Source organism: Myotis yumanensis, unplaced genomic scaffold (genome assembly GCF_028538775.1).
Source record: "Myotis yumanensis isolate MYYU_CA2020_CCGP unplaced genomic scaffold, mMyoYum1.0.hap1 SCAF_1, whole genome shotgun sequence".
Classification (NCBI taxonomy): domain Eukaryota; kingdom Metazoa; phylum Chordata; class Mammalia; order Chiroptera; family Vespertilionidae; genus Myotis; species Myotis yumanensis.
In genome coordinates this window covers 106,357,169-106,429,257 of record NW_027223752.1, presented here as the reverse complement: position 1 = coordinate 106,429,257, position 72,089 = coordinate 106,357,169, and the positions used below count along the sequence as shown (strand labels likewise).

Here is a 72,089-nt window from a genome sequence, read left to right as displayed (position 1 = left end):
ACAACAAACCAAAACCTATGGGACACAATGAACCCAGTCCTGAGAGGGAAGTTTATAGCTCTGCAGGCCTATCTCAAGAAACAAGAAAAAATGGTAGTAAATCATCTAACTCTACAACTCAAAGAATTAGAAAGAGAGCAACAAGAAAACCCCAGAGTGAGCAGAAGGAAGGAGATAATACAGATTAGAGCAGAAATAAATGACATAGAGACCAAAAAAACAATACAGAAAATCAATGAAACCAAGAGCTGGTTCTTTGAAAGGATAAACAAGATTGACAAACCTCTAGCCAAGCTCACCAAGAAGCAAAGAGAGAGGACCCAAATAAACCAAATCAGAAATGATAGAGGCGAAATAACAACAGATCCCACAGAAATACAAATGATTGTTAAAAAATACTATGGACAGCTCTATTCCAACAAACTAGACAACCTGGAGGAAATGGACATATTCCTAGAAAAATACAACATTCCAAAACTCAATTAGGAAGAATCTAAAAATCTCAATAGGCCAATAACTATGGAAGAAATTGAAGCAGTCATCAAAAAGCTTCCAGCAAACAAAAGCCCAGGACCAGATGGCTTCACAGGGGAGTTTTACCAAACATTCAAGGAAGAACTAAAACCTATCCTCCTCAGACTACTACAAAAAATTCAAGAGGAAGGAACACTTCCAAGCTCATTCTATGAAGCCAGCATCACCCTCATACCAAAACCAGGTAAAGACAACACAAGGAAAGAGAATTACAGGCCAATATCCCTCATGAACATAGGTGCCAAAATCCTCAACAAAATCTTAGCAAATCGGATCTAGCAGTACATCAAAAAGATAATACACCATGACCAAGTAGGATTTATCCCAGGGATGCAAGGATGGTACAATATCTGCAAATCAATAAACGTGATACACCACATAAACAAATTTAAAGAAAAAAACCACATAGTCACATCAATTGATGCAGAAAAAGCGTTTGACAAAATTCAACAGCAATTTTTGATAAAAACTCTCAGCAAGGTGGGAATAGAAGGATCATACCTCAACATAATAAAAGCCATATATGACAAACCCACAGCCAACATCATACTCAAAGGACAAAAACTAACACCATTTCCCCTAAGAACAGGAACAACAATTTTCAATAAGAACAGGAAGGAACAAGACAGGGGATGCCACTTTTACCACTCCTGTTTGATATAGTACTGGAGGTACTAGCAATTCCAATCAGACAAGAAGAAGAAATAAAAGGCATCAAAATTGGAAAAGAACAAGTAAAACTGTCCTTATTTGCAGATGACATGATATTAGACATAAAAAACCCTAAAGACTCCATCAAAAAACTACTAGACTTAATAAAAGAATTTGGCAATGTAGCAGGATACAAAATTAACGCCAAGAAATCTATGGCATTTCTATACACCAATAGTGAACTTGCAGAAAGAGAGCTTATAAAAGCAATCCCATTTACCATCGCACCAAAAAAATTAAGCTACCTAGGAATAAACTTAACGAAAGAGGTAAAAGACCTCTACTCAGAAAACTACAGGAACTTTAAAAAAGAGATAGAGGAAGACATAAATAGATGGAAGAACATACCATGTTCTTGGATTGGAAGAATCAACATCATTAAAATGTCCATACTACCCAAAGCAATCTATAAATTCAACGCACTTCTCATTAAAATACCAAAGGCATATTTCACAGACCTAGAACGAACTCTCCAAAAATTCATCTGGAATAAAAAGCGATCCCGAATAGCTGCAGTGATCCTGAGAAAGAACAAAGTAGGTGGGATCTTAATACCAGATATCAAGCTGTATTACAAAGCCACTGTTCTCAAAACTGCCTGGTACTGGCACAAGAACAGATATATAGATCAATGGAATAGAATAGAGAATCTAGAAAACAGCCGGAACCAATATGCTCAATTAATATTTGACAAAGGAGGCAAGAACATACATTGGAGTCAAGATTGTCTCTTCAATAAATGGTGTTGGGAAAATTGGACAGATACATGCAAGAAAATGAAACTAGACCACCAACTTACACCATACACAAAAATAAACTCAAAATGGATAAAGACTTAAATATACGACGGGAAACCATAAAAATACTAGAAGAATCCAAAGGCAACAAAATCTCAGACATATGCTGAAGCAATTTCTTCACTGATACAGATCCTAGGATATTGGAAACTAAAGAGAAAATAAACAAATGGGACTACATCAAAATAAAAAGCTTCTGCACAGAAAAAGAAACCATCAACAAAACAACAAGAAAGCCCACTACATGGGAGAACATATTTGCCAATGTTATTACTGATAAGGGTTTAATCTCCAACATTTATAGAGAATTTATACAACTCAACAAAAGGAAGATAAACAACCCAATCAAAAAATGGGCAAAGGACCTAAATAGACACCTTTCAAAAGAGGACATTCAGAAAGCCAAGAGACTTATGAAAACATGCTCAAAGCCACTAATCATCTGAGAGATGCAAATCAAAACAACAATGAGGTTCCATCTCACACCTGTCAGAATGGCTATCATCAACAAATCAATAAAGGACAAGTGCTGGAGAGGATGTGGAGAAAAAGGAACAGTCGTGCACTGCTGGTGGGAATGCAGACTGGTGCAGCCACTATGGAAGACAGTATGGAGCTTCCTCAAAAAACTAAAAATAGAACTTCCATTTGACCCTGTGATTCCACTTCTAGGAATATATCCCAAGAAACCAGAAACACCAATCAGAAAGGATATATGCACCCCTATGTTCATAGCAGCGCAATTCACCATAGCTAAGATCTGGAAACCGCCTAAGTGCCCATCAGTAGATGAATGGATTAGAAAACTATGGTACATCTACACAATGGAATACTATGCTGCTGTAAAAAATAATGAACTCTTACCATTTGCCACAGCATGGATGGAACTGGAGAGCATTATGCTAAGTGAAATAAGCCAGTCAATGAAGGAAAAATACCACATGATCTCATCCATTTATGGATAATAAAGACCATAATAAACTTTTGAACAAAAATAGATACAGAGGCAGAGCTGCCTCGAACAGACTGTGGAACTACAGCGGGAAGGCTGGGGAGGGTTGGGGGGCAGGAGAGGGGGGTAAGTGATCAACCGAAGGACTTGTATGCATGCATATAAGCATAACCAATAGACATAAGACACTGGGGGGGTAGGGGGAGGCCGGGGGATTGTCAAGGGTGGGGAAAAAAAAGGAGACATATGTAATACTCTTTGTAATACTTTAAGCAATAAAAAAAATAAACAAACAAACCAAAAAAACATAACTAAATGAAGTGAAGCAATTAAACTACTAGATACAGAGTTCAAAACAATGGTTAAAAGGATGCTCAAGAACCTTAATGAGAGCTTCAAGGAACTTATTGACAATTTCAATAACCTTAGTGAGAACATCAAAGACATGAAAAATGACCAGTCATAAATGAAGGATACACTAACTGAAATGAAGAATAATTTACAGGGTATCAACAGTAGAGTAGAGGATGCCAAGAATCAAATCAGCAATTTGGAATATGAGGAGAAATAAAAACACCCAAAGAGAAGAGAAAACAAAATCCCAAATTATGAAGATATTGTAAGGAATGTTGGTTCACTTGAAATTGTCCCAGATGTCTTCTAGCACCATATGGGAGCAAGAAATTGAAAACCTATTTTAAAAAATAATGACAGAAGAATTCCCAAACAAGATGAACCCAAGAGGCCCACATTAAGATACATCATAATTGAAATTCTAAAGATTAAAGATACTGAGACAATCTTAAAAGCAGCAAGAGAAAAGAAGTTAGTTACCTACAAGGGAGCATCCATATAACCTGTCAACTGATTACTCAACAGAAATTTTGCAGGCCAGAAGGGAGTGACAAGAAATATTCACAGTGATGAATAGCAAGGATGTATAACCCCAGCAGAATAATGTTATGGTCTCTCTATGGTGTGACTGTATTGTTTACATAAGGTTTTCATTTCTGTATTTCTCTTTAGCCTCTGATTCACCTACCAAGATCACCAATGAGTCATATGAGAGACTCAGCAAATGGGCACTGAGAAAACTAGAGAAGCAAATTTGTGGCTATTAATGGGTCCAAAATAAACTTGGAGGTCCTGCATGCTGAGTTGTACCCAATGACTATTTGAGCTCTACCAGGCCCTGGAACCAATGAACAACCTATATGGTACAATGAGTTATTGAGACTTGCACTTTAATAAAAAATATTGCAGAGTCCTGAGGATTGACTTGCCCAACAACTCAGAGACTTTAGAGACTTAGGTACTTTTTCCCCTTGAAGATTAAGGTAATATTGTGATGAAAAGGGTCACATTTTAGGGCTTGTCATTGTAGAACCCCACTGTAAAACTTGACAGTGACCATATTTCCCAAGGGGCTGAAAGAAAAAGAGAATGGAAGGCATGAACATCTGAATCTCTTCTCCTCCTCCCTTATCTGGGTACTATTTTGACTCCAACATGATGGTCAACCCATTATGAGTTCCCTGCCACTGAAAAACATGTTTGGCTCATCTCATTCAGAGGCACTACTGGTTCTATAAGGCACCTTTTAATCTCTAGGGTCACATTGAGTAAGGATGGTATTGATAAGATTTTTAACCAGACTCAGATTTCTAGTTTACTTTGGGCCATCTTCACTGATTACGAAGCTTAATTAAACCTCCTTATGAAGTGATTTCCATTGGTTTGCAGCACAATCTATACCTTAAATGACAAATTTCCAGGCAAGTAAAAAGTAGCTGGCAATCAGATAGTGCTATTTGACAAGGAGCAAAGTAACCTAAAATGGTAATCAGGCAGGCATCCTGGACAACCAGGTAAAGATTTTTGTTGAAGAAATCTCTAGGTTTACTTATTAAACAATGGGATCTCAAGGTGGACATTGATGGCATCTCCACCAAAGACCTCCTGGCCAGGTAAGTAGGGTCATGGGTCCCAAGATACATCCCCAATAAAGTTCAAATTGTGCTCATCCCTATGACTAATACAAGTGCTTTTCCCTGTGCTCCTCCAAGTGATATTGAGATAAATCAGAGAACTCTCCATTGTTTTACCCAGACCTCTCAGCTCTCAAATATAAATAAAATTATAAGAATCCACAGACAACAAAATATCAGACATCTCTCACAGGAACATGTTTACTGATATATCTCCTAGGCCAGTGATGGCAAACCTATGACACGCATGTCAGAGGTGACACGCAAACTCATTTTTTTGGTTTATTTTTCTTTGTTAAATGGCATTTAAATATATAAAATAAATATCAAAAATATAAGTCTTTGTTTTACTATGGTTGCAAATATCAAAAAATTTCTATATGTGACATGGCACCAGAGTTAAGTTGGAGTTTTTCAAAATGCTGACATGCCAAGCTCAAAAGATTTGCCATCACTGTCCTAGGCCCTAGGGCAATGGAAACTAAGGAAAAAATAAACAAATGGGACTACATCAACATAAAAAGCCTCTGCACAGCAAAAGAAACCATCAACAAAATAACAAGAGAACCCACTGCATGGAAGAACATATTTGCCAATGGTTTAACCTCCAAAATGTATAGGGAACTCATACAACTTAACTAAAGGAAGATAATCCAATCAAAAAATGGGCAAATGACCTAAATAGACTCTTCTCAACAGTGGACATACAGAAGGCCAAAAGACATGAAAACATGCTCAAAGTCACTAATCATCTGAGAGATGCAAATTAAAAGGACAATGAGGTACCACCTCAAACCTGTCAGAATGGTTATCATCAACAAAGGACAAGTGCTGGTGAGGATGTGAAGGAAGAGGAACCCTCGTGACTTGTTGGTGAGAATTCAGACTGGTGCTACCACTGTGGAAAACAGTAAGAAGTTTAATAAAAAAATTAAAAATAGAATTCCCATTCGACCCAGTAATCTCACTTTTAGGAACATATTCCAAGAAATCAGAAATACTAATTAGAAAGAATATATGCATCCCTATGTTCATAGCAGCAAAATTTACAATAGTTAAGATTTGGAAGCAGCCTAAGTGCCCATCAGCAGATGAGTGGATTAAAAACCATGGCACAGCCCTAGCTGGTTTGGCTCAGTGGATAGAGCAATGATGGCGAACCTTTTGAGCTCGGCATGTCAGGATTTTGAAAAACCCTAACTTAACTCTGGTGCCATGTCACATATAGAAATTTTTTGATATTTGCAACCATAGCAAAACAAAGACTTATATTTTTGATATTTATTTTATATATTTAAATGCCATTTAACAAAGAAAAATCAACCAAAAAAATGAGTTCACATGTCACCTCTGACACACGTGTCATAGGTTCGCCATTACAGGGATAAAGCATTGGCCTGTGAACTGAAGGGTCCCGGGTTCAATTCCAGTAAAGGACACATCCCTGAATTGGGGGCTCGAGCTGATTGACAATTCTCTCTCATCATTGATGTTTCTATCTCTCTCTCCCTCTCCCTCTCTGAAATCAATAAAAATATATTAAAAACTAAAATGAAAAAGCTGTGGTACATATACCCAATGGAATTATACACAACTGTAAAAAAGAAAGAACTCTTACCATTTGCAACAGCATGGATGAAGCTGGAGAGCATTATGCTAAGCAAAATAAGCCAGTCAGAAAAAGATAAGTATCACATGATCTAACACATTTTGGAATACAATGAACAACATAAACAGATGAACAAAAATATATCCAGAAACACTGAAGCAATAGAAGCATTGTGCTTCAAACCTCAAAGGGAAGGCAGGAGAGGGTGGTTGGGGGGAGAGGGGTAGAGACCAACCAAAGAACTTGTATTCATATACGCATAACCAATGGACACAAACAATATGGGGGTGGGGGCAGATTGAGTGACATCGATGGGGGGAAAGGCAGACATATGTAATACTTTCAACAGTAAAGAAAAAAATAAAATTAAGGATTAGGTCAAGATTCTTATTATCACCATTGGTGATTTAAAGTTGTATGCCAAAGTAAGAATTCAAAGTGGGGTGGTGATAAATTGAGTTCTAGAACTGTTAGGATACCTGCACACAGGTGACTGTAATCTCTATAATTTCCAACACCAGGTCCTAGGGCAGCGGTTCCCAACCTGTGGGTCGTGACCCCTTTGGTGGTCGAACGACCCTTTCACAGGGGTCGTCTAAGACCATCCTGCATATCAGATATTCACATTACGATTATTCATAACAGTAGCAACATTACAGTTATGAAGTAGCAACAAAAATAATTTTATGGTTGGGTCACAACATGAGGAACTGTATTTAAAGGGCCAGAAGGTTGAGAACCACTGTCCCAGAAGAAAGAGATAAGGCTCTCTAGTTTCTCATTTGAGGTCATCATCAAGGCAACCCTTAATCAAACACTACTAAGAGTTTCTTTCAGGCCACCATGTATCTTCATTTTTTATAGCCCCCAGTACTAAATGTATGTTGGTATAGATGTACTTTCTATATGCATTACTACTGGCATTCAGCCCAAGCCCTAATGGGAACTGCTATATGTAGGACCATTTTAGTGGGGCATATGGAAGACTACGAACTTCTAAACTAACAGTGCTTAGCACCATGTTTCCCCAAAACAAATTCCTAGAGAGAAAACAAAGTAATAGCTCTCATTGCTGAGCTTAATGAAGCAAAAACTCTCCGTGAGACTACTTTCCATTTTAATAACTAAGTTGACCTTTAACACGTGGCCTTGGGTGCATAGTGACTTATTTTATCTTGGTAGGTCAAAGCTATAGTAACAGTTCTGGGCCCTGGTGGTACCTGACATTGTAACTGTCATACAGGCCATTTTCCAAACTAAAGGAACTTTATATGCATCCCTATCCACATAAATAATCAGAATCAGTTTAACCTTATGTAGAATGAGTTGCAATATACTAGTAATGTCTTTCACATGACTACCAAAATGCTCAATTATCTATCATCAATGAGTAGGCCATGATCTATATAAATGGCATGTTCCCAGAAGAAGGACTAATCAATCTTCATTCAAGTGGGCCCATAGAAGGACACCACCCAACAAAAAACTAGATGCCCTGTTGAACAGTTCTGGCTAAGCTAGTAGTACAAACAAGGTATAGTTACCTGGTGCCCTAGTTCAATTCCTGGGGATGATATCAAAGGGGAAAATCATCTCCTTCCAGAAGAGAAGATTTCCAAACTCTGGCCTCTCAATTCTAATAAATAAAAAGCGGCCCAGCAATTAGTGGAACTCTTTGATTACTTGCACTCTCATTTTCCCCATGTGGAGTCCTGGATGAAACCCATTTATGGAGTTACCAGAAAGGCTGCTTCCTTTTAGTAAGTACACAACCAAGAGGTTTCTCTAGAGACCCTCTAACAAACCTCCTAGGCTGCTCTTCCCCTAGGATCTTCTGATGGCCATCTGATGTTGGCTTTACAGATCTCAGAAACATCTGTTTGCTAATTAGAGCCTATGACAGAGGGCCACTGCCACAATCATAAATATCTGGAGTCAGCTGAAAGGCACACTTCTTTAGAGAAATAGCTATTCACCTGCTATTGGGCCTTGGGGGATACTGAATGCATGTCCTATAGTCATGAAATGATCTTAAGACCAGAAATTTCAACCAACGGATATAGATTTTGCTGTTGTTGTTTTTTTTCTCTAGTTATCTTAGGGTATTCATACTTTAGTTGAAGTGTAAAACTTCTATAAAACATATTCTCAAATACATATTCATGAAACAAAATAAAAAGATCTAATGAGTTTATTTTAAAATATTTTGAAGTTATCTTTAATTTTTATACTTACTAATAAGTCCTTCCCCATTATCAGTTCTTTGATTCTTCACTTGAATGTCTGATTTAGATATTGAATCTTGATGCTCAAGCATATAATTTTCATCTGGTACTTTATCCTGAGCTACATAAAGAGAAGCATTTAGACCAATAAACTAAACAAAAATCTATTATGAAATCTCTAAGTTTCAAATTTATAACAAGTGTACAGCAGCTTCTCCACTCATTTTCATAAAATTTTATAAATTCCCATAATGCTAGATCTGATGTGAAGACTATGAGAAAAATTTTAATAGGTGTGTGTGGAAGGTATTCCGTTCTATCATTAATATCCTTGATCTGCAAATGTTCTGTTAGTCTCTAGTTTACTCCATTTTTTAATATTTTCAGTTAATACATATTCATAGCCCAAACAACAAAAATACATACTCGTGAGGTTATTCATTACAGCATATTTGTAATTGCAAAATACTCATGACTACCTAAATGTACAAGCATAGGAATTTTTTAGATTAAATTAAGGTATGTAAATGATCTATAATAATAAAAGCATAATATGCTAATTAGACCAGACAGCCGAACAACCATCCAGACGTCCTTCAAGACAACCTTCTGGACAAATCTGGGGCTGCAAGGGCCTTGAATGAATTTCATGCATCAGGCCTTTAGTGATAATATAAACTGTGGGATAAAATGTGATGCAAACAGCTATACATACAGGTATAAAATGAGTAAAAAAGATAACTACAAACTAATTTGGAGTTATTTCTATGAAAGAATGTTCAGTGAAAAAAAAAATCCTGAAATAGAGGATATCTAGTATGCTATCTTTTAATTTAAAAAGAAAAGAAAATAAGAAAGAAATGAAGAGAGATATTGACCTCTATAAGATGAAACACAGGAAATATGAACCAGAAAACAAATTAGTTGGTCACTAAACAACACTGCAGGCACTGCTAGCTGAGTTGTACCCTAAGCATGTATCTGGCACTGATGGACAGGCTAGTGCTGATAGACACAGTGAGTTTTTAAGCTTCATGTTGAATGAAAAGAATGCAGATTTCTCAATTTTACTTTACCAGCAGCAACCTGAGGAAACTCTTGAGACTTGAGTAGTGTGTCTCCACCATAAAGGAGGTAATCTTATTAATTTAGTGAGGGACAGTGGCACCTTGTTGGATGTGTCATAACAGACCCTCTGGGTCTAAGTTCCCTGCAGTGGCCAGTTAGGCCAAGGAAAACAAGAAAGGGGATAGGGAGAAAGAAAAACACTATGAACACCTCAGACAATTCTACTGGCTGCAATTTGTTTTTCCAAAAAGTTTGACCCACCTGTGATGAGTTTCCTGCCACTGAAAACATTGTCTAGTTACTCAGCAATGGACTCTCAAGGAGAAGAAACTTTTGGAGTGGCAGTGAGCCATGGAGGGACCAGCACATAGCATCACAAGAATTAAAGTGATGACCCTTATTACTGCCTTCCTAATAATCTTAAGAAAAATCAGAAAACTCTGTTTACATTTACCCAGAATTCTCAGCTTTCAAAAATAAACAATATTAAGGCTTAGGCAAATGTCCTTATGTCTCCAGTGGCATCTGAGGATGCATGCCAAGTCAGAATTCAAAGAGGCACTGGAACGGGGGTGGGGGTTGTAAAACTTGGGCCCTTTATATACTAATTTACTAGTGACTATATTCTCCACAAACTGAGAACAGGATGAAAGGGAAATAGTTAATGCTGTCTGACCATTACCCAGATCTGACTATAAGTGAGTCCCTTTGGGGCACTATAAACCTCCATTTTTATAGCCACATGACTATAAATGTAGTATAGATGTATTTCCTATGAGAATTCCAACTTGAATCAGCCTCAAGCCTTGATGAGCACTGCTGTAGTTATGACCGTTTTAGTAGGGCATGTAAATCTACCACACTCCCAGTACCTAGATATTGTCTCCAGAAACAACTACCTGGGGAAGAAAAATAAATCATTGCCATCATTACTGAGCTTAACTACTACAAAGATCTCCATGAGACTATTAACTCCATTCAATTCAATAACTAAGCTGACCTGTGCATAAAGTCTTGGGTGCCTATAGACTAACTTAACACTGTGGTACAGCCCAGGACACTGGTGTTACCTCTATGATTGCCATAGAGGTTCTTGCCCAAGCTGTGAGAAGGAGTTCTGAAACAATTTATATTGCAAATGCTCTTTTCAGTATCCCTGTCCACATAGATGATTAGGATCAGTTTGCCTTATGTGTAACAGGTTGCAATACACCTTCCATGTCCTTCCACAAGGCCAGGAGCTGGAAGAAGTCATATTCTCACACTGCACTAGTCTTTCACTATATTGATAATACCTTCCTGGTGGGCCCAGGCAAGGCTAGTACATAAGAAGGATTAGATGCTAAGTTGACCCACATCCATTAACACAAGTGGGCCACTAATACAGACATGGTACAAGGACCTTGTACCTAAGTGAAATCCTTGGAAAGAGGCAATATGTCTTATTCTAGAGGAGACAACTGCCAAATTTTTGTCCCTGTCAGTACAACAAGTACAAAAGAAACCTAGAAATTTGTGGAATTATTCTGCTACAGGCACTCTCACATTGCCCTCAATGGGATCCTGATTGCAGGCATCTATGAAGTTACCCAAAAGACCTCTATTTGAGTTGATTTCCACCAACAGGATGCTCTTGAGGTTGTCCAACAGACCTCCATAATACTCTTCTCCTAAGCCACTGTGACCTGCATTTAAGTTACAAGTCTTAGCAACATCTCTTTACCAGTAGAAACTTTAAAATAAGGCAACTGCACAAGACAGAAAATTAAATCGGGCTTTTTGACTCCTAACTTCTTGGAGTTTACTGAAAGGTACTCACTCTTTGAAAGACAATTATTAGTCTGTTAATGGCTTTGGGAGACACACAAGCAGATGACCAGAAATATTAACCGAAAGTTATGAATCCTTTAGCTTTTGTTCTCTAGTTATCTTAGGGTATTGATACTTTAGGTCAAAGTTCAAAATTTTTATAAAATATATAGTAAAACACAGATGCATGAAGCAAAGTAAAATATCTTTGGTAATAATTAATTTAAAATAATTTAAAGTTATATATAATGATTATACTTACTAAGGAGTCTTTTCTCTGTAGAGGTTCTTCGTTTCTTTACTTGCACTTGGGTTTTTGAAATTGATTCTTGATTCTCAACCATAAGATTATTATCTGGTACTGTATCATAAGCTATACAAGAGATATATTTAGTTACTAAACAGAAAAACAGATCTATTAATAAGTCTCTATATTTAAATTTTATAACAAGTATATAGCAACATTCTCATTTTTATGAAGGTATGACTAAATTGCCATAATGTTAGATCTGACAATTATTTTGTGAGAAGAGTTTCAATAGATGTGTCTTAAAGCTTTCTTGTTATTTCTCAGCATCATATATAGTTTATATTGGTCTTCAATATACTTTATAGATTATATAGGCTTCATAGACCAACCAACAAAAATGCATACATAGCCCGGCCAGTGTGGCTCAATGGTTGAGCTTCAACCCATGCACCAGGAGATCACGTGTTTGATTCCTGGTCAGGGCACATGCCTAGTTTGAAAGCTTGACCCCCCCCAGTAAGAGGCATGCAGGAGGTAGCTGATCAATGTTTCTCCCTCTCACTGTTTCTATCTCTCTCTCCCTCTCTCTTCCTCTTTCTCTAAAAAAAATCAATAAAATATATATTTTTAAAATGCCTATGTAGGAGGAGGAACCAAGATGGCTGCATAGGTTAACGCTGGAGTTTGCTGCCTCGAACAACCACTTCAAAAATACAACTAAAGGACGGAACGGACATCATGCAGAACCACAGGAAGGGTGGCTGAGTGGAAGTTCTATAACTAGGAGGAAAGAGAATAACATGCCGAGACTCAGAGGAGGCGCAGTGCTGAAGTGAAATACTAAGGTTCAGAGTGCATGGGCTGGTGTTGGAGGGCGCGGTTGTTGTTTTCAATTGGGAGGGAGTTTCAGACTCTGAGCTCCAGATCCGGGCGAGTCTCTAGGGACCCAGACTCAAACAGGAGAAGCAGGACTGTCTGGCTTTGGTCGCAAATCAAAGGCAGCTTTCTCTCTGAGAATTGCAACAGATGCTGAGACTCTGAGAGGCAGAGCCCCTGGGGATGGAACTGAGAGCAGCCATAACTGCTCGCTCCGCCTGCCCTGTAGATCCCGTGGGACCTGCCCCACCCAAGCCCTGCACAGAAGCATTTACTGGATAGCCTTAGGCAAACGCTAGATTAGCACTGCCCTAGAGATCCAGCATAGAAGCTCTCCCACTGCAGACACAGCTGACTCTCATAGCCAGTTAGCCTGGAGGGCAAATCACCTCCAGTATTGCCGACAACAATCAAGGCTTAACTACAACAAGACTGCGCACAAAGACCACAAGGGGGTGCACCAAGAAAGCATAAAAATGCAGAGACAAAGAAACATGACAGAAATGGAGGATATAGAGCTAAAAAATGTACTTTTAAGGTCTTTCAATAATTTTCTAGAAACTGCAGATAAACTTGATGAGATCCTCAAGAAATCTAATGAGACCCTCGATGTTGTGATAAAGAACCAACTAGAAATTAAGCATACACTGACTGAAATTAAGAATATTATACAGAGATCCAACAGCAGACTAGAGGATCCGAAGAATCAAGTCAAAGATTTGAAATATGAAGAAACAAAAAATACACAACCAGGAAAGCAAAAAGAAAAAAGAATCAAAATTTATCAAAATAGTGTAAGGAGCCTCTGGGACAACTTCAAGCATACCAACATATTAATTATAGGGATGCCAGAAGAAGAGAGAGAGCAAGATATTGAAAGCCTATTTGAAGAAATAATGACAGAAAACTTCCCCTACCTGGTGAAAGAAATAGACTTACAGGTCCAGGAAGCACAGAGAACCCCAAACAAAAGGAATCCAAAGAGGACCACACCAAGACAAATCATCATTAAAATGCCAAGAGCAAAAGACAAAGAGAGAATCTTAAAAGCAGCAAGAGAAAGAAACTCAGTTACCTACAAGGGAATACCCATACGACTATCAGCTGATTTCTCAACAGAAACTTTGCAGGCCAGAAGGGAGTGGCAATAAATATTCAAAGTGATGAATAGCAAGAACCTACAACCAAGATTACTTTATCCAGCAAAGCTATCATTCAGAATTGAAGGTCAGATAAAGAGTTTCACAGATAAGAAAAAGCTAAAGGAATTCATCACCACCAAACCAGTATTATAGGAAATGCTGAAAGGTATCCTTTAAGAAGAGGAAGAAGAAGAAAAAGGTAAAGATACAAATTATGAACAGCAAACATGCATCTATCAACAAGTGAATCTAAGAATCAAGTGAATAAATAACCTGATGTACAGAATGAACTGCTGATTATAATAGAATCAGGGACATAGAAAGGGAATGGACTGACTATTCTTGAGGGGGAAAGGGATATGGGAGATGCGGGAAGAGACTGGACAAAAATCGTGCACCTATGGATGAGGACAGTGGGTGGGGAATGAGGGCGGAGGGTGGGGCGGGAACTGGGAGGAGGGGAGTTATGGGGGGAAAAAAGAGGAACAAATGCAATAATCTGAACAATAAAGATTTAATTTAAAAAAAAAAGTCCAGTTTAGGCAATAAAGATATTTTGACATCTCAAAAAAAAAAAAAAAAGCCTATGTAGAATCTATTAATTCTAGCATTATTTATAACTAGAGTCCCAGTGCATTGTGGTGGGGGGGGGGGGGTGTTGTCCCTCAGCCCAACCTGCACCTTCTCCAATCTGGGACCCCTCAGGGGATATCCAACTGGCAGTCAAACATACCTCTCACAATCTGGGACTGCTGTCTCCCAACTGCTTGCCTGCCTGCCTTCCTGCCTGATTGCCCCTAACCACTTCTGCCTGCCAGCATGATCACCCCCTAACACTCCTCTGCCAGTCTGATTGATGCCTAACTGCTGCCCTGCTGGCCCGATTGCCCCCAACTGCCCTCCCCTGCTGACCTGGTCACCCCAATTGCCTTCCCCTGCAGGCCCAGTAGCCCCTAACTGCCCTCCCCTGCCGGCCATCTTGTGGCAGCTATCTTGTGACCACATGGGGTGGCCATCTTGTGCAAGGGCGTGATGGTCAATTTGCATATTACCTCTTTATTATATAGGATTATACATAACTGTTCAAGCATGGGAAACTGGATAAATAAGCTAATATACATAAACATATATATGTATATATATATATAACAAACTTGCATATATCATAAATTTGTATATACTATAAACATATATACACACATATGTATACCATAAACCTTGTAAATTATGACAAATAATGTGATACAAACAGCTGAGTATACAGATGTAAAAGAAATGATAAGGACCTCTATAACCTGAATTGAAGGCATTTCCAGGAGATAATATTAAGTGTGTGTGTGGGGGGGGGGTGGAAACAAAAGGGGAATACTTGTATGCCACCTTTTAGGTTAGGAAGAAGGGAAAATAAGAAAATGATAGGGGTAGAAAGAGAAGGAAAAGGAGAAAGAGAGAGAGAGAGAGAGAGAGAGAGAGAGAGGGAGACTTGGAGCATAAAACACAAGTGAGATATCAGAAAACAATATACTTGGTTATCTACAAGTTGAAAGGAGACGGACGAACTGGGAAAGAAATGGTACTCCTTTAAGTGTACCTTTTTGCATATTTTTTTCTACTTTTGGACACAGGTTCAATTTTCATATATTTCAAAAGAGAAATTAAATCACAAAAGAGAAACTAAAACTGAAAGCAAACTTAAAGAAATGAACCTACTTTTTTTTAAAAAAAGTATTTTTTTTAAAATATATTTTTATTGATTTTTTACAGAGAGGAAGGGAGAGAGATAGTCAGAAGCATCGATGAGAGAGAAACATCGACCAGCTGCCTCCTGCACACCTCCCACTGGGGATGTGCCCGCAACCAAGGTACATGCCCTTGACCGGAATCGAACCTGGGACCTTTCAGTCCACAGGCCGACGCTCTATCCACTGAGCCAAACCGGTCTTGGCAAAAAAAAGTATTAATGCAAGTAACTCATCAATATAAGCAGTTGACATATATACTTCAAATTCATGACAAAATATTTTAAGTAGGCTTGTTTTCTAGATATATATGCTAAGCAATTCTAAAATAACATTTCAAGCATAACAAGACGCAAATATATAATTAAATATAGTATGTAATTCAGAATCAGGATTCACACAGTGGAAGAAAGGACATTCACACATGACCTGGAGGAAGGCAAGAACATGTCCTAAAGAGATGGACTAGAATTGAAGATTTCCAAGATTTATCATGAATTCTAAATATACCAATGCAGAGTCTTAGATGGCAGAGCCCCACTGCCACCATGGACACTGCAGGGGCAGCCAGCATGGGCACAGAGACCACTTCATCTTGAAAAACAGAGCTTCTTGAGACTAGGATCCTGACCTCAGAACCACCCAGTCTGGTCTCAGATGCAAACCGGGACCCTGCAGCCACTGGGGACAGAGACCTGTGATCACAGCTGCAGACCCACAGACACCAATAATGCAGACATCCTGGCGGTGGATTTCTGTGAGTCACAGAGCCCAATCCCCTCCCCACAGGCTCGCTGAAGCACCATAGGAACTGCTAGACCTGCCCCTCACACAGGGCTGCAGCTCCGCTACAGGAATTTAAGCCTAGGAGTACTCGAACACTGGGAATCGGTTCCACGCAATGCAATTGGGAGACCAAACCCCATGCCCACACAGGGCGGCAGTGCCACCTGACATTGATTCTAGGAAAGCACACATGGAAGTCTGTTTTCCGCAGCGCATGGGGTGAACATACTGCTGACACAGTGCTACTGTGCAATCCGATCCCCCAAGCAGACCTGGGACCTTGATTCTCCATGCAAGAGGCAGCATTGAGCACCAGTGACCTGACTCTGTTTCTCATCGCATGGACCTTGGATCCCTGATTCACAGTGCATTCACACTAAGAGCCAGTGACTCCAAATCTTGGCACATGCACACACAGGGACCCTGATTCTTAGCGTGAGGCTGAACCAAGCAACAGAGACTCTGGTACTCAATTCTCGGTACAGGCACAGGGGAACTCTGACTCCTAGCATGCACTAGGGGACTCTGATTTTGGCACACACCAGCGGGGTCTCTGTTTCAGCGCAGTGCAGGCAGGGTCCCTGATTCTTGGTGCTTGCACAAGGCCACACTGAGCTCCAGTGACTCTGATTCTGGACAAGTGGCTCCCACCAACCCATGGAAGCCACACGTCTTGGAGTCAGAGCTCTTCAGTGACACTTGGGTGGTGCGAAGCTCCCACTGCACATGAACCAGGCCCACGCAACTTGACTTTTGAAACTTCTGGTGATAGTCAGAATGGGGAGACGACACAATCCCCAGAGGAAAGAAAATGACGAGTCACCAAGAAAGGAAGTAAGTGAAATGAAAGCATGAAACATGACAGAAAAAGACTTCAAAGTAATGGCTGTACACTTCACACACCAGATGGATGAGAAAATCAACAATCTATGCAAAAATCAGGAAGAAATCAAAAGTGATATAGCTACAATCAAAAACAACATGGAAGGTTTCAACAGTAGACTAGAAGAAGCAGAGGTCCAAATAAGTGAGTTAGATGATAAGGTGGAGAAACAAGCTCAATCTGAACAGCAACTGGAGAAAAAAAATTAAAAAGCAGAAGGAGAGCCTGAGGGAGCTTTGGGACAACACAAAATGAAGTAACATACATATAATAGGGCTGCCAGAAGGACAAGAAGAGCAGCAAGGATTAGAAAATCTATTTGAATGAACAATGACAGAATACTTCCCAGATATGGGGAAGAAAAAAGTTACACATGTATAGAGAGACCCAAGCAAGATGAATCACAAAAGACCCACACCAAGACCCGTCATAATTACAATGGCAAATGTTCAGGACAAAGAGAGAATCTTAAAGGCTGCAAGAGAGAGATAGTTACCTACAAAGGATCCCCCATCAGATTATCAAATGATTTCTCAACAGAAACACATCAAGCTAGAAGGGAATGGAAGGATGTATACAAAGTGATGCAAAGCAAAGCACTGAATCCAAGAATACTCTATCCTGCAAGACTATCAATCAAAATTGAAGGGAAAATCAGGAGCTTTACAGACAAAAAAAAGGCTAAGGGAGTTTATCACTAACAAACTAGCCATGCAAGAAATGCTAAAGGGAATGCTGCAAAAAGAAGAAATAGAAAGGGAGAAAAGAACACAGGCATAAAGTAAAGAAATGGCTACAAACAAGTACCTATCAATAATAACAATAACTATAAATGGATTAAATTCTTCAATCAAAAGACATCAAGTGAGTGAATGGATAAGAAAACATGACCCATATATATGCTGTCTACAGGAGACCCACCTCAGAAAAAGGGACTCACACAGACTTAAAGTGAAGGAATGGAAAAATATCTATCAGGCAAATGGAAATGGAAAAAAAAAGCTGGGGTAGCAATACTTATATCTGAAAAAATAGACCTCAAAGTGAAGACCGTAAGAGGAGACAATAAAGGCGATTTTATAATTCTAAAGGGATCGATATAACAAGAGGATATAACTCTGGTAAACATTTATGCACCCAAGGCAGGAGCACCTAAATGCATAAAAAATCTTCTGGAAGATATGAGGGGAGAGATTGACAGCAATACAATCATAGTAACTTTAATACACCATGAATATCACTGGATAAATCCTCTAGACAAAAACCTGGCAAAGAAACATCAATCTTAAATGACTCACTAGATCAGATGGACGTAATTGACATCTTCAGAGCATTTCACCCCAAAACTACAGAATATACATTCTTTTCAAGTGCAACAAGGGACATTTCCAAAGACAGACCACAAATTGGGACACAGGCAAAGTTTCTCCTAAATTCAAGAAGATTTAAATCATATCAAGCGTCTTCTCAGATAACAATAGCTTAAAATTAGAAATCAACTACAGTAAAAACAATCACAAAAATTTAAACACTTAGAGGCTGTATAGCACACTATTAAACACTAAATGGGTCACCAAAAAGATCAAAGAAGAAATAAAACACATCCTGGAAACAAATAACAATGAAACCACAATACAAAATCTTTGGGACACAGTGAAAGCAGTCCTGAGAGGGAATTTTATAGCATTACAGGCCTACCTCAAAAAAAAACAAGAAAAACTGGTAATAAACCATCTAACTCTGCAACTTGAGGAATTAAAAAGAGAGCAACAAGAAAAATACAGTGTGATCAGAAAGAAGGAAATAATAAAGATCAGAGTGGAAATAAATGACATAGAGACCAAAAAATCAATACAAAAGATAAATAAAACCAAGATCTGGTTCTTTGAAAGGATAAACAAGATTGATGAACCTCTATCCAGGCTCACCAAGAAACAAAGAGAGAGGACCCAAATAAACAAAATAAAAAACGAAAGAGGTGAAATAACAACAGACTCCACAGAAATACGAAGAATCATAAAAAAATACTATGAACAACTCTATTCCCACAAATTGGTCAACCTAGAACAGCGGTTCTCAACCTGTGGGTCACGACCCGTTTGGGGGTCGAATGACCCTTTCACAGGGGTCACCTAAGACCATCGGAAAACACATATATAATTACATATTGTTTTTGTGATTAATCACTATGCATTAATTATGTTCAATTTGTAACAAAGAAATTGGGGGTCACCGCAACATGAGGAACTGTATTAAAGGGTCATGGTATTAGGAAGGTTAAGAAACACTGACCTAGAAGAAATGGAAATATTCCTAAAAAAAATACGACTTTCCAAAACTCAACCAGGAGGAATCAAAAAATCTGAATAGGCTGATAACTATGGAGGAAATTGAAGCAATAATAAAAATAAAAAATAAAAACTTCCAACAAAAAAAAGCCCTGGACCAGACGGCATCAAAGGGGGGTTTTATCAAACATTCAAAGAAGAAATAAAATCTATCTTCCTCAGACTATTCAAAAAAATTTAAGAGGAAGGAGCACTTCCAAGCTCTTTCTATGAATCCAGCATTACCCTAATCCTAAAACCAGATAAAAAAAAAAAAAACTACAAAGAAAGGGAATTTCAGGTAAATATCCCTCATGAACATAGATGCCAAAATCCTCAACAAAATTCTAGCAAATCGAATCCAGCATTACAGTAGAAAGATCATAAACCATGACCAAGTGGTATTTATTCCAGGGATGCAAGGATGGTACAACATCCACAAATCAATAAATGTAATACACCACATAAACAAACTGAGAGATAACAACCATATAATCATATCCATTGATGCAGAAAAAGCATTTGACGAAAACATGGTGGCGGAATAGGCAGACACATCCCAGGGCTTGTCCCAGAGCAAATGGAGTGAGCAGCTGAAACTAATAACACCCACCCCGAATTGGCGAAGTATACTCAGCTGGTGAGACAGTTTGCAGCCAGGAAGGGCAGAGTTCCCCTGGAAAGGTAAAAACCAGGGATCTGGGCAGGAAAGTTTGACAGACCTCTGAGCCCAGAGGGTCAGAGGGAGACCCCACAGCACACAGCCACGTCTCTTGGGACAGGCACAGCCCCTGACTGTGGAAAAGAGATCCGCAGGACTGTTGGCACCGGGGGATTTGATATCAATTGATGCAGAAAAAGCATTTGACAAAATCCAACACCCATTTTTGATAAAAACTCACAGCAAGGTGGGAATAGAAGGATCATACCTCAACATAATAAAAGCCATATATGACAAACCCACAGCCAACATCATACTCAATGGACAAAAACTACCACCATTACTCCTAAGAACAGGAACAAAACAGGGATGCCCACTCTCACCACTCCTGTTCGACATAGTACTGGAAGTATTAGCAATTAGGGCATTGGAAACTAAAGAGAAAATAAACAAGTGGGACTACATCAAAATAAAAAGCTTCTGCACAACAAAAGAAACCATCAACAAAACAAAAGAAAGCCCACTGCATGGGAAAACATATTTGCCATTGTTTTCACAAAGAAGGATTTAATCTCCAAAATTTATAGGGAACTCCTACAACTTAACAAAAGGAAGATAAACAATCCAATCAAAAAATGGGCAAAGGACCTAAATAGACACTTTTCAAAAGAGGACATTCAGACATCCAAGAGACATATGAAAACATGCTCAAAGTCACTAATCATCTGAGAGATGCAAATCAAAACAACAATGAGGTACCATCTCACACCTGTCAGAATGGCTATCATCAACAAATCCACAAACGACAAGTGCTGGAGAGGATGTGGAGAAAAAGGAATACTTGTGTACTGCTAGTGGGAATGCAGACTGGTGCAGCCACTGTGGACAACAGTATGGAATTTCCTCAAAAAACTAAAAATGGAACTCCCATTTGACCCAGTGATCCCACTTCTAGGAATATATCCCAAGAAAACAGAAACATCAATCAGAAAGGATATATGCACCCCTATGTTCATAGCAGATCTGGAAACAGCCTAAGTCCCCATCAGTAGATGAATGGATTAGAAAACTGTGGTACATCTACACATGAAATACTATGCTGCTGTAAAAAAGAAGGAATTCTTGCCATTTGCAACAGAATGGATGGAACTGGAGAGCATTATGCTAAGTGAAATAAGCCAGTCAATTTAGGAAAAGTACCACATGATCTCACTCATTTATGGATAATAAAGACCATTATAAACTTATGAACAAAAATAGATACAGAAGCAGAGCAGCCTCGAACAGACTGTCGAACTATAGCGGGAAGGCCAAGGAATGTTGTGGGGTAGGAGGGGAGGGTAAAAGATCAACTGAAGGACTTGTATGCATGCATATATGCATAACCAATGGAGATAAGACCCTGGGGGTTAGGGGTGGCCAGGGGATTGTCAAGGGTGGGAAAAGAATGGAGACATATGTAATACTCTTTGTAATACTTTAAACAGTAAAGCAATTTTTAAAAAAAGAAAAAGCATTTGACAAAATGCAAATTAACCCTCATGCCCTCACAAGATGGCTGCCTATGACCAGGCTGGCAGGGGTTTAGTGAGGAATATAATAATATTCATTGATTCAGAAAAAGCATTGGACAAAATCCAACACCCTTTCTTGATAAAAACTCTCAGCAAGGTGGAAATAGAAGGATAATTTTATATAATAAAGAGGTAATATGCTAATTAACCCTCATGCCCTCACAAGATGGCTGCCTATGACCAGGCTGGCAGGGGTTTAGTGAGGAATATAATAATATTCATTGATGCAGAAAAAGCATTGGACAAAATCCAACACCCTTTCTTGATAAAAACTCTCAGCAAGGTGGGAATAGAAGGATAATTCTATATAATAAAGAGGTAATATGCCAATTAACCCTCATGCCATCACAAGATTGCTGCCTATGACCAGGCTGTCAGGGGGTTAGTGAGGGATGACCAAATGACCAAACAGTAGGCTGCGTGGAGTAACCAGGCCAGCAGAGGTGTTAGTGAGGCATGACCAAACGACTGAACAAGAACTGTGTGGGGTGACCAGGCTAGTAGGGAAGTTAGTGAGGGACAAATAGGCCAGCAGGGAGGGGGTGAGCAGTTGGGGTTGACCAGGCCAATAGGGGAAGCAGTTAGGGTTGACCAGGCCAGCATAGGGGGGAAGTTAGGGGCAACCAGGCCTGCAGATGGGGGCAGCAGGGGGGAATAAGAGGCAACCAGGCTGGTGGGGCGGCAGTGAGAGGTGACTAGTCTGGTGGGGGTGGGGCAGTTGTTGGTAACCAGGCCTGCAGGGAGGGCATTAGAGGTGACAAGGCCAGCAGAGAAGGGCAGGTGGGGGCAACTAGGCCATCAGGGGGGGTAGTAAGGGGTGACCAGGTCAGCAGGGAGGGGTACAGTTAGGAGCAACCAGGCTGGCAGGGAGGGAACAGTTGGGGGCAACCTGGCCAGCAGAGGGGGGCAGTTAGAGGCAACCAGACTGAGGGGGGGGGGGGGGGCAGAGGCAGTGAGGGGACTGTGGGGGGGGGGGGTGGTAGTTAGGAATGACCAGGCAACCAGGCAGGTAAGCAAATAGGAGCCAGTGGTCCAAGATTGTGAGAGGGAACTGACTTCCAGTTTAGGCCCGACCCTCGGGATTGAGCCTAAACCAGCAGTTGGACATCACCAGAGGGGTTCCGGATTGGATAGGGAGTAGGCTGGCCTGAGGGGACCCCCCTTCCCATGCATGAATTTTGTGCACTGGGCCTCAAGTACCCCAACATAATAAAAGCCATATACAACAAACCCACAGCCAACATCACACTCAATGGGAAAAATTAAAACAATTTCTCCTAAGAATAGGACCGAGGCAGGGATGCCCATGCTCACCACTCCTCTTGGACATAGTACTGGAAGTACTAGCCATTGTGATCAAACAAGAAGATGAAATAAAAAGCATCCAAATTGAAAGAGAAGAGGTAAAACTCTCCTTATTCACAGATGACATGATATTGTACATAGAAAACTCCAAAGACTCCATAAAAACACTACTAGACTTAATAAATAAATTCAGCAATGTAGCAGGATACAAAATTAACGCCAAGAAATCTATGGCATTTCTATACACCAATATTGAACTTACAGAAAGTGAGACTAAAAAAGCAATCCCATTTACCATTGCAACAAAAAAAATTTAAGATACCTATGAATAAACTTAACTAAAGAGGTAAAAGACCTCTACTCAGAAAACTACAGGACGTTGAAAAATGAGATAGAGGAAGACATAAACAGATGGAAGAACATACCATGTTCTTGGATTGGTAGAATCAACATCATCAAAATGTCCATACTACCCAAAGCAATCTATAAATTCAACGTAATCCCCATTAAAATACCAACGGCATATTTCACAGACCTAGAACAAATTCTCCAAAAATTCATCTGGAATAAAAAAAGACCCCAAAAGCTGTGGCAATCTTGACAAAGAAGAACAATGTTGGAGAGATCACAATACCGGCTATCAAGCTATACTACGAAGCCACTGTTCTCAAAGCTGCCTGGTACTGGTACAAGAACAGAAATATAGACAGTGGAACAGAACAGAGAACCCAGAGATCAACACAAGCCAGTATGCTCAATTAATAGTTGACAAAGAAGGCTAGAGCATACAATAGAGATAAGACAGTCTCTTCAATAAATCGTGTTGGGAAAACTGGACAGATATTTGGGAAAAAAATGAAACTACACCACAAACATACACCATACACAAAGATAAACTCAAAATGGATAAAGGACTTAAACATAAGAGGGGAAACCATAAAAATCTTAGAAGAGGCCATAGGCAACAAAATAGCAGATATTTATCATAGCAATATTTTTACCAATACAGCTCCTAGGGCAATGGAAACTAAAGAGAAAATAAATAAATGGGACTACATCAAAATAAAAATCTTCTGCACAGCAAAAGAAACCATAAACAAAACAAAAGAAAGCCCACTGCATGGGAGAACATATTTGCCAATGTTATCACTGGTAAGGGTTTAATCTCCAACATTTACAAGGAACTCATACAACTTAACAAAAGGAAGATAAACAATCCAATCAAAAAATGGGCAAAGGACCTAAATAGACACTTTTTGAAAGAGGACATTCAAAAATCCAAGAGATATATGAAAACATGCTCAAAGTCACTAAAATCATCTGAGAGATGCAAATCAAAACAACAATGAGGTACCATCTCACACCTGTCAGAATGGCTATCATCAACAAATCAACGAATGACAAGTGCTGGAGAGGATGCAGAGAAAAAGAAATCCTACTGCACTGCTGGTGGGAATGCAGACTGGTGCAGCCACTGTGGAAAACAGTATGGAGTTCTCTCAAAAAACTAAAAATGTAACTGCCATTTGACCCAGTAATACCTCTTCTAGGAATATATCCCAAGAATACAGAAACACCAATCAAAAGGATATATGCACCCCTATGTTCATAGCAGCACAATTTACAATAGCTAAGATTGGAAACAGCCTAAGTGCCCATCAGCAGATGAATGGATTAGAAACCTTTGGTATACAGAATGGAATACTATGCTGCTGTAAAAAAGAAGGAATTCTTATCATTTGCAAGAGCATGGATCGATCTGGAAAGCATTATGCTAAGTGAAATAAGCCAGTCAGTGAAAGATAAATACCCCATGATCTCACTCATTTATGGATAATAAGGAACATTACAAACTGTTGAACAAAATAGAGGCAAAGAAGCATTGAATAGACTGTCAAACTACAGCAGGAATGTAAGGGAAGGTTGGGGGAGTAAGAGATCAACCAAAGGACTTGTATGCATGCATATAAGCAAAATCAACAGATCCAAAACACTGGGGGCGGAGACAGGAGGGCAAGTGCCATGGGGTAGGGGAAGCCGTGGGAAGGTTGGTGGAGGGAAAAAAAAAGACATATGTACTACTATTTGTAATACCTTAAACAATAATAAATAAATAAATAAATAAATAAATAAATAAACCAATGCATGTTCATATTCAAATGTGTGTATGAATATATGTGTATGTATAAATGTATTAATAAGGAACCTGAACCCAGGCAAGATCTTTTTCTGATCTTCCAGTCACAATCATAGACAATTATAAGGCACTAGAGGCCTGCCCGGTGCACAAAAATTTGTGCACTGGAGGGGGGGGCATCTCTCAGCCCAGCTGTCCCCTATCACATACTGGGAGCCCTCAGGGGATGTCCTACTCCCTGATCCCTGCTCCCCTTGGGGAGCAGGCGTAAGCCACAGTCTGGCCTCCCTTTGTAGGAGGCAACTGGGCTGATTAGGGCAAGGCACCAGCCCCATCATCCTGCTGTTGCAGCCACCAAGGTGTTTTCATCAACACAGACTCCAGTCCCTTTACCATGAAAAAATGACAACTTTCTTTAGGCATTTTCAAAATGTGTCTTTCATAGGATATGACATATCTTTCTTTCTTTCTTTTTTTATCCTCACCTGAGGATATGTTTCCATTGATTTTTAGAGAATGTGGAAGAGAAAGGGAAAGACAGAGAGAAACATCAAAGTGAGAGGAACACTTTGATTGGTTGCCTCCTCCATGAGCCCTGACCTGGGCCCAGGCCAGGGAGGAGCCTGCAACCTAGGTACATGCCCTTAGTCAGAATTGAACCCAGACCCAGCAGTGGGCAGGCCGAGGCATTATCCATTGAGCAAAACCGGCTAGGACAGGATATGACATTTCTTAACCCTCCAGCAGTGGACCTTCCTTTTTTTCTCCAGGAGTGTGGTAAAATACCCTAGATCACTTATTTGGATTCTTATTACCCAAGTTACTAAGAATATTACCAGTGGCATAGAGGGAGCTAAGCCAATGAGCAGTCAGAAAAGGTGTTTCCTCTGTTGCCAGAGTCCATTCATTGTCTTCACTAGCTGAGTTTAGACAGAGACACCCAAAAGCTAGTAACCTTTGAAGTCCTAGCAAAGGTCAGAACTGTGCACCACCCAGTTAATCTAGGAACCACCCAGTTAATTTAGGTAATAATAGTTGAAGCATCATCCCCACCTTAGTTCCCTTAATTCCTTAGATACTTATGTAGATCCTTGTTGATTATTGTTGATCAGATACTCTGCCTATTCCTGGAAATCATCTACTGATGAGCTAATCAGATACTTTGTCTATTCCTGGAAATTGTCTGCTGATCTGTGTGTCATTGAAACCTCCTTGCCTAAGGCTACCCTGACCTCAATAAAAGATCGGAGTGGCCTGAGCTTAGGTGGAAGTCCTTCGGGACTTGCCCGCCTGGTCCCCCAATATTGCAAAATTATCTTGTGTCATTTCTCTCTCGTTTGTTGTGCAGCTCCTCTTTCAGATACCGAACCCTACTCCATGCAGAATGTTGAGGGAGTGTTACTCGACACTCTGTAGTTCACACCAATTGCCGGCTTGGCCCCTGCCCAGGCCTAACGCCTCTGGCAGAGTCATTAGCTCTGGGAAGGGGACCTCCAGCTCCCTCAATCATCGGCTCAGCCCCTGCTACCCCCAATTGCTGGAACCACCGCTGCCCAGGCCTAATGCTTCTGACCAAGGCATTAGACCTGGGCAGAGGACCCCCAGCTCCCACCATCGCTGGCTCCGCCCCTGCTACCCATGATCTCTGGCACCACCCCTGCCCAGACCTAAGGCCTCTGCAGAAGCATTAGGCCTGGGCAGGGAACCCCCAGCTGTCCACGATCTCCTGCTCTGCACCTGCCCAGGCCTAATTCCTGTGGCCCAGGATTTGGCCTGGGCAGGGGACCCCCAGCTCCCCATGATTGCCGGCTCTGCCCCTGATCCCCACCATTGCTGGCTCCCTGCTGCTCCCCACCATTCCTGCTCCACCCATGCCCAGGCCTAACGCTTTTGACCAAGACGTCAGGCCTGGGCAGGGGACCTCTCAGCTCTGATTGCAGGCTCCGATAGCGGATAGCTGCTGGGCGCCTACTTATGCAAAGTAACTGCCATCTTTGTTGGCGGTTAATTTGCATATCATGCTGATTAGCCAATGGGAGGCATAGCGAAGGTACAGTCAATTACCCTGTTTGTCTATTATTAGATAGGATTACCTGGCATTTACCAGTGGGGAAGGAAGCTTCTCAAACCATAAGAGACTTAAAGAGACTCGATGCACAACCAGTGCACTATAGACACTGGAGATAGATGCAGTCATGAACTCAGCCTTCTGCCCTGTCCCACACCATGCTCTTACCCATACTGTATTCTTAGCCTGTCACTTTCAACTGGAGGTCTCCTTATGGTGAGAGTAGCTTTTGACTGAGACACTGCAATGTTCAGGCACTGCCTCTGTCTAAACCAACTCATGAGAAGAAGGGTGGCTTAAAGAAAATTTTCTCCAACTTACATTTAGGACTTTTCTAATCCTCGCCCTCTCGTTAATCCCTCCCAAGGACAAAGAATGTGTAAAACCATTAAATAACAAGGCCCTTTTCTCTGGGGGGGGGGTCCTCCTATACAACTCATTCCATTTTGCTGGGGTGTGCCAGGATCATTAGCATCAGAAAGCCACCTGGAACACTTTGGCCATTAGGTAAATGTGTTTTGGACAGTGCAATGGACCATGCAGGGTGCTCTAGGAGAATGCTATTTTATGTTTACTAGAGGTCCAGTGCATGGATTCGTGTGCATGGGTGAGGTCCCTCGGCCCGGCCAGCGATAGGGGGCCAATTGGGGCTGAGGGAGGTGGCCAGTCCAGGGGGAAGGGCCCTGGGAGGTTGGCCAGCCAGTAGGCAGGGCCACAGGAGGTTGGCCAGCTGGGGGGGAGAGGCTATGGGAAGTTTGGCCAGCTGGGGGGAAGGGACAATGTGAGGTTGTCCAGCTGTGGGAGGTTGGCTGGGGAGCGCACTGACCACCAGGGGGTAGTGCTTATGCTTTTATATATATACTAGAGGCCCGGTGCACAAAAATTTGTGCACTGGGGGGGGGAGTCCCCTAGCCCGGCCTGTGCCCTCTCACAGTCTGGGACCCCTCAGGAGGTAACGACCTGCTGGCTTAGGCCTGCTCCCGGGTGGCAGAGGGCAGGCCCAATCCCTAAGTGCAGCCCCTGGTCAGGCTCAGAGCAGGGCTGATTGGGGAGTTGGGGCGCTGCCCCGTCATGCACAGAGCAGGGCGGATCGGGAGGTTGCAATGCCACCCTCAGTCACTTTCAGGGTAGACTGATTGGGGGGTTGGGGCACCGCCCCCTGTTACACTCAAGGCAGGGTCGATGGGGAGGTTGCAGCGCCACCCCCTGTCATGCACAGAGCAGGGCAGATCAGGGGGTTCAGGAGCTCCCCCCTGTCATGCACAGAGCAGGGTGGATCAGGGGTTTGGGGCGCTGCACCCTGTCACACTCAGGGCAGGGCCAATGGGGAGGTTATGGCTCTACCCTGTCACACACAGAGCAAGACCCATGGAGGGGGGTTGGGGCACCACCCTCTATTACCCACAAAGCAGGGCCGATCAGGGGGTTGGGGCACCGCCACTGTCACACTCAAGGCAGGGCCAATGGAGAGGTTATGGCTCTACCCTGTCACACACAGAGCAGGGCCCGTGGGGACGGGGGGTTGGGGTACTGCACCCTGTCAAACACAGAGCCGCAGGGCAATCAGGGGATTGGGGAGCTCCCCCCTATCAGGCACAGAGCAGGGCGGATCAGGGGGATTGGGCGCTGCCCCCTGTCACGCTGATCCTGGTGCCGGGAGGCCTCGCTGCTCCGCTGATCCCGGTGCCGGGAGGCATATTACCCTTTTACTATATAGGATAGAGGCCTGGTACACGGGTAGAGGCCAGCTGGTTTGCCCTGAAGGGTGTCCTGGATCAGGGTGGGGGTCCCCACTGGGGTGCCTGGCCAGGCTGGCTGAGGGGCTGAGGGCTGTTTTCCCGCTGGCAGTTGACTAAAAGCTTCCAACTGCTCCTTGTTTTCTTTTTTTTTTTTATTCTGGGCCAGCTTTAGCTCTGAGGCCTCGCTGCTGAAAACATGGATACAATGTTGCGGTCCAGGGCTGACTGAAAGCCGGTTTTGTTTATCTTCTTATTTGCAACATAGTAATAGTTGCTTAGAGTTGCAGTTGAGAGGCCGGCAAGTGAGGCGGGGAACATTGGAGTCTGCAGTTCCTGGAGGAAGCAAACCTCCCTGCTCGCTTCAGTGCCTGGCTGCCGGCCGCCATCTTGGCTGACAGTTAATTTGCATAAGGATACGCTGATTAGCCAATGGGAAGGGTAGCGGTCGTACGCCAATTACCATGTTTCTCTTTTATTAGTGTAGATAGACTAGAGGACCAGTGCACAAAAATTTGTGCACCTGGGAGGGTCCCTCAGCCAGGCTTGTGCCCTCTCCCAGTCTGGGACCCCTTGGGAAATGACCACCTGCTGGCTTAGGCCCGCTCCAAGGGGATTGGGCCTAAGCTGGCAATCAGACTGGTAAATGCTAGGTGAGGGGCTGATGGCTATTTTCAGGCTGGCCATAGCCCCTCCAGGGTGGGGGTCCCCCATGGGGTGCCTGGCCAGCCTGGGTGAGGGGCTGATGGCTGTTTGCAGGTGGGCCACAGCCCCTTCAGGGTGGGAGTCTCCACTGGGGTGCCTGGCCAGCCTGGGTGAGGGGCTGATGGCTGTTTGCAGGCTGGCCACAGCCCCTTCAGGGGGGGGGGTCTCCGCTGGGGTGCCTGGCCAGCCTGGGTGAGGGCTGATGGCTGTTTGGAGGCTGGCAGCCCAGGAGCCCTCGAGGGATGTCCACTTGCCAGCGGGGAGCAGGCCTGAGCTGCAGCTGGACATCCTTAGTGCTGTTGAGGAGGCAGGAGAGGCTTCCGCCACCACCGCTGTGCTGGCAGCCATCAGCCTGGCTTGTGGCTGAGCAGAGCTCCCCCTGTTGGGAGTGCACTGACCACCAGGGAGCAGCTTCTGCATTGAGTGTCTGCCACCTGGTGGTCAGTGTGTGTCATAGTGACCAGTGATTCCCAGTTGCTCTGCTGTTGCGGTCAGGTTGCATATTACCCTTTTATTATATAGTATAGAGGCCTGGTGCATGGGTGGGGGCTGGCTGGTTTGCCCTGAAGGGTGTCCCGAATCAGGGTGCAGGTCCCCATGCGGTGCCTGGACAGCCTGGGTGAGGGGCTGATGGCTGTTTGCAGGCTGGTCAAGCCCCTCAGCAGGGACTCTTATGTCATGAGTGTGTTGCCAGCCCAGGTGAGGGGCTGATGGCTGTTTGCAGGCTGGCCACAGCTCCTTCATGGTAGAGGTCCCTGCTGGGGTGTCTGGCTAGCCTGGGTGAGGGGCTGAGGGCCATTTTCAGGGTGGCCACACCCCTTTCAGGGTGGGAGTCCCCACTGGAGTGCCTGGCGAGCATGGGTGAGGGGCTTGAGTGCCGTTTTCAGGCTGGCCACACCCCCCTCACGGTCGGGAGTTTTGCTGGGGTGCCTGGCCAGTCTGGGTGAAGGGCTGATTGCTGTTTTCAGGCTGGCCAAGCCCCCCAGTGAGGACCCACACCCCATTAGGGTGTGGCCAGCATGAGTGAGGGGCTGATGGCTGTTTGCAGGCTGGCCAAGTCCCCAGTGGGGACCCTCACCCCATGAGGGTGTGGCCATCCTAGGTGAGGGGCTGATGGCTGTTTTCAGGCTGGCCACAACCCCTTCAGGGTAGGGGTTTCCTCTGGGGTGCCTGGCCAGCCTGGATGAGGGGCTTATGACTCTTTGCAGGCTGGCCAAGCTCCTTCAGGGTTGGGGTCCCCCATGGGGTGCCTGGCCTGCCTGGGTGAGGGGCTGATGGCTGTTTGCAGGCTGGCCACAGCCCCTTCAGGGTGGGGGTATCCCCTGGGGTGCCTGGCCATCCTGGGTGAGGGGCTGAGGGCTGTTTGCAGGCTGGCCACAGCCCCTTAGGGTAGGGGTCCCTGCTGGGGTTTCTGGCCAGACTAGGTGAGGGGCTGATGGCTCTTTGTAGGCTGGCCACAGCCCCCAGCCACCCAAGCTCCCAGTGGAGGCTGGCTGGAAGCAGATATCTGGGATTTATTTAGCTTCTATAATTGAAACTTTGTTGCCTTTTGCGAAGGCCACAGCCAGCCAGGGCAGGCGGGAAGCTTGGCTTCCTCCATCACCGGGGCAACCAAGCCTCCTGCTTGCTCCACCTTCGTGGCTGTCGGCACCATCTTGGTTGGGTTAATTTGCATATAGTAGCTCTGATTGGCTGATGGGCATGGCTTGGGTGTAGCAAAGGTACAGTCAATTAGCATCTTTGTCTTTAATTAGTGTAGATTAGAGGCCTGGTGCACAAAATTTGTGCACTGGGGAGGGAGTGTCCCTCAGCCCAGCCTGCACCCTCTCCAATCTGGGACCCCTGTGGGATCAGGCCTAAACCTGCAGTCGGATATCCCTTTAACAATCAGGGACTGCTGGCTCCCAACCACTCACCTGCCTGCCTTCCTGCCTGATTGTCCCTAACCGCTTCTGCCTGTCAGCTTGATCGACGCCTAACTGCTCCCCTGTCAGCCCAATTGCCCAAACTGCCCTCCCCTGCCAGCCTGGTCTCTCCCAACTGCCCTCCTCTGCTGGTCACCCCTAACTGTCTTCCCCTGCTTCCCTGGTTGCCCACAACTGCCCTCTCCTGTTGGCCATCTTGTGGCTATGGGTGCCACCATCTTTGAGGGCGTGGCTGTCAATTAGCATATTCCCTCCTTATTGGCTGTGGGCGCCACCATCTTTGAGGGTGGGGCAGTCAATTAGCATATTCCTTCCTTATTGGCTATGGGTGCTACCATCTTTACAACAGCATGAAGGTTAATTAGCATATTTCTTCTTTATTAGATAGAACAAACTTTTCAGTTCTGAGGAGAAACAAAGTTCCTTTTCTTTAGAGCTTGATTCACTGGCCAAGATACTTGCTGGGTCAAATTAGAGATTCATCAAAGGAAGCCTGAGAAAGTTAGAGAAGCAATTTGTGGCTACTTATGATCCACCAGCAATGGGACCTAAAGTCATTGGAGGTCCTGCATGCCAACAGCTATTGTTAGTTCTGACCATACTCCTGGAACTTATAGTCAACCTCTAACACCATAAATTATTGAGGCTTGTGTTTTCATGAAAAAGAATGAGAGCGATAGGTTTACTTTGCCTAGAAGCAAATGAGATCTTAAAGACTTAGGTAGTTTGCCTTCCTTGATCTTATTAAGCTTAGTGAATGAGAAAAGCATATTGTTGGGCTTGTGACTACAGAACAACTTCTTCAGAAAACTTTGACAGTGGCCTATTAGCCAAAGAAGTGGAAAAAAGTGTGTGTGTGTGTGGGGTGGGGGGTAATAAAAGCACACATCTGAGACTCTCTACTTCCTCAGCTGGGTACTTACTATTCTTTTGGCTCTGACAGGATGGCCCACTAGTGATTAGTTCCTTGACACTCCAACGTGTTTGTACCACCATTGCAATAGAGACAGTGTCGCTTTGAGCCACACTGGTAGTCCACTGATGGAATGAGGACAGTACATGATGAAATTTTAAACCAATTCATTCATGACAACCTTGCTGGATATTAAGCTCAATTAAATCTCCTTAAGCCCAGCTGGCATGGCTCAGTGGCTGAGCGTTGACCTATGAACCATGAGGTCATGGTTTGATCCCAGTCAGGGCATATGCAGGGATTGCAGGCTCAATCCCCAGTGGGTGGTGTGCAGATTCTCTCTCATCATTGATGTTTCTATCTCTCTCTTCCTCTCCCTTTCCTCTCTGAAATCAATAAAAATATATATATATATTAAAAGAATACAATTTCTTGAACCTTTTGGATACTGCTGCTATGTGCCTGTGATTGCCATAACTCCTGACTCCAGAATGAGGGGAAAACATATAATTTTCAACTGGGTAAGGGTATAGGATCTGGGTAAGTGTCCCATTTGGTCTGAGGCCATTACCAAAAGGATTCTTACTCAGGTCCAACTGTAGGTATGCTTCTTTAGATCATTACGAACTCCATTGTTATGACCCCACTAGTACATGTATTAGTATTATTGGAATAGATTAATTGTCAATGCGAATCACTACTATGTATTAACTCCTCAGCCCTGGGGGAATTGCTACAATTAGGGTCATTTCAGCTGACATGTGGAAGACCATGAACCTGTCCAATTACTAGCACCCAATGCCTTTTGTCTTCTAAAACACTGCCTGTGAGGGAAAAAAGAGCTGCTCTAATTGCTGAGTTTAATGAAATGAAAGTTCTCCATGAAACTTTAACCATTCATTAACTCAATCAAACTCTGCCCATGACATAGGATACACAGTCAATTGATATAAGCAGCTCAGTGTTGAAGTATAGCCCTTACACCTATGATATCTGATGTGATGGTAATACAAGGTATTGTGCAAACTTGAGGGAACTTGGTATGCATCTTCTATCATGAATGCTCTTTTCAGCATCCCTTTATTGTGGATGATTATGATTGCTGGGGTCCAACCCCAGCGGGTCCAGGGGTTCCCCAAGGTGTGGACGGAGTCGGCGAAGAAGGAATGACACGAAGACAGCCTTCAGTTGATCAGCAGCCTAGTCAGGACCTATAGCCAGGATCTCCAGCCAAAGTTCTGGTCGGAGTTCTGGTTAGGAACTGATGAGGATCTGATGTTTATTGTCTTGTTACATCCGTATTTATACCAGCCAATTTTAATCCTGTCAATTTCTATTACAAAGGTTAGGGCGTTTCTTATCTCCATTCCAGGGAGTAAAGATTATGTAGCTTAACTACCCGCCTGGCACTTAATTAAGGGGTTGTATCCCCTCCCTAACCTCAAGGAAAGATCCCCACCTGGGGAAACAACCTTTCTCGGAGAGGTGACCTTGGTTAAAACACATGGCGCTAAAGGGAGCAAACATATTAAGAACAGTATGCTATATATGCCAGGTCCATTGAAACATATGCTGGGCAGATGTTTCTTTCCTGCAGCGACTGTGTCAAGCAGCAAGGATGGACCGGCTTCCGGCATATGATTAGTATAATCCTTTGTGCATTGGGTTACCATACAAAACTACTATACTTCCAAAATTTTCTGAATATGTGTCACCAATGCAAAGGACAGGATATGAAAAAGTCCACTATCAGAGGGAACAAAAAACGTCCACTCTATTGATGACATTGTTTTAGTGGCACAACATGGGCACGAAAACTGGATTCTCTGCAGACCCGCATATGGCAACTCAGTGGGTCCATTATTACAGAAAAGGTACAGTTACCTGGTACCTTAATGAAATTGTTGAGTATGGTCTGTAAGAAACATGACATAACATTCCAGAGAAGAGCGCCAAGCGTTAGCCCTCCCCTTCAACAAATGAAAAGAAGACCCAGTGATTGTTGGATCAATTCAGTGACTTACACTCTCATAGTCCCCATGTATAGTCCATAATGGCACCTATCTAAAGGGTAACTAGAAAGGCTGCTTTCTTTCAGTGGGCCATAGCCAAGATGATGTCTGGAGGCTCTCCAAGAGACCACCAAACTTCCCTTCCCCAACACCTTTTTAATATTTATTTACTCTTTGAGTTACAGAACTCAGCAACATCTCTGTTCACTATTAGATGTTATAGCAGAAGGCCAGTGACACAGGTCAGAGGCACCCCTTTAGGATTTCAAACTTATATCTCCAGGAGTCAGCTGAAAGGTACACACCCTTTAAGAGATATTTACTAACCTGGCCAGCATGGCTCAGTGGTTGAGCATCTACTTAGGAACCTGGAGGTCACAGTTCTATTCCCGGTCAGGACACATGCCTGGATTACGGACTTGATCCCCAGTGTGGGGTGTGCAGGAGGCAGCCAATCATTGATTCTCTCTCATTATTGATGTTTCACTCTCTCTGAAATGAATAAAACATTTTTAAAAAGAGATATTTACTAGCCTTTCATAAGGCTTTGATGGATACTGAGTAGTTGTCCATGAAATAACCATGATATCAGAAATATGAACCAAAGTATATTAATTCTTTTGCCTATGTACTATAGTTATTTTAGGTTATTCACACTTCAAATCAAAGTATAAGATTTCTATAAAACATATGCTTAAATACATATTCATGAATCAGAGAAAATGATCTTCTGATGAGCTTTAAATAATTTAAAGTTACCTATAATTATACTTACAATTGAGTCTTTCCCCTTTAGAAGTTCTGTGTTTCTTTACTTGCAGTTGGGTTTTTGACATTGTGCCTTGATGCCCAAGCACAGAATTTTCACCCGGTAATTTACGATGAGCTATATAAAGAAAGGCATTTAGTTCAATAAATAAAGAACAGATATATTGTGAATTCCATGCTTTTAAATTATTGACAAATGTACAGTAGCATATTCTCTCACTTTAAAAAAAAGTTGTAAGTAAATTAACATAATCTTAGATCTGACTTATAAATGGTAAGGAGAGTTTTGATGGATGTATATTGACACTATCTTGTTATTTGTTTAATATTCATAGACTTCATAGATGTTTCATTTTAATCTCTCTTAGTTTTTTAATATTTTAAGATGAAACATAGTCATAGACCTACTAATGAAAATTTATTTGCAGATGATTATCCATTACAGAATATTTGTATTTGAAAAATATTTAAAAAACACATATATGTGTAAATGTTGCAGATTGGTTTAATAAACTAAAATATCCTATCTAATAATAGACAAACGTGGTAATCAAGTGTACCTCTGACTTGCTTCCCATTGACTAATCAGGGCGATATGCAAATTAACTGCCAACCAAGATGGCGGCCGGAAGCCAGGCAGCTGAAGCGAACAGGAGGCTTGCTTGCTCCAGTGATGGAGGAAGCCAACATTCCCTGCCTGCCTTCCTGGGCTCTGATCTGCACTCTAAGCAACTATGTTGCAATTATAGAAGCTACACAATCTCCAGAAACCTGCTTTCAGCCAGCTGGGCCTCAGAGCTGGAGTTGCAACAGTGTTTCAATTATAGAAGCTAAACAAAGCCCAGATACCTGCTTTCAGCAGCTGAGGTCTCAGAGCTGGAGCCGAGCCTCAGAGCTAAAGCTGGCTCTCAGCTCCAGTGATAGCCATAGAAGGTAAATAAATCCAAGAATAAAAAAACTAAATAAAAAAAGGAGAGGTTGGGAGCTCCAGTCACCCGCCAGCCTGAAAACGGCCCTCAGCCCCTCACCCAGACTGGCCAGGCACCCCAGTGGGGACCCACACCCTTAAGGGGGTGTGACCAGCTGAAAACAGCCATCATCCCCTCATCCAGGCTTGCCAGGCACTCAAGCGGGATCCCCACCCTGATCCGGGACACCCTTCAGGGCAAACCAGCCAGCCACCACCCATGCACCAGGCCTCTATCCTATATAGTAAAAGGGTAATATGCCTTCCAGCACCAGGATCAGCAGAGCTGTGAGGCCTCATTGCCCCGGTGTCAAATGGAGCTGCAAGGCCTCCCAGCACCGGGATCAGCTGAGCAGCGAGGCCTCACTGCCCTGGTGTCAAGCGGAGCTGCGAGGCCTCCCAGCACTGGGATAAGTGGAGCCGCAAGGCCTCCTGGTCCCTGGCGCAACATGACAGGGGGCAGCGCCCAAACCCCCTGATCGCCCTGAGGCTCTGTGTGTGGCAGGAGGCTGGGCCACAACCTCCCTATCTGCCATGCTTTGTTCATGACAGAGGAAGGTGCCCCAACCCCCTGATTGGCCCTGCTCTGTGTGTGACAGGGTGGAGCTGCAACCTCCCCATCTGCCCTGCCCTGAGTGTGACAGAGGGGAGTGCCCCAACTGCCTGATCCGCCTTGCTCTGTGTGTGACAGGGGGAGCTCCCCAACCCCCTTGAGGGGCCCTGCTCTGTGTGCGACAGGGGTCAGCACCCCAACCCCCTGATCCCTGCTCTGTGTGTGACAGGGGGTGGTGCCACAACCTTCCCATCGACCCTGCCTTGAGTGTGACAGGGGGCGGTACCTCAACCCCCCAATTGGCCCTACCCTGAGCATGACTGGGGTGGCATCGCAACCTCCCGATCCACCCTGCTCTGTGCATGACAGGGGGCGGCGCCCCAACTCCCCAATCGGCCCTGCTCTGAGCCCGACCAGGGGCTGCACCTAGAGATTGGACCTGCCCTCTGCCACCTGGGAGTGGGCCTAAGCCAGCAGGTCGTTATCTCCTGAGGGGTCCCAGACTGTGAGAGGGCACAAGTGGGGCTGAGGGACACCCCCCTGCCAGTGCACAAATTTTTGTGCACTGGGCCTCTAGTATATTATAAACTGTAGTAATATCAACTATTGTCTATAATATGACATAAATGATTATAAAAGGAATGAAAAAGATCCCATCAAATTGACTTGGAGGCATTTCTAGGGCATAATGTTTAGTGGAATAAAAAATGGATAGGATATCTTTTATGTTAGCTTTTATAAAGAAAATAAAATTTAAGATAATTACCTTTATAAAATGAAACACATAAAAGATAAACTAGAAAATAAAGTAGTTTCTAACCAATCATTACAGACTGAGCTCATTGAATTGCATTCAATGACTATTGTTAGTGCTAAGAATGTCCCTGTTACTGATGGACAGCCTATGACTCAGTGAAATTTTGTGACTATTCATTTATTTATTCTATTTTTATGGATTTCAGATAAAGTAAGGGAGATGGAGAGAGAGATAGAAATATCAATGATAAGAATCATTGATTGGCTGCCTCCTGCACACCCCCTACTGGGGATCAAGCCCGCAACCTGGGCATGTGCCTTGACAGGAATCAAACCATGATGTCCTGGTTCATGGGCGTTGCTCAACCACTGAGGCACACTGGCTGGGTTTGTGACTAATTTTTAATGAAAAGTATGTAGAGCCTTCAAGACAGCTTTTCCAGTAATCTGGAAAGGCCATTAGACTGGGGTAGTTTGTTTTCATCATTAAGAAGGTAAGTTGTGAAACTTAGTGAGGGAATGCATCACAATAGACCCCCCTCATACAGAGTGCTCTAACAGAAGCCACTTTGCACAAGAGGACAAAGAAGCAGGGAGGGCAATGATGTGAACACTTGATCCCCTCTCCCTATTCATTTCCTTTCTCAGGTTGGGTCTACCTATGATGAGTTTCCTGGCACTGAAAAAGTTGTTTAGACAACCTGTATAGCCACCTGAAAGATGCCCAATGAATCAATCTGATGATGCTTTGGTTCAACAATCAGGAGTAAGAACAGGGGACAATGAGATTATGAACCAGCTCAGATTTCTAGTGTCATTTGTGCTATCTTTACTAGTTTCTTAACTCAATTAAACCTCCTTATAAGGTGAATTCAGTTGGTTTACAAGACAATCCAGATCTTAACTGACACATTACAGAAAGAAAAAAAAACGTGCAAAAAACAAAACAAACAAAAACCCTGCTACTGCTAAATAACAATGTTCGACCAGTAAACAGAGCTATTTAAATATGGCATAATCAGGAATCCACTCTGACTGGATGGACGATCTAGTTAAGTGCTTCACAAGTAAATTTCTGCGCCTAGTTACTCAACAATGAGATTCAAGAGGACATTGATGAACCCTCCATGAAATAATTCATGGCCAGCTAGTGGTCTATAGGTCACACAACACACAGCCCAAATAAAGACCAAATGGTGATGACATTTATGACAAATACCAGTGCTCTTTCTTCTACACTTCCAAGTGAATGTTGAGATGAATGAGTGACTTCTCAGCTTCAAATATAAACAAGAAATAGGGTCAGATCAAGATCCCTACCACCCTACCTGGGACATGAGGATATATGTCAAGGTCACAGTTCAGTGGGGAGATGGGTGATAACTGCATCTGGGCCTTTTGGACACTGGCACGCATATGGATATGAGCTCCATAACCACTGACACAAGAATAAATGGGACACAGATAATGTAACTGGTTGGTTTTAAGTGTGAACTCACAAAATGGGACCCTTACCCAACTCCAAATATGGGTATGTCTCTACAGTCCATGAAAAATCTAAATTGCTATGGTTCCCATTACTAAATATATTGTTAGTATAGATGTCTTTTCTATGTGCGACTCACTTGCTTTCATCCTTAAGCCCTGATACTTTGGTGGGAACTGCTTCATGTTAGGGTCACTTTTAGTGGGGCATGTGGAATACTATAAACCTACCAGACTACCACAGCACCTTTGCCATCTGAAAATTACAACCTTGGGGAGAAAAATAAATATTTGCCCTTACTGCTGAGCTTAACCAAAGTTCTCCATTATATTATTTCTCCATTCATAAATGCTTTCAGTCTGTGTAGAAGGCCTTGGGTACCTAGAGATTCAATTGGTTATAGTTGGCTCAGTGCCGTGTACAGCTCTGGACACTGGCTTTACTCAGTATTGTGACCTTCACAGAGGTTCATTGCTCAAGATGAGTGAAGTGGGTATGCAGCAATTGATATTAGGAATGCTTCTTTTAGGATCCCTGCTCACGAAGATAATAAGGATAAGTTTGCGTTATATGGAATAAGTTGCAACATATCTTTTAAAAAATTCTTTATTGTTTTAAGTATTACATATGTCTCCTTTTGCCACCCACCCCCCAGCACATGCCCTCACCCCCCTAGTGTCTGTGTCCATTGGTTATGCTTATATGATGTATGCAAATCCTTTGGTTGATATCTTACCAACCCCCTTCCCCATCTTCCCTCTGAAGTTTGAGAGTCTGTTCCATGCTTCCCTGTCACTGGATCTAATTTATTCATCAGTTTATGTTGTTGATTATATTCCACAAATGAGTGAGATCATGTGATATTTATCTTACTGCAACTGGCTTATTTCACTGAGCGTAATGCTCTCCAGTTCCATCCATGCTGCTGAAAATGGTAAGAGTTCTTTCTTTTTTTACAGCAGCTTAGCATTCCATTGGGTAGATGTACCATGGGTTTTTAATCCACTCATCTGCTGATGGGCACTTAGGCTGTTTCCAAATATTAGCTATTGTAAATTCTGCTGCTATAAACATAGTGGTGCATATATTCTTTCTGATTAGTCTTTCTGATTTCTTGGGATATATTCATAGAAGTGGGATTAGTGGGTCAAATGGGAGTTCCATTTTTAACTTTTTGAGGAAATTCCATACTGTTTTCCACAGTGGCTGCACCAGTCTGCATTTCCACCAGCAGTGCACCAGGATTCATTTTTCTCTGCATCTTCGCCAGCACTTGTCATTTGTTGACTTGTTGATGATAGCCATTCTGATAGATGTGAGATGATACCTCATTGTCATTTTGATTTACATCTCTCAGATGATTAGTGACTTTGAACATGCTTTCATACATCTCTTGGCCTTCTGTATGTTCACTTTAGAGAAGAATCTATTTAGGTAATTGACCATTTTTTTTTATCGGATTATATATCTTCCTTTTATTATGATGTATGAGTTCCCTATAAATTTTGGAGATTAGATGCTTTTTGGATATAACATTGGCAAATATGTTCTCCAATGCAGTGGGCTTTCTTGTTGTTTTGTTGATTGTTGGAGACCAGGTGTGAGCTGACATGGTCCTTGCACCTGAAGGGGCTAGCAAGGCTGGCACCCTTACCCACACAGTTTTCCCAGACTTGTTTGGATGGCGGTTATCAGTAGAATGAGAGCAACCTTTGTAGAATGAGAACAGCCTTTCATGGCTTACCAAGAAGTCTGTAACTATTTACTGAGATTTGCTATACTGAGAACTTGTCCTTCTGCTCTGTCCTCCCTTAGAGATTAAGAGGAACAAAGAATACATTCTTCTTGACAGACCTCCTATTCAGTGTCTTGTGTATAAATAGCATTGTGTGGTTAATAAACTTGCTGCAGTTCCTCAATTGAGCTGCAGTCCTCCTGATCCCGCTCTCCTGTCTTCCTTTCTTTTCTCAATTCCCACCACCCTACCTCAGCCCGGCTCAACCTGTCAGGCTGGCCCTGACAGTTGATGGTTTCTTTTGCAGTGCATAAGCTTTTTATTTTGATTTAGTCTCATTTGTTTATTTTCTCCTTAGTTTCCATTGTCCTAGGAGCTGTATTGGTAAAGATATTGCTACCACATGTGTCTGATATTTTACTAACTATGGATGCTTCTAAGGTTTTCATGCTTTCCCGTGTTACATTTAAGTCCTTTATCCATTTTGAGTTTATTTTTGTGTATGGTATAAGTTGGTGGTCCAGTTTCATTTTTTGCATATTTTTGTTCAATTTTCCAACACCATTTATTGAAGAGACTGTCTTGACTCCATTGTATGCTCTTGCCTACTTTGTCCAAAATTAATTGAGCATAATAGCTTGGGTTGATTTCCGGGTTCTGTTTTGTTCCATTGGTCTATATCAGTGATGGAGAACCTTTTGAGCTCAGCGTGTCAGCATTTTGAAAAACCCTAACTGGTGCCGTGTCACATAATAGAAATTTTTTTATATTTGCAACCATAGTAAAACAAAGACTTATATTTTTGATATTTATTTTATATATTTAAATGCCATTTAACAAAAAAAATCAACCAAAGAAATGAGTTCACGTATCAGAGGTGTTATAGGTTCACCAACACTGGTCTATATGTCTGTTCTTGTGCCCATAACAGGCAATTTTGAGAAGAGTGGCTTTGTAATATAGGTTGATATCTAGTATTGTGATCCCTCCAACTTTGTTCTTCTTTCTCAAGTTTGCTGTGGTGATTTAGGGTCTTTTTTATTCCATATGAATTTTTGGAAAGTTAGTTCTAGGTCTCTGAAATATGCCGTTTGTATTTTAATGGGAATTGCATTGAATCTATAGATTGCTTTGGGTAGTATGGACATTATAATGATGTTGAGTCTACCAATCCATGAACCTCTTATATATTTCCATTTGTTTATGTCACCTCTATCTCTTTTTTCAATGTCCTCTAGTTTTCTGAGTACAGGTCTTTTATCTCCTTAGTTATATTTATTCCTAAATGCCTGAGACCAATTCCAGCATGTCATAATTTCAAGAGTTTCATCAAAAAGTTGATGACACTTAGGGACTCAACAGGGTTGAGTCACACATGTAGTCACCTGTTGGGAATGGCTGAAGACATTTCCACAAACCTGAATAGGAAACTGATTGTGGCTTCCAGACAGCTAAAAGGCATCTTAATCTACATGTTATTGCCTCCTACTGGCCAAATACCTGAACAGCCGTAGGCTAATTCCTCCATTCTGACAATGGACTCTGTACTAAACCCTGACCCTTTGAACTGTATATCTCTGCCTTGCCTCAGGACAAGTTGTGTTAATAAAAAGCATGGGGTCCTGGAGATGGAGAGAATATAATACCTTAGACTTAAGATCTTGGATCTTAGCTCCTTTAGCTAAGCTCCTCTGAACCCCAATGCCTTTCAAAATTATTTCTCATCTCCAGACTCTTATTTAACAGCTACACACAGCCTTCTCCAGATTCCTGAACCCTTCTTGATGCTGGGACAAGAACCCCAACACTAGGTATCTTAATTTTTTTGTTGCAATGGTACAGGGGATTGTTTGTTTAGTTTCTCTTTCTGTGAATTCATTATTGGTGTATAAAAAGGCCATAGATTTCTTGGTGTTAATTTTGTATCCTGCTACATTGCCAAATTCATTTATTAAGTCTGGTAGGTTTTTGATGTAGTCTTTAGGATTTTCTATGTATAATATCTTGCCATCTGTGAATGATGACAGTTTTATTTGTTCTTTTTCAATTTGGATGCCTTTTATTTCTTCCTGTCTGATCGCTATGGCCACCACTTCCAGCACTATGTCAAACAGGAGTGGTGCAAGTGGGCATCCATGTCTTGTTCCTGTCTTTAGTAATGGTTCTCAACCTTCTGGCCGTTTAAATACAGTTCCTCATGTTGTGACCCAACCATAAAATTATTTTCATTGCTACTTCATAACTGTAATGTTGCTACTGTTATGAATCATAATGTAAAATATCTGATATGCAGGATGGTCTTAGGCAACCCCTGTGAAAGGGTTGTTCGACCGCCAAAGGGGTCTCGACCCACAGGTTGAAAACCACTGCTTTAGGGGAAATATTTTTAGTTTTTGCCCATTAAGTATGGTGTTGGCTGTAGTTTTGTCATATATGGATTTTATTATGTTGAGGTATGATTACTCTATTCCCACTTTGCTGAGAATTTTTATCAAGAAAGGGTGTTGGATTTTGTCAAATGCTTTTTCTACATCAATTGATATGATTATGTGATTTTTAGCTCTCAATTTGTTTATGTGATAGATCACGTTTATTGGTTTGGATATTTTACCAGCCTTCCATCCCAGGAATAAATCCCACTTGGTCATGGTGTATGCTCTTTCTAATGTAATGCTGAATCCTATTTTCTAGAATTTTGTTGAGGATTTTAGCATCTATGCTCATCAGAGATATTGGTCTGTAATTCTCTCTTTGTAGTGTCTTTATCTGGTTCTGGGATTAGGATAATGCTAACTTCATAAAAAGAGGTTGGAAGTGTGCGTTCCTATTGAATTTTTTGGAATAGCCTGAGGAGGATAGATTTTAGTTCTTCTTTGAATGTTGGGCAAAACTCCTCTGTGAAGCCATCTGGCCCAGGGCTTTTGTTTACTGAAATTTCTGTTTGTTTGTTTGTTTGTTTTGTTTGTTTGTTTGTTTGTTTACTGCTTCAATGTCCACTATAGTTATAGGTCTATTCAGATTTTTTGTTTGGTCCTGATTGAGTTTGGAAGGTTGTATTTTTCTAGGAATATGTCCATTTATTCTATGTTGACCCGTTTGTGGGAATAGAGTTAGTTGTTCAAAGTATTTTTTAACAATCCATTGTATTTCTGTGGGGTCTGTTGTTATTTTGTCTCTTTTATTTATGATTTTTTATTTGGGTCTTCTCTCTCTGCTTCTTGGTGAGCCTGGCTAGAGATTCATCAATCTGGTTTATCCTTTCAAAGAACCAGGTCTTGGTTTTATTGATCTGTATTGTGGTGTGCTTTTTTTTGTTGTTGTTTTTTGGTCTCTATGTCATTTATTTCCATTCTAATCATTATTATTTTCTTCCTTCTGCTCACTCCAGTCTTTTCTTGCTCCTCCCTTTCTAATTTTGTTAAATTGTGGCGTTAGGTAATTTATTACCAGTTTTTCTTGTTTGTTGAGGTATGAACTTTCCCCTCAGGACCACTTTCACTGTGTCCCATAGATTTATGATTGTTGTATTTTCATTGTCATTTGTTTCCAGGGTGTTGTGAATTTCTTCTTTGATAACCCAATCATTGTTTAATGGCATGCTATTAACCTCCAAGTGTTTGAATTTTTTATTGTTTTATTGTAGTTCATTTCTGATATTATGCATTGGGATCTGAGAAGATGCTTGATATGATTTCAATCTTCTTGCATTTGGAGAGCCTTTGTCTGTGACTCAATATGTAGTCTATCTTTGAAAATGTCCCATGTGCACTTGAGAAGAATGTATATTCCGTAGCTTAGGGTAAAATATTCTGAAGATGTCAATTAATTCCATCTGATCTAGTGATTTGTTTAGGATTGCTGTTTCTTTGTTGATTTTTTGTCTGGAGGATTTATCCAGTGATGATATAGGGTAATAAAATTCCCTACTATGATAGTATTGTTGTTGATCCTATGATATCTTCCAATAGTATTTTTATGTATTCGGTTGCTCCTGCATTGGGTGCATATATATTTACCAGAGTTATATCCTCTTGTTGTATCAATCCCTTTAGTATCATGAAGTGACCTTCGTTATCTCTTTTTATGGCCTTCACTTTGAGGTCTATTTTGTCAGTTATAAGTATTGCCACCCCAGCTTTTTTTCATTTCCATTTACCTGAAAAATATTTTTTCATCCCTTCACTTTCAGTCTGTGTGTCACTTGTTCTGAGGTGGGTCTCTTGTAGACACTTACATATGGGTCATGTTTTCTAATCCATTCACCCACTTGATATTTTTTGATTGGAGCATTTAGTCCATTTACATTTAAGGTTATTATTTATTTGTTTGTAGTCATTTTTATTCTTTATGTCTGTGTTTCTTCTTCCCTTTCTATTTCTTCTTTTTACAACAGTCCCTTTAGCATTTCTTGCATTGCTGGCTTGGTAGTGATAAACTCCCTTAGCCTTTTTTTTTTCTGCAAATCTACTGATTGCACCTTCAATTTTGAATCATAGCCTTGCTGGATTGAGTATTATTGGATTCAGCCCTTTGTTTTGCATCACTTTGTATAATTCATTCCATACTCTTCTGGCCTGATGTGTTTCTATTGAGAAATCTTTTGATAATCTAATTGGATATCCTTTGTAGGTAACTCTCTGTCTCTCACTTTCAGCCTTTAAGATTCTCTCTTTTTCATTAACGTTTGCCATTGTAATTATGAGATGTCTTGGTGTGGGTCTTTTGGGGTTCATCTTATTTGGGACTCTCTGTGCTTGTATGACATTTTTCTTCCCCATATCAGGGAAGTTTTCTGTCATTATTTCTTCAAGTAGATTTCCTAATCCTTGTTCCTCTTCTTGTCCTTCTGGCACCTCTATTATATGTATGTTACATCATGTTGTCCCAAAGCTCTCTTAGGCTCTCCTCCTGCTTTCTATTTTTTTTTTTTCTAATTGCTGTTGAGATTAGGTGTTTTTCAGCCCTCCTTCTAATTTACTAATTTGGTCTTCTGCTTCTTCTAGTCTACTGTTGAAATCTTCCATTGTGTTTTTTATTGTAGCTATATAATTTTTTATTTACTCTTGATTCTTACCTAAGTTGTTGATTTTCTCATCCAGCTGGTTTAGGAACTGTCTTTCCCTTACTCTGAATTATTTTTCTGACATATTGCATGCATCTATTTCATTAGGTCATTTTCTGGTGATTCATCTTCTTTTCTTTTCTTTGGGGATTGTTTCTTTTTCTCCCAATTTTTGCTTTCACTGAAGGGTCCAGTCACCAAGTCGCACAGGGCCTGTGCCTGAAGCTACAGGCTTCATATGAGTGTTGCACATTCTGAGACTCACCTTAGGGCCCAGGTGCTGAGTTTTGCAGGGCCTGTGGCTGAAATGGTGGGCTTGGCATGAATGTCGTGCACTCTGGTACTGACAGGGGGACCCAGGTGCTAGGATGCATGGGGCCTGTGGCTGAACTGGTGGGTTGGTGGTTGTGGAGCGCACTCCAGGGCTCACAAGAGCCTGTGACCAGGGAGGCTGGAGTCCCGGTGGTTGTGGGTCTGCAAATAAGGTAGCAACTTTTTAGCCAGAGTGGCTGTAGGGTGTGGGATGGTGTCTGAAGCCAGTCTCGTTGGTGGTGATGCTATGCTCCTAGTCACAATAGCTCTCCCCTTCAAGGTGGCATGGTTTCTGTATCAGAGCCAACTGCCCCGGGAGTACTTGCACCTGGTCTGCCAGCCCTTGAGACTCCTATAGGATCTAACTTTCCCTCACTTACATACACACACACACACACACATACATACACACACACACACACACACACATATCACACACTCCCCTTTCGCACCCTCACTCACTCACACTCTCTCCCTCACTGCCAACCTGCTGGCTGCCATCTTTTTTAATATGCTTCCACATGCCTATCACCTGAAAAGAGCCCTGCTCCAAGATTGAGCACTAACCTTCCATTCTATTGATAACATTTCTCACTGGACCTAGGCAAGAGCACTACATAATAAAGACTGTATGCTTCAGTGACCTACAATGTAGCAACACAGTTAGGCCATTAAGATAAATAAGGTATAAGGTCCTAGTACCTAAGTGAATAGCTGGAGGCAACGTGGAAAAGGATATCTTGTACTGAAAGCCCCAAGGATCCAAGCTTTTCCCCTCTGTACCACAAAGGATACCCAGCAATTGGTGGGACTATTCAGCTACTGGTACTTTTACATTCCCCAAGTAGACATTTCAATGGTACCCATTTATAAGGTACCAAACTGGCCTCTATTGGTAAGTGGGTCCCAACCAAAGAAGTGACTTATAGGTCCTCCAATAGGCTTCCCAGGTCACCATTCTGCTTTGCTCCTTTGATCCACATTTGCCTTTTGAGTGACAGTTCTCAGTAACTTATCTGCCTATTTCATTCTATGACAGAGGGTGATGCCACAAGTCCATGTTGACCTTTGGCTATTGGACCAGAAATCTGTTGGGGTACCCACACCTCTTGAGATATTAATGGTTTGTTATTGGGTCAGGAGCTCATATTCTAAATTAATCTTACAACTAGAAACCAACAAAAGTTACAAATACTTTATGTTCTCCAATTATCTTAGGATATTCACACATTAAGTCAAAGTACAATATTTTTAAATAAAATATTGGCTCAAACACATATTCAAGAACCAAAGAAAAATTGTCTTCTGATATGGTTAATTTCACATAATCTTCAGAGATACAATGGAATACTACTCAGCCATAAGAAAAGATGAAAAGGGATTCCAAGATGGTGGAAGATTAGGTGGAAACTACATTAACCTTCTCTTTGGATCAAACTAAAATTACAATTAAAATATAGAAAAAATCATTTTGAATAACCAACTGAAGGCTAGTGGGAGACGAGGCTTATAACTAAGGACTTAAAAAGGATGCCACATTGAAACTGGTAGCAAGTGCAGAGGCATGAGAGAGCTGGCTGGGCTCCCACAGGCAACAACTGAAGTTCCAGAGGGATATCTCAGATGAGAACTCTGGCATTTAAATCCTATGCCAGGCTCCCCAACCAGGAAAGGTGCCCACATAATATCTAGCTAACAAAAGCAGTGAGGTTACTGTCCATCTAGCAGTGAGAGACAGCTAGAAACACAGGCATCCTCTTTTTAAAAAAATATATATTTTATTGATTTTTTACAGAGAGGAAGGAAGAGAAATAGAGTTAGAAACATCGATGAGAGAGAAACATTGATCAGCTGCCTCCTGCACACTCCCTACTGGAGATGTGCCCTCAACCAAGGTACATCCCCCTGACTAGAATCGAACCCAGGACCCTTCAGTCCACAGGCCGATGCTCTATCCACTGAGCCAAACCGGCTGTAGCAACACAGGCACCCTCTTAAAGGACCAATGCACAAAATTTCATTTCAGCCACTCACACTGTGCCCTGGCAGAGGGAGGGCACAGTGGACTAGAACTGAATGAGTAGAGTCTGGGGTTGGTAGCTCTGGGAGAGAGCAGAGAAGATAGTCCAGGAGTCCTATGTTGAGTCATCACCTCATATTGTAGAAGCCATCTTTGTCAGGCAGAGCTTTCCCATCCATGCACCATTAGCCTGGGGGAAAGCAATAGCCCCACCCATTGGAATTCCTCTTGCCTCACCTTGTGGAGCTTAGATAATGCTGAGGACTTCAGCTGGAGGCTCACTAAATGACTGAGCTAACAGACAGCCTGCAGGCAGAGGCTAATGTCTGTGTGCTTTGAGCCATTGCCTGGCTGGCTCCTGGGCCTGGGGCTAGTAAAAGAAGACCCTGATGCACAGGTTGGTCCTTTCAACACATACCCTGGCTTGTCAGAGGAAGCCAGAAACTGTGGATCAGTGATAGCTCCAAATAGGTTGCTCAGGGCCTGTCACAGACAGTGTCCCTCATAAGAGGCCCATAACCAATAGACCCAGTGGCCAGCTTCAGGCAACGACACATAAGATCCAATAAGCCTCGCAAGCAGCATATCCACAGGGAGATATTGGTGGGCACCAAACCCTACTGAAGCGAATTCCACTCCATGTGATTGGCATGTGCACAGCATCCTGCATGCTGTATTGGGGGTTGAGCCTCACTATCAGCTAGCCTGAGGGTCGAGCCCACACATGAACAGGCCAATAGTAATCAAGACTCAATTGAAACAGGAGGGCCCACCCAACATGCACAAGCGACATTCTTAGAGCAACCAGATCTGGGGATTAGAGAGACTGTGCCATAAGGTTCCACAGGTCACCTACTACCTAAGGACACTCTAACAAGACTGAGAGTCATGGCAGATCTACTTAATGCAGAGTAACAAGCACAAACAGGCAGACAAAATGCGGAGACAATGGAATAGGCCCCAAATAAAGGAATAAGAGAGTTATACAGAAGAAGACCTAAATGAAGTGAAGATAAGCAATTTTTATATAGAGAGTTCAGAGTAATGAATATAAGGATGCCATGAAAAAGGATATAGACACCACATAAAGGGGTGATTCAGAAATGAAGAATTCCATATTTGAAATAAAGAATACATTGGAAAGAATAAACAGCAGGCTCAATGAAGCAAAAGATCAAATCAGTGATTTGTAAAACAAGGTAGAAAAAAACACCCAATCAGAACAGCAAAAAGAAAAAAAAACTGAAAAAGATGAGAATAGTTTAAGGGACCTTTGGTACAATATGAAGTGTAACAACATTTGTGTCATAGGGATACCAGAAGGAGGAGAGAGCAAGCAAGGGATTGATAATGTATTTGAAGAAATAATGTCTGAAAACTTCTCCAACTCGGTGAAGGAAAAAGACATACAAGTACAGGAAGCACAGAGAGTTCCAAGAAGATGGACCCAAATAAGCTCACAACCAGTCACATAATAATTAAAATGCCAAAAGTTAAATATAAGAGAACTCTTAAAAGTCCCAAAAGTAGTCAATTACCTACAAGGGAGCACCCATAAGACTGTCAGCTGATTTCTCAATAGAAACATTTCATGCCAGAAGGAATTGGCATGAAATATTCAAAGTGATAAAAAACAACATCATCGCCTTAGCTAGTTTGGCCTAGAGCATTAGCCTGCAGACTGAAAGGTCATGGGTTTGTTTCCAGATAAGGGCACATACCTCAGTTTCTGGTTACCCAGCCCTGTTCAAGGTGTGTGCAGGAGGCAACCAATCGATGTGTCTCTCTTACATCAATGTTTCTCACTATATCTCCTTCTCCCTCCCACTCCCTCTAAAAAGCAATGGAAAATATCCTCAGGTGAGGATTAATACAAAAATAATGAATAAATAAAAACAAGGATCTACAACTCAGGCTAATTTACCTAGCAAGGCTATCATTGTGAATTGAGGGAGAAATACAGAGCTTCCCAGACAAGAAAAAGCTAAAGGACTTTGCAACCACCAAACTAGCATTACTAGAAATGTTAAAGGACTTGCAAAGAAAAAGAAAGGAGAAAGAAGAAGACAAAGAGGAATAAGAATAAGAATAAGAATAAGAATAAGAATAAGAATAAGAATAAGAAAAGGAATAAGGAGGAGGAGAAGAAAAAGGAGGAGGAGGAGGAGGTGGTGGAGGAGGAGGAGAAAGAAGAGTGAAGAAAGAGGAAGAGGAGGAGGAGGAAGAAGAGGAAGAGAAGAAAGAGGAGAAGAAGAAGGAGAAGAAAAATGAACATAATTTTAAAAAATAAAATGGCAATAAATATGCATCTATCAATAATTACTTTAAATGTAAATAGCTTAAATGCTCCAATCAAAATAAATAAGGTAGTTGAATGGATAATAAAACAAGACTCATATATATGCTGTCTTCAAAAGAACAAATGATACACACAGAATAAAAGTAAATGGTTGAAAAAAGACATTTCATGCAAATGAAAAGAAAAAAATGCTGAGGTATCAGTACTTATATCTAAAAAAACAGAATTTAAGACTGAGGCTATAGTAAGAGGCAAAAAAGGACACAACATAATGATAAAGTGATCAACTCAACAAAAAGATATAACCCTTGTAAACATTTTGCACCCAACAGAGAAGCACCTAATTTTGTAAAGCATATCTTGATTGACATAAAGAGAAATATTGATAATAATACAGTTATAGAAGGGAATTTTAATACCAAATTGACATCAATGGATAGATCTTCCAGACAGAAAATCAACAAGGAGATAGTGGCCTTAAATGAGATATTAGATAAAATTAATTTAATTTATATTTTCAGAGCATCCCTCCCCCCCGCCCCAAGCAGCAGAATATACATTATTTTCAAGTTCACATGGAACCTTTTCTAGGGTAGACCATATATTAGGACATAAAACAAGTCCTAATAAATTTAAGAAGACTGAAATCATATCAGGCATGTTCTCTGACCATAATGCTATGAAACTTGAAATCAATCACAAGAAGAAAACAGAGAAACACAAAGGCAGAGACACTAAATAATACATTAGTAAACAAAGAATAGGTTAACAGTGATATCAAGGAAAAAATGAAAATATACTTTGAAACAAATGAAAATATGAACACAACAACTCAAAATCTGTGGGACACAAGGATAGCTGTCCTAAGAGAAAAATTCATAGCATGACAGACCTATCTCAAAAATCAAGAAAAAGCTCAAATAAACAATTTAACTTTATACTTAAAGGAATGAAAAACAGAACAATAAACAAAGCCAAAAGTGAGCAGAGGGAAGGAAATGACAAAGATAAGAGCAGAAACAATACAAAGATCAATGAAAACAAGAGCTGGTTCTTTGAAATGATAAAATAGATTGAAAACCCTTTAACCAGACTCATCAAGAAAGAAAGACCCAAATATATATATATATATATATATATATATAATCAGAAATGAAAGAGGAAAAGTAATAATTAACAACAAAGAAATACAAAAGATTGTAATAAAATATTATAAAGAAGTAGATGACACTAAATTAATCTGCATAAAATCAATAAATTCCAAAAAAATATAAAATCTTCCGAAACTAAATCAAGAAGAATCAGAGACTCTGACTAGACAGATTACAACTATTGAAATTGAATCAGTAATAATTGTTTTAAAAACTGCCAACAAACACAAGTCCTGGACTGCATGGCTTCACAAGTGAATTTGATCGAACATTAAGAGATGAACTAATAACACCAATCCTTCTCAAACTTTTACAAAATATTCAATAGGAGGGAAGATTCCCAAAGCTCATTTTATATGGCCAGCATTATCCTAATTCCAAAACCAGAAAAAGACATGACAAAAAAAGAAAATTATAGACCAATATCTTTGATGAACATAGACACAAAAATCCTCAAGAAAATATTAGCTAACCAAATCTAGATATACATTAAAAAGACCATACACCAAGATAAAATGTGCTTTATTCCATGGATGCAAGGTTGGTATAATATCCACAAAACAATAAATGTGATTCACCACATAAACAAATTGAAGGATAAAAAACTGCGCGATCTTTTCAATAGATGCAGAAAAAAAAGCATTTGATAAAATCCAGCACCCATTTATGACAAAAACTCAGAACAAAGTGCAAATAGAGGGAACATGCCTAATGTAATAAAGGCCATGTATGACAAAAACACAGCGAACATCACACTCAATGGACAAGAACTACAAATGTTCCCCTTAAGATTGAGAACCACATAGGGATGTCCACTTTCACTACCCTTACAGCATAGTACTAGAAGTCCTCACCACAGCAATCAATCAGAAGTAATAAAAGGCAACCAAATTGAAAGGATTAAATAAAACTGTCACTATTTGCAGTTGACATGGTATTGTGTATAGAGGACCCTAAAGAATCCACCAAAAAATACTAGACCTGATAAATGAATTCAGTAAAGTAGCAAGATACAAAGTAAATATCCAGAAATAAGTTGCATATTTACATATACACCAATAATGAACTATCAGAAAGGGAAACTACAAAAACAAGCCCATTCTCAATTGCTTCAGAAAAGAATAAAATACCTAGGAATAAATTCACCCAAGGATCTAAAAGACCTATACTCAGAATATTATAAGACACTGCAGAGAGAAAATGAGAAAGACACAAGTAAGTGGAGTCATATACTGTGTTCAGGGATAAGAAGAATTAACATCATTAAAATGCCCATACTACCCAAATCAATCCACAGATTCAATGATATTCCTATCAAGATACCAATGGCCTATTTTATAGAACTAGAACAAATGTTTCAAAAATTTATATGGAATCACAAAAGATGCCAAATAGCAATAGCAATCTTGAGAAAGAACAATGTTAGAGGAATCACACTACCTGATATCAAACTATACTACAAGGCCATAGTAATGAACACAGCATAGTAATGGCATAAAAACAGACATATAGATCAATAGAACAGCATGCAGAGATCAGAAATAAATCCACGCCATTATAGTCAATAAAATTTGGCAAAGGATTCCAAAACTTACAATGGACTAATGGTAGTCTATTCAATAAATGGTGTTGGAAAAATTGGACAGATATTGGCAAAAAATGAAACCAGACCACCTTCTTACACCACATACAAGAATAAATTCAAAATTGATTGTTAGACTTGAAACCATAAAAATCATAGAAAAAAACATAAACAGTAAAGTCTCTTATGTTTTTCATAGCAATATTTTTTCTGATATATCTCCTTGGGCAAGGGAAACAAAAGGAAAAATAAACAAATGGGACTACATCAAACTAAAGAGCTTTTGCACAGCAAAGGAAACCATCAACAAAATGAAAACACAGGGAGGAGAAACCAAGATGGCGGCATAGGTTAACACCGGAGTTTGCTGCCTCAAACAACCACTTCAAAAATACAACTAAAAGATGGAACGGACATCATCCAGAACCACAGGAAGGCTGGCTGAATGTAAGTTCTACAACTAAGAGGAACTGAGAATCAGAGGAGGCGCAGCGCTGAAGTAAAATACTAAGGTGCGGAGTGCGCGTGGCGTGGGCTGGTGGGTGAGGGCGTGGTTGTCTGTTTCAATCCGGAGGGAGCCTCAGACTCTGAGCTCCAGAACCGGGCAAGTCTCTAGGGACCCAGACTCAAATGGGAGAAGCAGGACTGTCTGGCTACGGTCCCTCCGAGGTTTGCAGCTGTTGCTGGGACAGAGAGGCAGAGCCCCTGGGGACTGAACTGAGAGCAGTCATAACTGCTCCCTCCTACGCCCTGCTGATCCCGTGGGACCCGCCCCGCCCAAGCCCTGCACAGAGGCATTTGCCGGATAGCCTCAGGCAAAGGCTAGATTAGCACCTCCCTAGAGGACACAAGTTCTTCCACTGCAAACACAGCTGATTATCACAGCCAGTTGGCCTGGAGGTCAAATCCCTCTAGTATTAACTATAACAATCAAGGCTTAACTACAACAAGACTGCGTACAAAGACCACTAGGGGGTGTACCAAGAAAGCGTAAAAAAATGCGGAGACAAAGAAACAGGACAAAACTATCAAGGGAGGATATTGAGTTCAGAACCACACTTTTGAGGTCTCTCAAGAGGCTTCTAGAGTCTATCGATAAACTTGATGAAATGTACAGGAAATCTAATGAGACCCTCAATGGTGTGATAAAGGACCATCTAGAAAGTAAGCATACACTGACTGAAATAAAGAATATTATACAGACTCCCAACAGCAGACCAGAGGAGCACAAGAATCAAGTCAAAGATTTGAAATGTGAAGAAGCGAGAAACACCCAACTGGAAAAGCAAAATGAAAAAAGAACCCAAAAATACGAAGATAGTGTAAGGAGCCTCTGGGACAGCTTCAAACGTACCAACATCAGAATTATAGGGGTACCAGAAGATGAGAGAGAGCAAGATATTGAAAACCTATTTGAAGAAATAATGACAGAAAACTTCCCCCACCTGGTGAAAGAAATAGACTTACAGGTCTAGGAAGCACAGAGAACCCCAAACAAAAGGAATCCAAAGAGGACCACACCAAGACAAATCATCATTAAAATGCCAAGAGCAAAAGACAAAGAGAATCTTGAAAGCAGCAAGAGAAAGAAACTCAGTTACCTACAAGGGAATACCCATACGACTGTCAGCTGATTTCTCAACAGAAACTTTGCAGGCCAGAAGGGAGTGGCAAGAAATATTCAAAGTGATGAATAGCAAGAACCTACAACCAAGATTACTGTATCCAGCAAAGCTATCATTCACAATTGAAGGTCAGATAAAGAGCTTCACAGATAAGGAAAAGCTAAAGGAGTTCATCACCACCAAACCAGTATTATATGAAATGCTGAAAGGTATCCTTTAAGAAGAGGAAGAAGAAGAAAAAGGTAAAGATACAAATTATGAACAACAAATATTCATCTATCAACAAATGATTCTAAGAATCAAGTGAATAAATAACCTGATGTACAGAATGAACTGGTGATTATAATAGAATCAGGGACATAGAAAGGGAATGGACTGACTATTCTTGGGGGGAAAAGGGGTGTGGGAGATGCGGGAAGTGACTGGACAAAAATCGTGCACCTATGGATGAGAACAGTGGGTGGGGAGTGAGGGCGGAGGGTGGGGTGGGAGCTGGAAGGAGGGGAGTTATGGGAGGAAAAAGAGGAACAAATGTAATAATCTGAACAATAAAGATTTAATTTAAAAAAATGAAAATACAATCCACTTAATGGAAGAATATATTCACCATTGATACATCTGATAAGTGGTTAATATTCAAAATTTATAAAGAACTTATAAAACTCAACAGCAAAAAAAAAAAATATTAAAAAGTAGGCAAAAGACTTGAATGTAAACTGCTCCAAAGAGGACATACAGATGGCCAACAGGCATATGAAAAGATGCTCAATGTCGCTAATAATCAGAAAAATGCAAATTAAAACCACAATGACAAACAGATGGCCAATAGAAATATGAAAAAATTCTCAAGGTCACTAATTGTCTGAAAGATACAAATTAAAATGATAATGAGGTATCACCTCACATCTTCCAGAATGGCTACTATCAGCAAATCAACAAATAACAAGTGTTGATGAGGTTGTGGAAAAAAGGGAAACCTTGTGTATTGCTGGTGGGAATGCAGACTGGTATAACCACTATGGAAAACAGTATGAAGTGTCCTAAAAACATTTAAAATTGAACTTTCCTTTGACCCAGTGATCCCACTTCTGGGAATATATCCTAAGAATCCCAATACACCAGTCAGAAAGAATATATTCACCCTTACGTTCAGAGAAGCATTATTTACAATAGCCAAGATCTGAAAACAGACCAAGTGTTCATCAGCAGATGAGTGGATAAAAATGCTATGGTACATTTACACAATGGAATACTACCTGGCTGTAAAAAAAAAAAAAAGAAGAAGAAGAAGAAGAAGCCTTACCAATTGCAAAAGGATGGATCAACCTGGAGACCATTATGCTAAATGAAATAAGCCAGCCAGAGAAAGACAAATATCATATAATCTCACTAATATGTGGAATCTAATGAACAAGATACACTGACAAACAAAATGAAACCAGAAGCATGAATAAATACAACAGATTGGCTTGTCCCCTAGGGCAGGAGGTGGGGGTGGGGTGGAGTGACTAAATAAAGAAGAAAAAGGAAATTTTTAAAGAACTCCCCTTTTCCATATATGCATACCCCATGGACATGGAAAACAATTTTGTAAAGGCCAAGAAAGGGAAGGCAGGGGAGGCTGAAGATGGGCAAGTGGCAGGAGGGGGACTCCTGCAATAATATCTATATCCAAAAAATTTATAATAAAATATACTCATTGCAGTATAAAATACTTAAGTAATTATATAGAAATGTATTTTAGGTTTAAGAAAAAAACCCCACAATGGCATACCACCTCATACCTGTCAGAATAGCTATCATCAATGAATCAACAAACAAGTGTTGGTGAGGATTTTGAGGGAAATAAACACTTGTGCACTGTTGGTGGGAATGCAGACTGGTATAGCCACTGTGGAAGGCAGTATGGAGTTACCTCAAAAATTAAAAATGGAACTTCCTTATGATCTAGGGACTCCACTTCTGGAAATTTATCCAAAGAAACTCAAAACACTAATTTGAAAGAATGTACATACCAGTATGTTCATTGAAGCATTATTTACAAAACCAAGATTTGGAAGCAGCCCAAGTGCCCATCAGTAGATGAGTGACTAAAAAAGCTCTGGTATATTTACACAATGGAATACTACTTGGCAAAAAAAAAAGAAGGAAATCTTACCCTTTGCAATGACATGGATGGCCCTGGAGAGCATTATGCTAAGTGAAAGAAGCCAGTCAGAGAAAGACAAATACCATATGATTTCACTCATATGTGGAATCTGATGTACAAACTAAACAATCAAGGAAAATAGAGACAGACTCATAGATAGAGAGAAAGGCAGATAGCTCTGGTGTGTTTGTGTGTGTGTCAGGGTGGGGGGCGGAATGGGGGGCTGGGAGGATGTTGGATGGGGTGGAGGGATTGAGCACAAAAGACAAAAGAGAGAGATAATTCATGGGCATGGACAGCAGAGTGGTGATAAGGTTGGAGGGGGTGGGTGGAGGTAGAAGAGGACATAGTGGGGATAAATGGTGATGGAAAAAATAAAGTTTATTTTAATTTAATTTTTTAAAACTTTAAAATGAAAAAAAGATAAAATACCACCATTTGAGACAACATGAATGAATCTGGAGAATATCATACTAAGCAAAATAAGTCTGATGGAATAAACCAAGAACCACATGACATCATATGTGATATGAAACTGAAAGCACTATTAACAAAGAAGAAAACAAATAGAAACTTCTAGATAAAGACAACAGTATAATAGTTACCAAAGGGAAAAAGGTGGTAGTGAATAAAAGGTAAAGAAAGTCAAATATATAGTGATGGAAGGAGATCTGACTTAGGGTGGTGGGCACACAATGCAATATATGTATCATAGAATTGTACACTTGAAACCTATATTATTTTATTAACCAACTAGAGGCCGGGTACACGAAATTCGTGCACTGGGGATGGGTGGGGGGTCCCTTAGCCCAGCATGTGCCCTCTTGCAGTCCGGGACCCCTCCCTCGTTACTGCCCACCTGCTTGCTGCTTCCTACCACTCGGCTTGCTGCTCCTTAGTGCTGCCACGAAGGCCTTGGGTCTGCTGAGTGCTGGGCCTGCGGGTTTGTGTCTCTGATACCCCCAGCAGCCCCAGCACCTTGATGGCGGGGCTTGGGGCTGCGGGTCTTTGATCAGGGCCCCAGCAGCCCCAGCACCAAGGTGGTGGGCCTTGGGGCTGCTGGGTACAGGCCCCCCGCTGCGTGTTTGTGTCTTCTATCAGGCCCCCAGCAGCCCCAGCCACCCCAGCACCACCTAAATAACTTAAGGGAAACTTTATTTAGTCTTCTTTTAAAAGCAATCTAGTTTAAAAATGAGTTGCAGTTAAGACAGAACAAAGAACATGGTACCTAAGAGTGAGATAGACTGACAGAGGAGAGGCTGGGCACTGGTCAGGGGCTTACATGCCAACTGTTCTCCACCTGGGAAATGATGTAAAATTGGTTTCTTTAGTTTTCTGCTTAATGGTCTTCTCCAGCACTGAGGTCAGAGGAGCTGCCTTCCAGCCCCCAGGCTGCTTCTCAGAGCAGGAAATTTCGCCATAGGCCTCTGCCTAGGACAGGACCTCTGAACCCCCAGGGTGCATAAACACACAGGGCTTCCATCAGGCTCCGCTGATCCCAGGCCAGGAGGCCTCTCGGCTCCCCTGATCCCGGGGCTGGGAGGCCTTTCGGCTCCGCTGATCCCAGGGCCGGGAGGCATCTCGGCTCCGCTGATCCCGGGACCCTGAGGCTCTCGGCTCCACTGATCCCGGGGCCAGGAGGCCTCTCGGCTCCACTGATCCCAGGGCCGGGAGGCATCTCGGCTCCGCTGATCCCGGGGCCCTGAGGCCTCTCTGCTCTGCGGCTTCAGGGCTGTTTGGCTTCGCTCTACTGCTTGGAGCCTTAGTATGCAAATTAACTGCCATCTTTTAGCTTCTATAATTGAAACATTGTGTCTTTTGCAGCTGTTGCTTCAGGAGCTCAGAGCCCCACAGCCGCAGGCGGGAACCTTGGTTTCCTCTATCGCTGGGTCAACCAAGCATCCTGTTCTCAGCTGCCTGGCTGCCGGCTGCCATCTTGGCTGGCAGTTAATTTGCATATCACCCTGATTAGCCAATGGGAAGGGTAGCGGAGTGACACCAATTTGCATGTTTCTCTTTTATTAGTGTAGACTAGAATTTGGTCTGGCCGGCGATTGAGGCATATCAGGGGACCAGCTGGGGAGAGGGTCCCTGGGAGGTTAGCTGGACAGCACCTAATAGGGGCCATTGTGGGGGCCGGCCAGCCGAGGGGGTCCACGGGAGGTTGGCTGGCCAGGGGGGAGGGGCCATGGGAGGTTGGTCAGCCGGCCCCCTAATCAGGGCCTGGAGGTTGGGACAGTGGGAGGTTGGCTGGCCAGCCCCCTGACCAGGCCCCTGGGGAGGGGCTGTGGGAGGTTGGCTGGCCAACAGTGGGGAGGGGTCTGCAGCCAGCTGAATGCGGGGAGAGGGGTGCTGTGGGAGGTTGGCTGTGGGAGCTCACTGACCACCAAGCGGCAGCTCCTGCATTGAGTGTCTGACCCCTTGTAGTCACTGCATATCATAACGACCAGTTGACCGGTCGTTTCAGTCATTACGACTTTTTAGTCATAACAGTCGCTTAAGCTTTTATATATATACTAGAGGCCCGGTGCACAAAAATTTGCGCACTCGGGGCCGGGGGGGGCCCTCTCACAGTCTGGGACCCCTCAGGGGATGACCACTTGCTGACTTAGGCCTGCTCCCCAGGGGATTGGGCCTAAGATGGCAATCAGATAACCCTCTAGCAGCCCGGCAGCCCTCGGGGGATGTCCATTCCCAGTGGAGAGCAGGCTTAAGCTGCAGTCTGACATCCTTAGCGCTGCTGAGGAGGCAGGAGAGGCTCCCACCACCACCGCTGTACTGGCAGCCATCAGCATGGCTTGTGGCTGAGCAGAGCTCCCCATGTGCGAGCGCCCTGACCACCAGAGGGCAGCTCCTGCATTGAGCATCTGCACTCTGGTGGTCAGTGTGTGTCATAGTGACCAGTCATTCCCAGTCTTTCTGCTGTTAGGGTCAGTTTGCATATTACCGTTTTACTATATAGGATAGAGGCCTGGTGCACAGGTGGGGGCTGGCTGGTTTGCCCTGAAGGGTGTCCCGGATTATGGTGGGGTTCCCGCTTGGGTGTCTGGCCAGCCTGGGTGAGGGGCTGATGGCTGTTTGCAGCTGGTCACACCCCCTTCAGGGTGGGGGTCCCCACTGGGGTGCCTGGCCAGTCTGGGTGAGGGGCTGAGGGCCGTTTTCAGGCTGGCTGGCGACTGAAGGTCCCAACCTCTCCTTTTTTTCTTTTTTTCTTTTATTCTGGTATTTATTTACCTTCTATGGCTGTCACTGCAGCTGAGAGCTGGCTTTAGCTCTGAGGCTGGCTCCAGCTTGAGGCCTCGGCTGCTGAAAACAGGAATCTAGGGTTTGTTTGGGTTCTATAATTGCAACATTGTTTTGGTCTTCCTCGCTCTAGCTCTGACGGCTGAAAGCAGGTATCTGGGTTTTGTTTAGCTTCTATAATTGCAACATTGTTTCTTAGACTGCAGCTCAGAGGCAGACAAGGCAGGCGAGGAACCTTGGCTTCCTCCATCACTGGAGCAAGCAAGCCTTCTGTTCGCTTCAGCTGCCTGGCTGCAGGCCACCATCTTGGTTGGCAGTTAATTTGCATATCACCCTGATTAGCCAATGGGAAGCGTGTCAGAGGTACAGTTCATTACCATGTTTGTCTATTATTAGATAGGACTAGAGGCCTGGTGCACAAAAATTTGTGCACTCAGGAGGGGCCGTCAGCCTGGCCTGTGCCCTCTCAGTCTGGGACCCCTTGGGGAATGACTACCTGCTGGTTTAGGCCCACTCCCTGGGGAATTGGGCCTAAGCTGGCAGTCAGACATCACTCTGGCAGCTCAGGAGCCCTCAGGGGATGTCCACTTGCCAGCAGGGAGCAGGCCTAAGCTGCAGTCAGACATCTTTAGTGCTGCTGAGGATGTGGGAGAGGCTCCTACCACCACCGCTGTATTGGCAGCCGTCAACCTGGCTTATGGCTGAGCAGACCTCCCCCTGTGGGAGCGTACTGACCACCGGAGGGAAGCTCCTGCATTGTGCGCCTGCCCCCTGGTGGTCAGTGTGTGTCATAGTGACTAGTGATTCCCAGTATTTCTGCTGTTAGGGTCAGTTTGCATATTACCCTTTTATTATACAGGATAGAGGCCTGGTGCACAGGTGGGGGCTGGCTGGTTTGCCCTGAAGGGTGTCCCAGATCAGGGTGGGGGTCCCACTAGGTGCCTGGCCAGCCTGGGTGAGGGGCTGAGGGGCTGATGGCTGTTTGCAGCTGTTCACACCCACTTCAGTGTGGGTGTCCCCACTGGGGTGCCTGGCCAGCATGGGTAAGGGGCTGATGGTTGTTTTCAGGCTGGTCAAGCGCCCCCCCCCCCCAGTGGGGACCCTCACCCCATGGAGGTTTGGCCAGCCTGGGTGAGCAGCTGATGGCTGTTTTCAGGTTGGCCACATCCCCTTTAGGGTGGGGGGTCCCCACTGGGATGCCTGGTCAATCTGGGTGAGGGGCTGAGGGCCGTTTTCAGGCTGGCCAAACCCCCTGGTGATGGAAGCTCCCAACCTTTCCTTTTTTTTTTATTCTGGGATTTATTTACCTTCTATAATTGAAACTTGGTTGCCTTCAGTGGAGCTCAGAGCCAGCCAGGGACCTTAGTTTCCTCCATCACTGGAGCAACCAAGCCTCCTGCTCGCTTCAGCTCCGTGGCTGCTGGCCGCCATCTTGCTTGAGTTAATTTGCATATAGTAGCTCTGATTAGCTGGTGGCATAGCTTAAGGTGTAGCGAAGATATGGTCAATTTGCATGTTTGTCTTGTATTAGATTAGACTACTGACTCAGTGCATGAAATTTGTTCATGGGAGGATGTACCTTAGCCCGGCCTGCACCCTCTCCAATCTGGGACCCCTCAGGGGATGTCCGACTAAACCGGCAGCCAGACATCCCTTTCACAATCCAGAACCGCTGGCTCCTACCACTCGCCTGTCTGCCTGCATGATTGCCCCTAACTGTTTCTGCCTGCCAGCCTGATCACCCCCTAACAGCTCCACTGCTGGCCCGATTGCCCCCAACTGCCCTCCCTTGCCAGCCTGATCACCCACAACTGCCCTCCCCTGCCATGACCCGCCTCCTCCGCCAGGCCATGTCTCCTCTGTGTGAGGTGGCAGAGACACCGGGACCTGCCTCCTCCATGCCGCACAGCGCCACAGGACCCTCAGGCCTCCACTGTGCGAATGGCCATCTTGTGGTGGCCATCTTGTGGTGGCCATCTTGTGGCAGCCGTATTGTGGCGGCCTTCTTGTGGTGGCCATTTTGTCACAATATCACACTTGAGAGCCACCTAGGCTTTGATTAGTATAGATAGATGTCACCCCAATAAATTTAATTTTTAAAAAATTACCTATAATTATTATACTTACCAGTGTGTTTCTCACCATTAGAAGTTATTTGTTTTTTCACTTGCAGTTGGGTTTTTGAGATTGAATCTTGATGCTGTATCATAGGATCTTCACCTGCACGTTTTTTATGAGCTATATAAAGAGAGGCATTTAGTGTACTAAGTAGAAAACAGATCTACTGTGAAATTCCTAACTGTCAAGTTTATAACACGTCTACAGCATCATTTTTCAAGTGAACAGTTGTAAGTAAATTACTATAATGTAAGATCTGACATGAAAACTGTGGTAAGAGATTTAATGGGTAAGTGTTAAAGCTATCTCCTTATTCATAAACATTTCTTGTACTAAATATGTTATATTAATCTCTAATTTTCTTGTGTTATTTCTACTTTAAGTTAATGCATATTAATAGGCAAAAATAAAAATTTACATTTACATTATTATCATTACAGCAAAATATTCAAAACCACATAAATGTCCAAGTATGGAAAACTGGTTGAATAAAATATGGTATATTCTTAAACTATGGCATAGTGTAAATTCTCATAATTAACATGAAAATTTCAGATTGATGTAAATGGACCTAGAAGTGTTTCTAGGAAATAATTTTAAGTGGAAAAACACATGAAAAAGGAAAAAACTATATGTTAACTTCTGGTTTAAAAACATAAAAAAAATAAATAAAAGAAAAAGTAGAAATAAAGAGGTATTTAACTTTGAAACAAGAAACATAAGAAAACAATATGGTCAGTTACCTACAAAATGAGAGGGGACTACTTAGGAAGGAATCATAATCCTCTAACTCTACCATTTTACTTATTTTCTGTTTTCAGAATGTGAATCAAGTTTCATATATCAAAAATTAAAATGAAATCAATGAGTATAAGGTAAGAGAATTAAAACTGAAAGAAAACTTAAAGAAATGGACCTACTGAGAAAAAGAAAAAGTACTAATCCAAGTAATGATCAATATATAATTTGACATAAACTCTCTTTCTTAGACAAGAGAGTAAGAGGCAGACTATAAACAAATCACAAAATCTTTTCAGTAGTTTTATCTTTTAGTGGTGTGTACTAAGCAACTCTGAAACTATTTTAGACAAATTATAAGATTAAACAAACAAATGTTTTGATGTTCAGAGTCAGGTTCACACTGAAAAAAGGATGTACACACATAAAATGGAGGAAGGTAAAAACAATTCCTGAGGGATGAGGGTGCCTGTGAACACTCATGTTTTCTAAATATCTCTCTGCATATACATGTGCATGTACACATGCACCTGTGTATACACATATGAATATATGTATGTATGTTTATATAAGTCCACCTCCAGGTCAAAATTCTACATTTGATATTTCAGGCCCAACCATAGACAATTATAAAGACTCTACCTGGCAGTTCTGATGGAAAGGAAACTTCTCAACCTACACCAAACTTGATGCAGAGTCACAGTTAGTTGGAGGTAGTTGTAGTCAAGGACTAAGGCCCATCCACACCATATTCTTAGAATTTCTGAATTCCTATACAAGGTGCCTTCATCAGAGGCTGACTTGTGAAAGGGTGAAGAGTGAACTGATTCACTGTTTTGTAGGTGCCTCTGCCTATACCACATTACTGGGGAAACCTGAAGACACTTTTCTCAGTTCCATCTTAGTATTCAGAACTTTTATATTCCTAGCCATCCTACATTAACATCTGAAAGGCTCCTGAGTTCATAAAAGTGCAAGAACCTTTTATTTATGGCTACTTCAGCAATAAGATGATCTTCCCTTAACCCTCACTCCACATATGATATATATTTGGGGCCTTTTCCTTCTTAAACTCTTGCTTATACTACTGCAATAACTACATAAAACATCATTGTTACTTTCAATTTCACTTGCTACCTTAATTTACCAAGTCAAAACTGGCAGCTTTTTCTCTGACAAATTGATACAGCAAACAATGTAGACAATAAAGTAAAATTCCTTTCTTGAAGTAGTACTTTGGGAGATGCTAGTGAGTGCACCAAATGCTTTCAGGACATATTACAGGATTATTTGCAAGACTCAGATGGTCCCACAGGGCACATCACCAGTCACATCAATGTGTTTCCAGAAGTGCTAGTGGATGACTTAGGGCTCTCCAGGAGAGTACTATTGTATTATTTTTGTGTGCTATTCTTTTCATTCTAAGCATGAACAATTGCCCAATTTAGCTCCTGATTCCCTGGCAAAGATACACAGTGAGTAGTAGAATTTGACATTCAACAAATGGGCTCTTAGAAAGCTTGGGAGGCAATACTTTGCTATTGCTTATAGTCTTCTTTTTTTTTTAATTTTTTTATTGCTTAAAGTATTACAAAGGGTGTTACATATGTGTCCTCTTTTCCCCCTTCCCTTGACAATCCCCTGGCCTCCCCTATCCCCCAGTGTCTTATGTCCATTGGTTATGCTTATATATATGCATACAAGTCCTTCGGTTGAACGCCTCCCTCCCCTCCTGCCCCTCAACCCTCCCCAGCTTTCACGCTGTAGTTTGACAGTCTGTTCGAGCCAGCTCTGCCTCTGTATCTATTATTGGTCAAAAGTTTGTAATGGTCTTTATTATCCATGAGTGAGTGAGATCATGTGGTGTTTTTCCTTCATTGACTGGCTTATTTCACTTAGCATAATGCTCTGCAGTTCCATCCATGCCGTTGCAAATGGTAAGAGTTCCTTCTTTTTTACAGCAGCATAGTATTCCATCGTGTAGATGTACCACAGTTTTCTAATCCATTCATCTACTGATGGGCACTTAGGCTGTTTCCAGATATTAACTATGGTGAATTGTGCTGCTATGAACATATGGGTGCATAGATCCTTTCGGATTGGTGTTTCTGGTTTCTTGGGATATATTCCTAGAAGTGGGATCACAGGGTCAAATGGGAGTTCCATTTCCAATTTTTTGAGGAACCTCCATACTGTCTTCCATAGTGGCTGCACCAGTCTGCATTCCCACCAGCAGTGCACGAGTTTTCCTTTTTCTCCACATCCTCTCCAGCACTTGTCATTTGTGGATTTGTTGATGATAGCCATTCTCACAGGTGTGAGACGGTACCTCATTATTGTTTTGATTTGCATCTCTCAGATGATTAGTGACTTTGAGCATGTTTTCATATGTCTCTTGGCTTTCTGAATGTTCTCTTTTGAAAGGTGTCTATTTAGGTCCTTTGCCCATTTTTTGATTGGATTGTTTATTTTCCTTTTGTTAAGTTGTATGAGTTCCCTATGAATGCTGGAGATTAGACCCTTATCAGATATGCCACTGGCAAATATGTTTTCCCACGCAGTGGGCTTTCTTGTTGTTTTGTTGATGGTTTCTTTTGCTGTGCAGAAGCGTTTTATTTTGATATAGTACCATTTGTTTATTTTCTCTTTAGTTTCCACTGCCCTAGGAGCTGTATCAGTGAAGAAATTGATTCAACATATGGCTGAGATTTTGTTGCCTTTGGATTCTTCTAGTATTTTTATGGTTTCCCATAGTATATTTAAGTCCTTTATTCATTTTGAGTTTATTTTTGTGTATGGTGGTCTAATTTCATTTTCTTACATGTATCTGTCCAATTTTCCCAACACCATTTATTGAAGAGACTATCTTGACTCCATTGTATGTTCTTGCCTCCTTTGTCAAATATTAATTGAGCATATTGGTTAGGGCCGATTTCTGGACTCTCTATTCTATTCCATTGATCTATATGCCTGTTTTTGTGCCAATACCAGGCAGTTTTGAGAACAGTGGCTTTGTAATACAGCTTGATATCTGGTATTGAGATCCCAACTACTTTGTTCTTTCTCAGGATCGCTGCAGCTATTCTGGGTCTTTTTTAATTCCAGATGAATTTTTGGAGAGTTCGTTCTAGGCCTGTGAAATATGCCGTTGATATTTTAATGGGAAGTGCATTGAATTTATAGATTGCTTTGGGTAGTATGGACATTTTGATGATGTTGATTCTACCAATCCAAGAACATGGTATGTTCTTCCATCTGTTTATGTCTTCCTGTATCACCTTTTTCAACATCCTGTAGTTTTCTGAGTAGAGATCTTTTACCACCTTAGTTAAGTTTATTCCTAGGTATCTTAATTTTTGGGGGGCGATGGTAAATGGGATTTCTTTTTTAGCTTCTCTTTCTGTAAGTTCACTATTGGTGTGTAGAAATGCCTCAGATTTCTTGAGGTTAATTTTGTATCCTGCTACATTGCCAAATTCATGTATTAAGTCTAGTAGCTTTTTGATTGAGTCTTTAGGGGTTTTTTTTAATGTATAACTAGAGGCCCGGTGCACAAAAATTTGTGCACTCGGGGGGTGGGAGAGGGGGGGTCCCTCAGCCCGGCCTGTGCCCTCTCGCAGCCTGGGACCCCTCGGGAGATAACGACCTGCTGGCTTAGGCCTGCTCTCGGGTGGCAGAGGGCAGGCCCAATCCCTAGGTGCAGCTCCTGGTCGGGCTCAGAACAGGGCTGATTGGGGATTTATTGTGCTGCCCCCTGCCATGCACAGAGCAGGGCGGATCAGGAGGTTGCAATGCCACCCTCAGTCATGCTCAGGGTAGGGCCAATTGGGGGGTTGGGGCACCACCCCCTGTCACATTCAAGGCAGGGTCGATGGGGAGGTTGCAGTGGTACCCCCTATCAAGCATAGAGCAGGGCCAATCAGGGCGGTGGGGTGCTGCCCCCTGTCACTCACAGAGCAGGGCCAATCAGGGGGTTGGGGCGCTGCCCCCTGTCACTCACAGAGCAGGGCCGATCAGGAGGGTTGGGGCTCCATAACCTGTCATGCACAGAGCAGGGTCGATCAGGGGGTTGGAGAGCTCCCCCCTGTCACACACAGAGCAGGGCCGATCAGAGGGTTGAGGAGCTCCCCCCTGTCACTTACAGGGTAGGGCCGATAGGGGAGTTGGGGCAGCACCCCTTAACACACACAGAGCAGGGAAGATCAGGGGGTTGGGGTGCCGCACCCTGTCACACTCAGGTCAGGGCCAATGGGGAGGTTATGACTCTACCCCGTCACACACTGAACAGGGCCCGTTGGGGGTGGGTTGGGGCAGTGCCCTCTATCACTCACAGTGCAGGGCCTATCAGGGTGTTGGGGCGCCACCACTGTCACACTCAGGTCAGGGCCGATGGGGATGTTATGGCTCTACCCTGTCACACACAGAGCAGGACCCGTGGGAGGGGGGGGTTGGGGCGCCGCACCCTGTCACACACAAAGCTGCAGGGTGATCAGGGGTTTGGGGAGCTCCCTCCTATCAGGTACAGAGCAGGGCTGATCAGGGGGTTGGGGCACCTTTGCCTGTCACGAACAGAGCAGGGCAGATAGGGAGGTTGTGGCCCCACCCCCTGTCACACACAGAGCCGAAGGGAGATCTGGGGGTTTGGGTTCTGCCCCCTGTCATGCTGATCCCGGTGCCAAAAGGCCTCGCGGCTCTGCTGAACCCAGTGCTGGGAGGCATATTACCCTTTTACTATATAGGATAGAGGCCTGGTGCACGGGTGGGGGCCAGCTGGTTTGCCCTGAAGGGTGTCCTGGATCAGGGTTGGGGTCCCTACTGGGGTGCCTGGCCAGCCTGGGTGAGGGGTGAGGGCTGTTTTCAGGCTGGCAGGTGACTGAAGCTCCCAACTGCTCCTTGTTTTTCTTTTTTTTCTCTTTATTCTGGGCCAGCTTTAGCTCTGAGGCTTGGCTCCAGCTCTTAGGCCTCGGCTGCTGAAAGCAGATATCTGGTTTGTTTGGGTTCCATAATCAAAACACTGTTTCAACTCTAGCTCTGAGATCCTGGCTGGCTGAAAGCATGTTTCTGGGGTTTTGTTTAGCTTTTATATTTGTAACGTTTCAAACTGCAAACTCAGAGGCCCGCAATGGCAGGCCAGGAATGTTGGAGTCCTCCGTCACTGAAGCAAGCAAGCCTCATGTTAGCTTCAAGCTGCCTGGCTGCTGACAGCCATCTTGGCTGGCAGTAAATTTGCATATCACCATGATTAGCCAATGGGAAGGGTAGCAGAGTGACACCAATTTGCATGTTTCTCTTTTATTAGTGTAGATATCATGTCATCTGCAAATAAGGACAGTTTTACTTCTTCTTTTCCAATTTGGATGCCTTTTATTTCTTCTTCCTGTCTAATTGCAATGGCTAATACTTGCAGTACTATGTAAAACAAGAGTGGTGAGATTGGGCATCCCTGTCTTGTTCCTGTTTTTAGGGGAAATGGTGTTAGTTTTTGTCCATTGAGTATGATGTTGGCTGTGGGTTTGTCATATATGGCTTTTATTATGTTGAGGTATGATCCTTCTATTCCCACCTTTCTGAGAGTTTTTTATCAAAAATGGGTGTTGGATTTTGGCAAATGTTTTTTCTGCATCAATTGATATGACTATGTGGTTTTTTTCCTTCAATTTGTTTATGTGATGTATCACATTTATTGATTTACGGATATTGCACCATCCTTCCATCTCTGGGATAAATCCTACTTCGTCATGGTGTATGATCTTTCTGACGTTCTGCTGGTTCCGATTTGCTAGAATTTTGTTGAAGATTTTGGCATCTCTGTTCATGAGGGATATTGGCCTGTAATTCTCTTTCATTGTGTTGTCTTTCCCTGGTTTTGGTATGAGGGTGATGCTGGCTTCATAGAATGAGCTTGGAAGTGTTCCTTCCTCTTGAATTTTTTGTAGTAGTCTGAGGAGGGTAGGTTTTAGTTCTACCTCGAATGTTTGGTAAAACTCCCCTGTGAAGCCGTCTGGCCCTGGGCTTTTGTTTGCTGGAAGCTTTTTGATGACTGCTTCAATTTCTTCCATAGTTATTGGCCTATTGAGATTTTTAGATTCTTCCTGATTGAGTTTTGGAATGTTGTATTTTTCTGGGAATGTGTCCATTTCCTCCAGGTGGTCTAGTTTGTTGGAGTAGAGTTGTCCATAGTATTGTTTAACAGTCATTTGTATTTCTGTGGGATCTGTTGTTATTTCGCCTCTATCATTTCTGATTTTGTTTATTTGGGTCCTCTCTCTTTGTTTCTTGGTGAGCCTGGCTAGAGGTTCATCAATCTTGTTTATCCTTTCAAAGAACCAGCTCTTGGTTTCATTGATTTTCTGTATTGTTTTTTTGGTCTCTATGTCATTTATTTCTGCTCTAATCTGTATTATCTCCTTTTCTGCTCACTCTGGGCTTTTCTTGTTGCTCTCTTTCTAATTCTTTGAATTGTAAAGTTAGATGATTTATTACCATTTTTTCTTTTTTGTTGAGGTAGGCCTGTAGAGCTATAAACTTCCCTCTCAGGACTGCTTTCAATGTGTCCCATAGGTTTTGGATTGTTGTGTTTTCATTATCATTAGTTTACAAGATGTTTTTTTAAAAAATATATTTTATTGATTTTTTACAGCGAGGAGGGAAGAGGGATAGAGAGTTAGAAACATCGATGAGAGAGAAACATTGATCAGCTGCCTCTTGCACGCCCCCTACTGGGAATGTGCCCGCAACCAAGGTACGTGCCCTTGACCAGAATCGAACCTGAGACCCTTGAGTCAGCAGGCCGATGCTCAATCTGCTGAGCCAAACCGGTTAGGGCTCCAAGATGTTTTTAATTTCTTCTTTGATCTCATTGATAACCCAATCAATATTTAATAACATGTTATTCAGCTTCCAAGTGTTTGAGTATTTTGGGTTGTTTTTATTGTAGTTTATTTCTAATTTTATGCCATCATGCTCTAAAAAGATGCTTGGTATGATTTCAATCTTCTTGAATTTGGGGAGACTTTGTTTGTGACCCAATATGTTGTCTATTTTTGAATCTGTCCCATGAGCCCTTGAGAAGAATGTATATTCCGTGGCTTTGGGGTGAAGTGTTGTGAATATGTCAATTAAGTCCATCTGATCTAGTGAGTCATTTAGGATTGCTGTTTCTTTGCTGATTGTTTGTCTAGAGGATTTATCCAGTGATGTCAGTGGTGTATTAAATTCTCCTACTATGATTGTATTGTTGTCGATCTCTCCTTTGATATCTTCCAGGATTTTATTTTTTATGTATTTAGGTGCTCCTGCACTGGGTGCATATATGTTTACCAGGGTTATATCTTCTTGTTGTATTGATCCCTTTAGTTTTTTGAAGTGGCCTTCCTTATCTCTTGTTATGACCTTCACTTTGAGGTCTTTTTCGTCCGATATAAGTATGGCTACCCCAGCTTTCTTTTCCTTTCCATTTGCCTGGAAGATATTTTTCCATCCCTTCACTTTCAGTCTGTGTGAGTCTCTTCTTCTGAGGTGGGTCATTTGTAGACAACAAATGTATGGGTCATGTTTTTTTATCCATTCAGCCACTCAATGTATTTTGGTTGCAGCATTTAGTCCATTTACTTTTAAAATTATTATTGAAGGGTACTTGTTTGTAGCCATTTCTTTTTTTGTGTGGCTGCTTTCTTTCTGAGCTTTTTATTTCTTCTTTCTACACAAGTCCCTTTAGCATTTCTTGCATTGCTGGCTTGGTGGTGATAAACTCCCTTAGCCTTTTTTTGTCTGTGAAGCTTCTTATTTCCCCTTCAATTTTGAATGATAGCCTTGCTAGATAGAGTATTCTTGGATTCAGTTCTTTGCTTTGCATCACTTTGTAAATTTACATCCATTCTTTTCTGGCCTGATGTGTTTCTGTTGAGAAATCATTTGCTAATCTAATGGGATATCCCTTGTATGTAACTTTCTGTCTCTCTCTTGCAGCCTGTAAGATTCTCTTTGTCCTGAACATTTGCCATGGTAATTATGATGTGTATTGGTGTGGGTCTTTTTGGGTTTCACCTTGTTTGGGACTCTCTGTACTTGTGTGATTTTTTCTTCCCCACCTATGGGGAGTTTTCTTATTTCATCAAATAGGTTTTCTAACCCTTGTTCCTCTTTCTGTTGATCTGGCACTCCTATTATTTGTATGTTGTTTTATTTCATGTTGTCCCAAAGATCCCATAGACTCTCCTCCTGTCTTTTAATTTTTTTCTCCAATTGCTGTTCAGTTTGGGTGTGTTTCGTTTCTGTCTTCTAATTTGCTAATTGGGTCCTCCGCTTCTCCTAGTCTACTGTTGAAACTTTCTATGGTTTTTTTTTTATTGCAGCTATATCTCTCTTCATTTCTTCTTTGTTCTTATATAATTTATTCATTTTTTCATCTGTTTCTTCTTGCTTCTTGCATAAGTTGTTGATTTTTTCCTCCATCCGGTTTATGCACTCTAGGACCCTTAATCTGAATTCTTTTTCTGTCATGTTGCATGCCTCTGTATCACTTAGCTGCTTTTCTGGCGAGTCCTCCTTTTCTTTCTTTTGGGTGTTTCTTTTTCTACCCATGTTTGATTGTACCACCATATCTAGATGTTGAGTCATTCAGTGGCTGCTCCTTGGATGGCAGTGGCTCCTCAGGCTGCGGTTGCTCCTCGGGCAGTTGTGGTAGCAGTTGCTCCTCAGTTGGTAGCAGCTCCTCTGGTGGGTGCTGTTCACAGTTGTGGTGGCTCCTCTGGCTGGTGGGGGGAGGCTTCACACACAGCTGCTCTTCCTCAG

At 42.2% G+C, this 72,089-nt stretch overlaps 1 long non-coding RNA gene across 1 annotated transcript; it reads right to left on the bottom strand.

The window, feature by feature from the left end:
• Positions 1-12,049: 12,049 nt before the first annotated feature.
• LOC139019878 (uncharacterized) lies at positions 12,050-62,649 on the bottom strand. Its single transcript, XR_011473159.1, has 3 exons — positions 62,568-62,649; positions 35,508-35,618; positions 12,050-12,066 (listed from the first exon to the last, which is right to left on the bottom strand). It is a non-coding gene; the product is annotated as an uncharacterized lncRNA (long non-coding RNA).
• Between the last annotated feature and the right edge of the window lie 9,440 nt (positions 62,650-72,089).